This window comes from Nicotiana tomentosiformis, chromosome 8 (assembly GCF_000390325.3).
Source record: "Nicotiana tomentosiformis chromosome 8, ASM39032v3, whole genome shotgun sequence".
NCBI lineage: Eukaryota > Viridiplantae > Streptophyta > Magnoliopsida > Solanales > Solanaceae > Nicotiana > Nicotiana tomentosiformis.
This window is the reverse complement of record NC_090819.1, coordinates 113849342-113921430: the sequence shown is the minus strand read 5'-3', so window position 1 is coordinate 113921430 and position 72089 is coordinate 113849342. Positions and strand designations below refer to the sequence as shown.

The 72089-nt window shown below is 38.6% G+C and overlaps 5 protein-coding genes and 1 long non-coding RNA gene across 14 annotated transcripts in view; 3 read left to right on the top strand and 3 right to left on the bottom strand.

The window, feature by feature from the left end:
• LOC104092711 (expansin-like B1) overlaps positions 1 to 84 on the top strand; it is a 1684-nt gene extending 1600 nt beyond the window's left edge. Inside the window, exon 5 of the mRNA XM_009598370.4 lies at positions 1 to 84. This exon is cut by the window's left edge and continues 355 nt beyond it. The gene's annotated coding sequence lies outside the window, so the exon portion shown is untranslated.
• Positions 85 to 1289: 1205 nt separating this feature from the next.
• Positions 1290 to 3348, bottom strand: LOC104092712 (putative pentatricopeptide repeat-containing protein At5g37570). The gene has a single exon (XM_009598371.4). The coding sequence runs from the start codon at positions 3245 to 3247 to the stop codon at positions 1328 to 1330; it is 1920 nt and encodes a 639-aa protein (XP_009596666.1). The 5' UTR covers positions 3248 to 3348; the 3' UTR covers positions 1290 to 1327.
• Positions 3349 to 4364: 1016 nt separating this feature from the next.
• Positions 4365 to 19174, bottom strand: LOC104092713 (SUPPRESSOR OF ABI3-5). 8 transcript variants are annotated; one of them, XR_011410574.1, is made up of 17 exons: positions 18973 to 19174; positions 17041 to 17175; positions 16801 to 16841; positions 16353 to 16562; positions 15818 to 16274; positions 15672 to 15743; positions 15457 to 15549; positions 15296 to 15375; positions 14537 to 14690; positions 10490 to 10574; positions 9888 to 9979; positions 9735 to 9803; positions 9113 to 9283; positions 8100 to 8283; positions 5994 to 6938; positions 5502 to 5838; positions 4365 to 4834 (listed from the first exon to the last, which is right to left on the bottom strand). XR_011410574.1 is itself a non-coding variant. In XM_009598374.4 (17 exons), the coding sequence occupies exons 2-17, from the start codon at positions 17086 to 17088 to the stop codon at positions 4652 to 4654; spliced, it is 3066 nt and encodes a 1021-aa protein (XP_009596669.1). In that variant the 5' UTR covers positions 17089 to 17175; positions 18973 to 19172; the 3' UTR covers positions 4365 to 4651. The 8 variants fall into 8 exon arrangements, 6 of the variants coding, with proteins under 6 accessions (XP_009596669.1, XP_009596670.1, XP_033511133.1 ...); XR_011410575.1 differs by having other exon boundaries at positions 5502 to 5802; XM_009598374.4 differs by having other exon boundaries at positions 5502 to 5683; positions 18973 to 19172.
• Positions 19175 to 36186: 17012 nt separating this feature from the next.
• Positions 36187 to 36945, bottom strand: LOC104116152 (secreted RxLR effector protein 78-like). Its single transcript, XM_009626952.1, has 2 exons — positions 36776 to 36945; positions 36187 to 36487 (listed from the first exon to the last, which is right to left on the bottom strand). Exons 1-2 carry the CDS (start codon positions 36943 to 36945, stop codon positions 36187 to 36189), a joined length of 471 nt encoding a protein of 156 aa, XP_009625247.1.
• A 3898-nt stretch (positions 36946 to 40843) lies between these two features.
• Positions 40844 to 44996, top strand: LOC104116150 (UMP-CMP kinase 3-like). 2 transcript variants are annotated; one of them, XM_009626949.4, is made up of 8 exons: positions 40844 to 40924; positions 41598 to 41656; positions 42590 to 42644; positions 43664 to 43781; positions 44027 to 44183; positions 44274 to 44354; positions 44429 to 44536; positions 44664 to 44996. In XM_009626949.4, exons 2-8 carry the CDS (start codon positions 41642 to 41644, stop codon positions 44778 to 44780), a joined length of 651 nt encoding a protein of 216 aa, XP_009625244.1. In that variant the 5' UTR covers positions 40844 to 40924; positions 41598 to 41641; the 3' UTR covers positions 44781 to 44996. The 2 variants fall into 2 exon arrangements, with proteins under 2 accessions (XP_009625244.1, XP_070038779.1); XM_070182678.1 differs by lacking the exon at positions 40844 to 40924 and having other exon boundaries at positions 41604 to 41736.
• Positions 44997 to 48776: 3780 nt separating this feature from the next.
• Positions 48777 to 49276, top strand: LOC138896714 (uncharacterized). The gene is made up of 2 exons (XR_011410112.1): positions 48777 to 48848; positions 48955 to 49276. It is a non-coding gene; the product is annotated as an uncharacterized lncRNA (long non-coding RNA).
• The last annotated feature ends 22813 nt before the right edge of the window (positions 49277 to 72089 follow it).

Genomic DNA, 72089 nt, shown 5'->3' with positions numbered 1-72089 from the left:
GGTTTTAAGTTTTAAAGCAGTTTTTCATATTGATCATGACCGGATTGTATGAAATACAGAACTTATCTAAATTTATTGTTCTAAGCTGTGCATCAGTGCATGAGCCCATCGTCTTCCTGAATAGCATCCACCAATACACATTCAATAGGTACATTACATAGACATTCCTTAAAGTATTAAATTCTGCATTGCACAGAATTACTCCGTTTCATTTTATGTGAAGATGTTTGACTGGCAATGGAATTTAAGAAAGAACGAACGAAAGAAAGAAAAACGTTTGGAACTTATAGTCTTAAGCATGACATGGCATTTTTGTGTATATAAAATCATGTCATTAAGGGTAAAATGGGAAGTTTAGAGTTAAAAAAATTTTAATATAGAAAGATGTCATTCTTTTTGGAACAGACTAAAAAGGAAAGAGTCTCACGTAAAACGGAACAGAGGGAGTAATCTTTTATTCAAAATATGTTTATGTTCAACTATTTTAGCATATTATTTCGTATGTAAACTAAAGTTCTTCAATTAGATCAGAGGTCTGATTGTTCAAACCTAAAATATTGCCTGCATTACATTAAACAACAAACTTCTGCACATTAATTCAAAGCAAATGCTAGCATTTATTGGGAAATACAGCCACCAAAATTAACCTGTACAAATAGGACATTAATTCTCGTCACAAGACTCTAGACATGAGAACCTCTTAGCTCTTAATAATAACACAAGTAACCAAGAAGAGGCAAAGAAGTCAACTGCAAACATACTATAGTAGCTGTGGTTGTTACAGACAAAGGGGATGAAACTGTGATCATTACAGATACAAAGGAAGACAGCTATATGGCTAGAATCCATCAGCTATCTCAGCCTAAAGAATCTTCAGATATATTATGGGGAAAAACCCCAAAGTAGGAAATCTTGGAGTGCTCAGCTTATTAACTTTGGATTTCACTGCCATATGTGATGATCTTAAGTTATCAACTAGTGACTTTTTCTTCAACCTGAGAATATCTCAGCTTTTTTAAAATTCTAAACTTTCAAGAATTCCTCATCAGTGATGTTCACTTTCGCTATTCCAATTGTCAGTCTTCGTCCCACCACAAAAATTGCAGGTCAGTTGTATACAGTCAAACAAGCATATAAATACACTTGCTGTACCAAGCCAAACTTTCTGATGTACCTGAAATATGCGAAGAAACGTGGGTCTCAGCTCAAAAGTTCTTGCAGTTATTTTCTGTGAGTTTGATGTCCTCGATCCGTTATCTCTTTTGACATCCATGTCTTTGTTGTTGCTTCTCGAAGGCATTCCCTATATTCAAGTTACTCCATTCCATCACCTTTCACTCTGGCATTTGATTTGAGCTCCCATCTCATTCAACATGGAACACAGTATATTTCTCTTGTGTACTGAAACATTTTCTGGAAAACACCACATGTTCGAGTTTGCAAATTGGAATAGGCTAGATCCTGCTTCCTTTCTAATTCCTTTTACAACCATCATATTTCTCACCTTCTCCACGTCATCCCATCTCTCTTGCGCAGCATATATGTTGGATAGAAGCACATAGGATCCAATATCCTCTGGATCCCTCTCAATTAATCTCTTGGCTATGATCTCACCAAGTTCCATATTTGAGTGGGTCTTGCAAGCTGAAAGCAAAGCTCCCCATAATGCCGGTCCAGAGTCCATAGGCATATTCTTGATAAGGTCTTCAGAATCTCTCGTCAAACCAGCTCGCCCAAGAAGATCAACCATGCAACCGTAGTGCTCAACTTTCGGCTCGATTCTATAAACTCTAGTCATCACATTAAAATACCACCAGCCCTCTAATACCATCCCTGAGTGAGTACATGCACTTAGAACACAAACGAACGTAGCATCATTAGGCATCACTCCACTTTTTTTCATCTCCATGAATGTTTCAAGTGCTTCCTCACCGTGACCATGGGTTCCATAACCCATGATCATAGAGTTCCACGACACAACACTTTTCTCTGGCATCTGAATGAATACCTCCTTCGCCAAATCCATCTCCCCGCACTTGGCATACATTGTCAACAGGGCAGTTGAAAGCAACATGTCAGGCTTAATCCTCCCACTATAACTTATATAAGAATGTATCCACTTTCCTAGATCAAGTTTCCCAAAATGTGCACAAGCTGTCAAAACACTCATAAGAATTGCCTCATTTGGCTGAATATCTCTTCCCTGCATCAATCTATCAAACAATCTCAAACATTCCCCATAGTCCTTCTGTCTCACATAAACAGCCATTAAAGTAGTCCAAGAAACTACATCCTGATAATCCATCTGCTCAAACAGAGAACGGGCAGCTACAACATTTCCAACTTTAGCATACCCATCGAGCAAACAATTCCAAGTAACAATATCCCTCAAAGGCATATCCATAAACAGTAAATTTGCAGTCTCCATATCTCCAATCCCCACATATCCAGATAACATGGAATTCCAACTAAAAACATCCCTTTCAGGCATAACATCAAAAACACAACGCGCAAAACTTACTTCTCCATTTTTCACATACCCATCAATCATAGTATTCCAAGTCACCAAATCTGAGTCAGAACTTAAATCAAACACCTTCCGTGCATCACCAATCCGCCAACAAACTGAATACATATGAATCAAAACATTCCTAGTATACAAATCCAACTCAAATCCACATTTCACAATATGGGCATGAATCTTTTTACCTTCTTTTACCATACCCAAATCAGCACAAGCCTTAACCAATATCGGAAACGTGTAATTATTCTGAAAGATCCCATTTTTAACCATCTGATCATGGTAAAAAACCAAAGCCTTTTCAGGTTCATTAAAATTCACATAACTTTTCATAATTGTATTGCAAATAAAAGCATCTGGGGTTTCAAGATTCTCAAAAATCTTTACAGCATGAGCAAAAGTGAGCTGCGAAGAGCAAAGTTTCTTCACTGCTCGACCTGCAGCTAAAGGGTGTTGAAAAATGCCTGAAACTATGAGTTGGGCATGTATTTGATTAAAATGTCTCAATTTTGGGGTGCAAAAATCTAAGATACGTAAAATGGGGTGGCTTAAATTCAATATCTGTACACTATTGTTGTTATATGGGTCAAAAGATTCAGCATTATGTTGATCAGACCAGAGTTTTGGAGTGGGCTTTGAAAGGTTTATTTGGGTTTTGATGAACTTATTAACGTATTCTGAAGAAAGGGAGAGGGATTGCTTGGGATGTTTAAATCTAACGGCCATTTTATCTCCCGCGAAATTTGGCGGCCACTGGAAATGTTATTACTAGAACCCTTAAGAAATTCGTGCTTGCCTGCTTGGTGGAGGGAGAAATACGCGGTACTTTATTGAATTTAGTGACAACATATGATTACTTTATTGAGTACCATATTATATACTAGCAAATTTGCATACATCAACAAAAACTATTTCTTTCTCATGGCGTATCTAATATTTTTATTAAGATTATATTTTTATATTTACTCATTTGTAACATAATACACGTTCCAAATTCGAATAAATGATAGACAGTTACGGTAGGTTGACAATTAGCATAAAACTTGTTAATTTATGATGAATCCTCATCATACAAATATCATCGGGACGTGCCCACCCAAGCCTGTGTTACGTTGACAGTCGGAAGTGATGGAAATGAGAAATGGGTGTCACCACGAGTTGGAACTGCGGCGTAGTTGATGTTGCTACTCATTTGTAATATATAATCTTTCACATTTTCAATAAGTAAATATCGTAACTGGTGTTTTTCCTTTACCTACTTTTTCATAAAAATATTTTATTTTATTTACCTTTCAATAGTTAGTTTTATTGGACACATATTAGGTTTCTAATAGCCAGAATTTAAGTATTATTGCGAAATTCATGTTAGTTAAGGGAATAGAGAAAATTAGAATGTGAGGGGATAATAAACAGAAAGGGAAAATAAACTGTGTCTTCATAGTTTAATAGACAATTCCAATTAAAACAGCAATTCCAAAACTGCAAAACTCCCGCTTGAGTTCTGTTACTCCATATCTTGCAAATGTTGTCCCCCTGTATTTAATACTTAAATTGTGAACGGAAAAAAAATTATGTTTATTCAAGAACTTGAAGCAATTTTACAACTCCCAATGTTTCACTTAATTTATGGAACCGAACAGAAGTTCACAGGCCTGTAGTCGAAGCCAGTATTACTTTTCAAACATAACATATCAGAGCATAGCTTGTAACACTTCTTCTTTTTTCTCGTTAAACTAACAATTTTTTTCTCTTGCTCATCCAGTCACTTAGATATCTTTCAAGTAACCAATAAAAAATGTGTCACTTCACTAACATTACTAGTAGATCCATTACTAAAACGCAATGAAGAGAAATGTCTTAGCATTGCAAAAATAGGCACACAAGTGCGATATTCTGATTCCAACATTCCTCAGATACAGGGCATTGCAGAAAGAGATGCAGAAAACCAGAATCTTATCCTTCACATTTTGAAATAATTCCAACAGCAAAAGGAAAAACTAACAAAGAAATCAATAAACTAACTAACTAGAGTTGCAACCCTAAGTCAGAAACATTTCTAATCAACATCTCCAATCCACATCCTGGAATGGTTGTTATATACTACTACTACATTTTTTGCCTCTTAAGTTCTTACGACATCTCTCTGAACCGAGCAATGGCCTTCTTTTGTATCAGAGTCTTGTAACTGTCACCAGCCTGTACTTCAAGGTTTGGGTCCACCTTCTTGGGCTGATGACTTCCAAGTCCTGCTCTACGTTCAGATGCTTGAGCTTGGACTGGCTCTACCATACCACTTCCATCCTTCCCCAATCCCTGAATTCATGACAATAAAAGAAACCAAAAACAATTCCCAAAATACAGTGTTAGGCTTTGACATACGAGAAGGAATACCAATTTGCAGCCAGGGCATCACGAGCTCATACAAGTATACACACAAAATGCAGCATTAACCTCCCACATATTTTAGAAGAAAAAAAGGTTGTAACCCATAATAAACAATTCAGCAGCACCGGACCGATGAAATCGATATAAGCTTCTTTTTTATCAGTAAAATCAATATAAGGTTATTAGTTGGGATCCATATAGGGTACAAGGGAAGAACTAAATCTGTATTAAGTGATACCAATTAGTTGGAATATGTTATAGTAATATCAGCATGTTTACTTTAGGTCCAATGTTTTTATGAGTATTTTGGTCCTGTAAGAGATCTACAGGCTAGTGGAGAACTTCTAGTGCTTTTACTTCTATTTTTTTATTTTATTTTGATATAATATTGGACTAAGATGAGCTTAAATGGAGCGGTATGACCATTGAGGATCCATAAAGCCATCCCAACTTGCTTAGGGTTGAGGTGTAGTTATTGTAGTCGTAATTAGTATAAGGTTATCAACATTTTTAGATGAAGAAGATTATGAACAACATTTTTCTGCGATCAAATAGAAACGAAGTCTATGAAGAGTTGTAAGGTAAGAGATGATACCAAGCCCTCCTGCCATCCCATGTTGCGGAGCATACGGTTGCCCACATTACTCTCGTCGATAGCCCTGTCAGCAGAGATCACCTCAAAGCTCTGACTATTTGCTTCTGCACTACGTCCACCTCCAACACCAGGTGGGAAAGGTGTTGGATCAAAAACACCTCTTCTAGATGTTGAGTCTCGATCTTGAAGCCCAGCAATAATAGAAAACAAATTTTCTCACAAGTTAATACACATACCAAATCTAGCAACCACCATTGGAATCTTCATCTTTTGAAGTTTTCCAACTAAGCAAGGTCTGGACCTACGGAAAAGTTTTCAACTATGGAAGAATTGCATCCTATTACAGAAATGAAGATAAGACACTTACAAAAACCATGGCGCATTAGAAACCTCAGGAAGAAAGGGAGGGTGGGATAGGAGGGAGGGAGAGAGGGAGAGAGATGCAAAGCTCAAACAAGCTGCATTAGCCCAAAATGTTGTGTGAATTCTTACTTGAATCTCCAGGATCTGATGCATCATCTCCAAAAGCTGAAGATGAACCATATAAGCTCCTCCGCTCAGCAGCACGATCTCGGTATGCAGTTGTAGTTTGAGACTGCTCCTTAATAGATGGAGGCTGCGATGGCATCTCTGAGAACCTTCTTTTACCACCTCCAGCGGGTACTGGGGGCATATAAGAACCCAATGCAGATGCATCTGTCCTAAAGGGCGCTGCAGAGGCATCTGGATTTGTTAATGAGGGAGCTGTGCTTGGTGGCATGGTATGTGAGGTGGATGAACTTCCAGATGATCCTGTATACAGGGTATCCGATTTCACCACTCCTAAACCAGAACCTCTTATTACGCCCTTCAGAATGCCCCCAGAGCTGTTAGTCACAGACCTAGGCCTATCCTGAGACTCAAAACTCACAGATTGAAAAGTTGAGTTTCCTGCAAGTCCTGGACTGGCTGTAGCATTCTCTCTAGCAGTCAAGGGCTCAGCTTTTAACTTGGTTTTTGCTGCAGGTCCTACTGAGTTAGATCTCTCTTCACCCACTGTCTGGTTGTCTTCAAGCGCCACGCGGGGAGCTTGACCTTCATGACTTCTTTGCTTCCACATTGACAATACATTATTCATTTTCTTCTTATTGGCAAGGATGCTGCTTTTTGAGGCAAGTTTTATCTCTTTTGCCTTCTCCTTCTCTTTCTTTTCAGCAGCTATTGCTGCAGAGGCAGCAGCCTGGATAGCGTCGGGTAGTGAGGCAGCTTTCTCACCAGCTACTACAATAGCTGGTGCAGATATAACAACTTTCTTAGTGTTTGAGCCATCAGATGATTTGGTAGCTTCAGTTTGTCCCTCTGCTGCTTTGGTGTCATTGTGATTGGTACATGGTACATATTGCTGAGTCTTCTGATCGTAAGTATACCAGATCCCATTGTTACCGTCATAATACAAACCTGCAAAGCAACAATAATTGCGATGGTGTCACGTTTTACTTTTACCTACACCTGTAATTACGTCCTAGGGTTTATCAAGACCTTTTCATAATCCAGCTCCCAACACATACTCAAACTTGAGAAGAGAGGATCACTACAAGATGAAACAGAAATAGAAAGATAGTTTTTTCCCAAGTATAATTAATATAATAGCAGCAATAATCACATAAAAATAGGCTCAAACAAGACTGCCAGATGAAACACAAACCTCCTGAGAATGAAACCTAGCACGCCCTTAAAATAGGCAATTGGACAATATTTGGTTGAAGTTGGAGGGAAAAAAAAGAGTACTTGAAGTTGAAGTTATAAAAGAGATTTTGGAAGTTAATGTGTTCGGACATTAATTTCACTAGAAAAAATGAAGGTTGAAGATTGGCGAGTAAAAACAATTATTTCACTTGAAATGCCCCTCAAAGAAGTTTTCAACATTTCACCCGTATTTGAAATACTAAAGTTCCGTATTTACAAAATAATAAATGATATTTATGGCCAAACATAAGTGGAATTGGCAGATTATTGGACTGAGAAAATAAGACAGCAGGCACACAACTCAGTTAAAGTCATCGTCATTAACACCCCCCCCCCCCAAAAAAAAAAAAAAAACTTCCCCTGATCATAGTATAGATTCTCATACAAAAGCAAAAGAAATAATGTGGAACCATTTTTTCCAACATGTGAAGAATTTTCAGATGGGCGACCTTTCACACTTAGCAGCTTACGAGCAAGGGACAGACATCTGAATGCCATCACAGTTCCGAGCAATTTTGAGACCAAATTTAGATGTACTGGACTACAATCTCTAATTGTTTATAATAAAAATCTCTATCCAGCCAAGTCTTCACGAGAAGAAACGGGCACCAAAATTGCACTAGCTTCTTACATTCAGGCATCTGACTTGAAGGACATTGAGATCTGCAACCTATCTACTAAATGGACCTCCGCAGTCTCACTTAGACTTCCATACAACCCCATGGCACCCAAAAGGCACAAGACGTGAGCAGACAATGTCCACTATTTCATGTTACTTAGTTAAAAAACATCAGCTAATAATGTGTGCTTAACCAGACTTGGTTTATAAATGACACAGAGTGGACAGTGCTTTAACATAAACTGGAAACAAACCTGTATTCCCGTCATAATAAAAACCAGAAGCAGCATCATAATAATAGCCAGAGGCTTCATCCCAGACAAATCCAGATTGTGGAGCAGAATTTTGACCAGCAACTTCTCCACTGCGCTCTTGTCCACCGGTTGACAGTTTATCATCAGGATTATATTCTTTTGGTGCCCATCCAACAGCATCATACTACAAGCGTGGAGGAGGTATAATTAGACGTGTAACTTGACCTAATTCTATTGGATAATTATAGATGTGCTAACATGCATCAAATAACGCATCAACATTTTACAGTCTTCTATTGAAAGATGAACAGATGTCTGTCCAACCAACGTAAAAGAAAGCTACAAACTACATGATGCCTAAGCTATCATTTGGTGACACTCAAAGCTCATTCTTTGCAGCAATAGTCTCCCCATCTCACCCACCCACCCCCAACCCTGCCGCGAAACAGAACAGAATTATGAAATGAAACCGTTGCATATGGATAAAAACAACAATAGTTAGCTTTTACTCCCATTTATTCCAAACAGTTACCCCCCATCCCCCATCCCCACCCCCACCCCCAAAAAAAAAGTAGAGCGCAGTGTCAGCTTAATTAAGTGAAATTAATAAAATTGATTTGTAAAAGCACAGGGATTCTAATGATCTGCAGAAAGTACCAAAAAAGGAATACAACATCGGAAGTCTTCAATACATTTGAGAAATGGATGAATAATGTTTCTAAATTTGAGAAATGGATGACATATCTTAAGTTATTCGATTGATACACTCTGACCAACTGCATGAGATGTATTTAATCAACTTGCAGCAATTTAGAAAAGCTACTAAGCAGGTATGAATGGAAGGAATTCACCCATTCAGGCTAAAATTACTTGTTCAAGGCCATCTCTCTCTAACAAAGGTATCTGTAGGCAGCATATCGCCCAACATAACAAAAATTTATTTATAAATGGAACCAGCTCCCAGCCCTCAAAAAAATGAACAGAGCTATAACCAAGGTAAAGAGTAAGAGAACCTGTTGAGCAAAAGTTGCTGCTTCAATAGCAGCAGCTGCAAGGCTACTAGTCTGAGAAGCATTTGATCCTGGTCCAAGGATACTTTTTGCATATGCAACTCTAAGAATCTGTCCATTCTTCTCCAATGTTGTACCATTTGTTGCTTCAAGAGCTTTAGTAGCTTCCTCCACCTGAAATATGCGAAAATAGCACAATAAAGATAAAACATTTTCCTTCAGAAAAAGATCGACTTCCTACTACAGACTTCATCCAATTTGTTCATTGACAAATAAAGACTAGCATCTTTACAGGGAACAAGCCTCTAAGTAATGCAGAAAATGGAAATATTATACATGACTGGCAAAATACTATATGAAGAGAACATGAATCACCTTGTATGTTTTTCCCTTTTGTGAATGAAACCCTTACTCATCCAGAAAAAACAGAAGGAAAAACATAATGACATTCATGTTCCTAATCACCAATATAATCAACAAAAAGAATGTTTTACACAAACTTCTCAAAATGAAAATATCATATAAATTTTCCCATGGCCAACCCAAAAGAAGGATGCCTACTATTGATGCTCCGTGCCGTATATGAATATTCAATCACTTCAATAACCACCAAAACTAAACGTACCGAATAGAAGTGCACAAAAGCAAATCCCCTCGAGACGTGAGTGAACTTGTCTCTGACAAGACGAAGATCCTGCACATATTAAGTTGTTAGACAGCTAGATAGGAGCCAGGAAGCACAAAAGAAGGGCAAAGATGATAAGAAAAAATAATTCACCTTAATAGGAGCATGTTTGGAAAATTCATAACGAAGCATCTCCTCATCTGCATTTTCATCTAATCCACGGACAACCAAGACATGCGTGGGACCTGATAAAGTATCAAATTAAGATCAATCCAACTATGCTAATTAAGTTCCTGTTTGAGGAATTGGAGAACCTCTTAATCAGGATTTGGTGGGAAAGCACTCCTGTTCTTTTCTAAAAATCCTAGTTTGGCAAGAACCTGATCATTGTTTTTGGGATCAAGCTAATCCTGACTCCTGAGATGGCCTTAAGCTGAATTTGGTCCAAAGAATACGGCCTAAAAGTCTGAAGTTGTGACCACATCTTTTAATTTTCCCTACCCAAAAGTAATTACCACCTTTATACCTATTTCTCTTCCCATTTTCTCTCTTTCCTCAATAAAAGTAATAACATGCCAAACCAAGATTAAGTAAAATCCTAAGTAACCTTTACATTTTAAAAGACAAGGACTGACCGCGAATTAGATTATACTGGATATAAATTGCTTTTAAGATCGGTTGGATTCAATCTATTCCATACTTGGAACTTCCAAACAGAACCTAGATATGAGCTGAACAAATCATATATTAGTAACCTGCTTCGCCTCTCCTCCCCAGAGAGCTAGAGTTGGATGATGCCATGTCTGCTGGAGGAGCATCATCTGTCCGTGGCTCATTACACTGTTTCAAAGAGGAGAAAACAGGATCACGCATAGCTATCATACGATGATACCAAGAAAAAACTTGTGCGCTGGAGCTATATTACTATAATAACTTTATGCATCCATGAACAACTCAGCCAAGATATTTGTCAGACTGCAGATAAAGAAAATATCTGATCGGTGTAAAGTATAAAAAAACAAGACTAACCAAAAGTACTCTATTACTATTTTGAACACAAACAGCAGCATCCTTAACTCCAACTCTCTGTTCACAAACCATTGCATACAAGACATATTTGCATCTTTTAATTAGATCAACATTGATAGCAAATGTAGTTCAGTCTTCAATCAATAAAAATGGCATACATGTACATTTCATATAAGTTGTATATACACAAAAGAGCAGGGGCTGTGACGATGCAACTATTTTTCCCAGCAAACATGTGCAAATATTGTTTTCTTAAAGGAAAAAAAACAAAATTGAACATGAACAGCGAAAATATAAAAAATTACCATCTAGGAAAGATGATAAAAATCATGTGTGTGGGCATGTATGTTGGATAATGGGTGGATTCGATCAAAGTCGAAGCAATTTACAAGTTTCATAATAAATTATCTTCTTCCTCTTACAATAGAATTTTAAGGTAATGAAATCCCTTTATCAACAGAGATTATCAACAGAAATCCCTTTATCAACAGAGATTATCTTCTTCCTCAGACTTCATCAATGATCACTTTCTCATTGATCTTCCTCTGTCAGGGGAAAGGTTTACTTGGGCCAGGGCGGAGGATTCCAACTCAAGGTCTAGACTTGATAGATTTCTGATATCGCCCTCCTGGGATGAGCTGGTGCCGAATGTGCTGCAGATTCCTTTACCTAGGCTGACTTCGGATCAATTGCCTATCTTGCTAGATGGATGCAGAGGGAGGGGGTGTGCTCCCTTCCGATTCGAGAGCATGTGGTTGAAAGTGCCAGGATTTGGTGACAAATTGAAAGAATGGTGGATAAGCTACAAGGTATCAGGGTCACCTTCATTCCGTCTATCGAAGAAACTCAAATTGCTCAAGGGAGATATTATTAGGTGGAATAAAGAGGTCTTCGGGAGGGTAGAGGTCAAAATGAGGGAGCTTATGCATGAATTGAGGGAATTAGAGAGAGGGGAAGGGGCGAGGGAGCTAGATAAATCTGAGAAAGCGAGATTTGGGGAGGTTAAGAGGGAAATAGTCGAGTTAGCAATAGCGCAGTAGACTAGTTGGCGGCAAAAATCAGGGGCGCTCTGGTTAAAGGAGGGGGATTCGAATACCAAGTTTTTCCACAGGGTTGCGGTTGCAAATCGAAGGAGAAACTTCATAGAGTCCTTAGTTGTGGATGGGGTGAGGATTGAGGGAGAGGAGGAGGTAAAAGGGGCGATAGTGGGGTTTTATGAGAACTTATACAAAGAGAAAGTTAGTTGGAGGCCTACTTTGGGGGGCATACAGTTCAACCACATAGGGGAGGAAGACAGTGAGTAGCTAGAAAGAGCTTTCGAGGAGGAGGAGGTGCACGATGTTGTGTCAAGTTGTGCTGGTGATAAGGTCCTCGGGCCTGATGGCTTCTCCTTGGCCTTCTTCCAGCTTTGTTGGGACACCATTAAGGGGGAGTTGATGGAAGCCATTGAATACTTCCACGTGAATGGTGCTTTCGAGAAAAGTATCAATGCTTCTTTTATTACTATTGTGCCTAAGAAAGAAGGCGCATATTGTATCAGAGACTACAGGCCTATCAGTCTCGTAGGGAGCATTTATAAGATTATTTCTAAAGTGCTCTCCAACAGACTCAAGAAGGTTCTTGACGTGTCTGTTTCGTCCTCCCAGAATGCGTTTGTGGAAAGTAGGCAGATCCTGGATGCTGCTCTGGTGGCAAATGACCTTGTAGACTCCAGAAGGAAAAATAGAGAACCCGGCGTACTGTGCAAGTTGGACCTTGAGAAGGCTTTCGACCATGTCAATTGGGAGTTCCTGGACTTCATTATGAAATGGATGGGGTTTGGTGAAAGATGAAGGGGATGGATCAAGTTCTGCATTTCCTCAGTCAGATTCTCTGTCCTGGTTAATGGTAGCCCGTGTGGTTTCCTTGGCAGCTCCAGGGGTCTCAAGCAAGGTGACCCCCTATCCCTCATGTTATTCATTTTAGTGATAGATGCTCTGAGTGAAATGATGGATCGTGCAGCGGGTGGAGGCTTCTTGAGAGGATTCTCAGCTCCGATCGGGGTGTTCAGTGCCCGAAGAGTCTCTCATTTGCTTTTTGCGGATGACACCCTGGTTTTCTGTGATGCCGATATGGATCAGTTGACCTGCCTGAAGCAGGTACTGCAGTGGTTTCAGATAGTATCAGGACTCAAAATCAACCTCGGCAAGTGTGAGATTTTCCCGATGGGTGAGGTTGCTAACATTGATGATGTGTCTCACGTTCTCGGATGCAAGTTGGGCTCTCTTCCCACTACTTACCTGGGTCTACCATTGGGCGTTTTGCATAAGGATACTACGGTTTGGAATCCAGTCATTGAAAGGGTTGAAAAAAGATGAGCAGGCTGGCAGAAACGGTACTTGTCAAAAGGCAGTAAGTGCTTATCAAAAGCACTTTGTCGAGTATCCCTACCTATTACTTGTCCATGTTGCAAGCTCCTGTGAGCATCACAGAAAAACTGGAGCGGCTTCAAAGGAATTTTCTTTGGGATGTGGCGGATGGAACTAGAAAGTTTCATCTAGTGAATTGGCAGACAATCACTTCCCCAAAGAAGTGGGGTGGACTTGGAGTAAAAGATCTTAGGGCATTCAACAGAGGTTTGCCGGGGAAGTGGCTGTGGAATCGGGGTAGAAGAGCATGCTCTATGGAGGGAGGTCATAGTAGAAAAGTATGATTCCACGGGAGGGGGTTGGAGGACCAAGGCAATCACAGCACCGTTCGGGTGTGGCATGTGGAGGAACATCATGAAGAACTTGGAAGCTTTCTATGGCAACATCACATACAGGGTGGGAGATGGAAGGAGAATCAGCTTTTGAAATCACAGGTGTGTGGAGAGGATACTCTGAGGGTCTCTTTCCCCCACGTCTTCAGAGTTTCAAACCAGAAGGATTTGATGGTCCAACAGATTCGCAAGGAGCATGAATGGGGTAGTATGGGACCTCTCTGCAAGATTGGGAGATTTAGGAGCTCCAAAATTTGTTGGCACTACTATACGGGCAAGACAGGCCCCATCCATCTTGCGATTCTTGGAGATGGGGGTTGTGTGGCGATGATTTGTTCACCGTAAAGTAATTTTAGAGAGTATGTTGGCGAGAGAGGAGGCTACTTTTCCATACTCATCGATCTGGATTCCTAAGGCGCCCAAGAAGGTGTGCTTTTTTGCATGGCTAGCAGCGAGGGGAGTGATCTTGACAGCTGAAAATCTGCGAAAGTGAGTTATTACACTTGTTAGTTGGTGCTACATGTGTAAAAGCTCAAGGAAAGAAGTTGATCATCTTCTGCTGCATTGCCCTGTGTCCTGGGGTTTGTGGAGGGCAATCTTGAATCTTTTTGGTGTTCAATGGGTGATGCCAAACACTGTAAAAGAAATGCTATATAGCTGGGCCGATTTCCGTAGAAGAAGCAAGCAAAAGGCGTAGAAGCTCGCCCCGTTAGCTCTCATGTGGATAGTCTGGGGAGAGAGAAATAGGAGAGTTTTTGAGGGGATTGAGTCTCCGTTTTCACATCTTAAAAATAGTCTTTTATCTTTGATCACTTTTTGGTGCACACATATAGCCCCTACTTGTGTAGAAGATTGGGCGTCTTTTGTAGAGAATCATGTTCTGATGTAAATTCTCTACTTTTTGGTATACTTCTTGTATGCGGGAGTTTTTTCTCCCTTTTGATTAATACAATTTACCTTATCAAAAAAAAAATTATCAACTAACAAGGTAGAGTTATAAGAGTACTATAAGAATAGGATTATAAATAAGAACCTGAAAACAAGATGTTCGCCGTGCAAAATTCACACATCCACAGATGGTGCACATCCAATCAGATGGAACAGTGATACTCCGATGGTTACCATGGTTAGATCTTGAAGCACTGTCTAGACTACCAGGCCCACCGGGCCCTCCAGTTGGCTTGCTACTGCCAAACAACAAATTAGAGGTCTGTTAATTCAAACTTTGCAGCGCTACCAGAACATATTATTCAGAAACGCCAAGAGCAATTTCTAAAACTACTGAAAAACATGGTAACTCTACTACTAAGAAAACGGACATTGCAGCTTGTCTGATAATTGCAGAAAATAAAAGATGAAAACAATCGGAAGTTGAAGAAATAATAATTATTGTCCTGATTTGGGGCCTAGCGGGTATATTTTCCTTTTTTGAAGGAAGAGAACACTTCCTGTTCTCTTTTACTCCCTTACCTTCCCTAATTTGCAGGCAGCGTCAAAGTTCAAGGAAAAAGAATAAAAGGGATGATGACTTTGATATAACATGAAGGGAGTGCCGCAGTTGCAGTGACAAAGCCCAAAGAACTGATGGTTCAAGAAAGCTTGAATAAATTTACTCAAAAAGGGTGCTCCAAATTTGACCCCAAACAGAAACTAAACCCTAAATGTGCAAGATAAAGTAACACTTGGTGCATTGTACCCTTCGCTTCACTAAACAATCTTGCAAAGTATGAACTGGCAATGATAATAAAGATAACAAAATCAGCACTCTCCTATGCAACAAAACAATATTTACCTGTACTCGAAGAAAAGCTTTCTACCATCCACAACTAGACCCTCAACCCCAAGTTTATCCATCATTGCTTGCGCCGCACCCTATTTCACAGCACTAAGCTCAATTCTGTGCTAGAATGAAATGGAAAATATGACATTTGCATATAATTTTATTTTCCATACCACAGAAGGGAAATCAATAAAGGCAAATCCGCGAGAAATGCCAGAATTTCGTTCTTTGATCACACGAACATGGCGTAGGGGCCCCCACTCAGCCTAAAGGAAAAAAAGCATACAAAAGGAGAGAAATTTGATGAGCACAAATACAGCAAAACTGAGTGGGCGACAAGTAGCACATAGAGAGTTGAGCGAGAACAAGAGATTGATAGAGAGAGTACAAGGATCTGATACAAATCTTCTTCGGTCGTTTTCTGTGAAAGGCCTTTGACAACAACAGTCGCTGAAGGGGCCTACATTTAAATAGCAGAACCCATGAGCGCTTCTACCATAAACACAAATGGGATATGCAATGTATGAAACATACCACAGAATAATTGTCATGGTATCTTTTATCATCACGATCTCTTCGTCTCTCACTTCTATCATATCGGCCATCATCATAACTGTCCTCTCTATGACTGCGACTATGACTTCGACTTCGAGGAGATCTTGATCTCAGGCGATCATCACGACCACGAGAACGTGAGCGGGAATGCTCCTGTCTTCTATATGGACTCGGATCCCTCTCACGACTTGATTCTTTGTCACGTCCACGCTCACGGGATTCACGTCGTCTCCAATTACCATCTTTCCCACTGCCTCTTTCATAGTCTGAGTCATAACTATATCTACTGTACTCATAGTCCCTTTCGTGGCTATCCTCCCTGTTCAGGTGCGCCATACGATGTTTGTAGTCATAATCATCATAGGGGTAGTCGTCACGCTCACGTCCCGAATACCTAGCAGGCCTGTCAAATCCAGTATCAGTGTAGTTGTCAAAACTGCATAAACCATCTCTGAATGTGTTAATCTCATGATACTTATCAGCTTCACAAATTTCATGATATGAATCAACATACAGCTTCTCATGCCTCCTGGAATCTCTCTCCACAGGATACTCTTCTTCATAACTTCTTCTCCTTGTTTGAGGCCAGTGTCCAACTGCTGGTGGCGGATGAGGGTAGTGCTCTCCTTCCAGTATATCACGGTGATAGGCACCCCGTGAGTAAACACCATCCCTCGAAAATCTATCATCTAGAAACCTCCTGTCATCATAAGAACCACCAGCCCTGCAAGAAAACCATGAGGCAAAGGCCAATAGGAAAAGGCAAAGAAATAATGGAAGAAAATGAAGTGTCAAGTACCAACATAATAGGCAGTACATTAAAGATTTTGAATAGTTCTATTACATGTTCATGCAGCAAATGTGACAAGTAAAGTATTAGAAAAATTAATTTATCATCAAGCAAAATTAATTTATCATCAAGCAATTTGATTACCCTTTTGGTGAGAGATGATAACACTCACCGGAAATCTGGCTCATGAACTCCTCTATAACCCTCCAAAGCCTGTGGATTCAAGAGAATAAGTTGTGTCAGCAAGTTATAATCAAGGATGGAAGTTTAGGCAAATCCATTCCACATCCTCACTCTCCCATGGCTTTCATTCATTGTTCTTTAAGAGATGCTGGAAAATTTTTGGACAATCACATGATCCTAGTTTCTTGTCTATCATCCATTATGTGATTAAGAAGGAAACCACAATTACGCTGTTATTTTCCCATCCATGATGGGGCCCATATCGACCAGGATCCATTTCTTGCAAGAGCCACTGGTGTTATCCCTGCAAAACTCTCGATGTTCTTTTTTGAAGTTTCAGCAGCAAGATGACTGTAAGGCTTTCCTGTAATGCATGCACAAATAGATAGTCAAGCCATCATGAACCAGGAAACAATCTTCATGATTTGGCCTCCCCTTTACTGGACTCCTCAAAATCAAAATCTTCCCAGAACAACTCTTGAAACATTGTAATGCACAACTAAGATCTTCATGTAGGAATCATCAGATATAATGTTACTGAATATCATCTGAACCTGAAGAGATTACTAATCCCAAGGCAAAAGATATGGGTTCTCTTGTTCAAAAATAGAAAGCCACATGATAACTTTCCCAGTACAAAGGACATCACCACGTCAAAAAAAAAGGTGATAGGATTACCCAATGAAAGTAATTCCCATCTGTGAAAAGTAGACGATGATATGCATTTGTAAGGGTGAAACCACTATGCACTAGTCAATTAGAAAGTCCAAAGATATATGATATTTGGGAGTAGAGATCCATGCGGAGCTCAAAATACATCAATTATAAGCTCAGAAGTTACTGTAAGAACGGACATGTGGAGACCCCAAAGTGGTAACTTTTTCTTCAAACCATGCATGGCCTAGTATGAGAACAGAATGCTTATGAACCAGCATTCCAGAAGGATAAGGAATAACCTCACTATTGAGTCTTGTATATCGCTCCTCACATGAAAACAGATGGGCACGTATATATTAGTCAAAATCTCCACGTATACCTCGTCTATTGAACAGGATAGAAGCTAGAGTCAAGGCAGTGATCCATGGAGATACAGTTGTTCATATAAAAAAATAAAAAGAGTTTTAAAAGTGTAACAGCACATTAGAATTGCTGATTGCACTTCACTATACTACCGACCTTTCTTTGCAAACTTAAATGCTGTTTCAGCATTATAGATAACAAAAAGTGTGGAAACTAGTGTCCGCGCTCAGGATATGCTTAGAGGGACACAATAGTTAAGAGTAAAGTGAGGACACAGTGTGAGGTAAGCCATGAGCAGACAAACACCGGTGTCAGTAACGGCAAAAAAAAAAAAAAAAAAAAATGCGGCACAAAATCAGTCATAATGGACCATTAACTCTATACAAACATTTCAAGCTCTCACATCAAGTAACTACAAAGTAACAATAATCACAACAACACCAACAGAAATTAAAACCACAAGAAATAAAAGAAAAATTACATCCAACACTATGTAACATACGACAATAACTTTGTACATATTGTTGAATAATGATCTAGGTAAATAAATAAAAAAAAATCTTTTTTTTTCTTTATTCCTTTTTTTTAAACCGAGAAATCCCCGAGGGCCAGCGCATGGTACAAAACCCAGGCGAATAATGTCCCTGCCCCTCTACCCTTCTCCACTCAAATTTAAGGCTTTTGTCTACTGCAGTGTTATGTAATTCTGTTTTGTTTACTCCTTTTTTTATAACCGAGAAATCTTCTTTTTTTCTTTATTCCTTTCAATCCAAAAGTTGATTATCACTACCCAAAATAGGGTAGTAGAACCTATATAAATAGGAGCCATTGACTTTGAAGTCTGAACATAACGCCAATTAATTTTTTAAAAAATTTTTTATAACGATGAACAGATGCACAAATTGATTACCAATAGTCCCTCAAAACAACCAGAGAAATTAACACATTAAACTACAAGTTAGCTCGCAAAATCACCGAAAAAGCCATAAATTATGGATATGAAGCTTAATTTAAACCGTGAGAAATAGAAAACAAAATTAAAACCCAATTCACAAGAGTAGAATTGAAAAATTTTGGGGAGAGGGGATTAGGGTTTTGGTTTGGAGAAATTAGAGATGGAGGAATAAAGAGGGGATCTTACAAATCGGATTTTTTAAAAACGATCGCCGATGAGTCGCCTGAGCAATGTTTCGCCACCGATAGAAAAAGCTGCGTCAAGTGTTAACTCGACAGAAGAACAAACTCTGCTTTAACGTGAAATTGCAGCGTATTCGATAAACGTAGGATTTTACACAAATAGCCACTGAGAAAAGTTTGGGCTCGTGAGCTCGAAATCGCTAAATGACATGTAGCCACTCAAAGGCCTCGTTTGTTTGTCCTTGAATCTTAATTATTTATATCTTAAACATTAAATGTGTTTGTTTTAAAATTTTGAATCTTAATTATTCAAATTTTAATCATTAAGTTTATTTACTTTTTTTACTTCGCAATTACTTAATGGGTCTGAATAGGTCTGTATAATTAAGATGCATAACACAGACTTAATTTCATTAAGATGCTATCAGTCATATTCATTATTAATTGTCGTCACCGCCTACCATTATCAACTAACACCATGCCGCCACCACCACCACCATACTCAACCACAATCACCACCATCATAGCTGCCACTATAATCGACTGCCACCACCCGCCATCCATACCACTCACACCACCATCATTCTCAACCACAAACACTCATCCACCTCAACTACCACAACTAATTATCCCATCACCATCAACTAACCGGCACTACCCATCATTATAAACTACCACCATTATAAACTACATTCCTCAATCACAACTACCACCACCCCCCGTGATTATTAACTATCATCACTCACCACCACCATCAACCAAACCTACCACCGCCTCTAGTGGGCATTCACAAGCAACATTGTTAGCCATCTCCACCAACAACAACTATATTTTAAAAAAATTATATATTTTATTGATAGAATATTAGATTAATTAGTATTTCATTTGAATTTTATGTTTATTAATTTTCAAATAAAGATAAATTTTATATATTCAGATATTAAAAATCAAACAGTCTAAATCATTTAGCATTTAGATCTTAATACACATCTTAATATTCAGATTCAGACGTCTTAATCTTAATACACATCTTGATATTCAGATTCAGACGTCTTAATCTTTAAAAAAACAAATGAGGCCTAAACATACGATAAAAATGTCCTGAAATTAAGATTTTTAATTTATAATTTTAGAACAAAAATAATTATTAGCTAATATCTAAATAGTATCCATGAGATGGCTATATGTGCACTTGCCCCCTCGAAATCTACAAGACCCAAATATTTTAATAGCCTGTTTGGCCAAGATTCTTCGATCCTATAACCAATTTTTTTTCAAAAAAAATGCTTTCTTTTCAAAGTTAAAAGTTTGGCCAAACTTTTGGAAGAAAAAAAAGTGTTTTTTGAGCAAAAGCATAAGCAATTTTGAGAAGCAGAAAAAAGTAGCTTCTCTCTAAAATAACTTTTTTGAAAAATACTTTTGAGAAAAATACGCTTAGAAGCAGTTTTTAAAAGTTTGGCCAAACACTAATTGCTGCTCAGAAGTATTTTTCAAATTAATTAGCCAAACACAAATTGCTTGGGATTTTTACCTAGCTATACTATATTATAAACGTATTTACCTATGTTCTTTATGTATTGCAGTTTTTAATAAGTATCTAGGTTTTTCTTACAATTTGTATACATTGCTCCTAAAAAGGCTCTCACCCCATTATCAGTGCCTTCAATTAAGTGATTCAATTACATCCTTTCTTTTCTTTTTCCCTCTCATCTTCTTTTTTTTTAAATCTAAATCCCTTAATCTACGCCCAGAATCTCCATCTTCTCTCTTCCCACCATTGCCAACAGCTTTATGTTATTAAAAAATATTCAAAAATTATATGATAATTGTATCATAATTGTATTTGAATTGTATTTGAATTGTATCAAATATATCAAACCTAAAACATAATTGTATCATACTTGTATCACAATTGCATCTAACTTGTATCTGGTACATTAATACCCAAAAGAATACCTACACAATACTAATAAATTAATATACAATTATCATACTTGTGATACAAACTGTGAAATTCGTTACGAACTCACAATTGCTCGTAACAAGATACAATGTACATTTGATATACAATTCCTGCAACAATTATGATACATATAAAATTATAATACAATCACGATACATTTCTGAATTATTTTTATACATTTACGATCTTCATCTTTTTTCAAGTTTCAATCACAACTCTACACTAAAAATCCAATATAATCATATTATAATTGTATTAGTATTGTATCGAGTATTATTTTAAGTCACATACAGTAAAGATTTTAGAAAGAAAGAAAACAAGATTCAAAATGTATCCACAACTTGATTTTAGAGCAATATTATAAATTTCGTCTACATTGTATCAATAATAAAAATAGAGAATTTGGGTGATTAGTAAGAAAGAGAGAAATTGGGTTTGAAAACCTTTAGAAAAGGAAAAGAATTAAAAATCTGGGAAATTTGGGGGGAGGGAGTAAAATAAAAGAGAGATTTTGGGTGATTATTAAGAAAGAGAGAAAAAAGAAACAGAATTTTAAATGTAGGGGAGGATTATTGGAAATGAGGGTGGATATCGTGTAACTGACGATCATGTAACTGAAAATTAAGGGAACTTGGATTTTTTTCTTTTTAATGGTTTTGTATATAACTTATAAATATAGATCTACAAAGTAATAAATAAGGAACTTAAATAAAGATGGTAAATAGGTTTCTATTATAGTATAGTTAGGTAAAAATCCAAACTGATTCTTATCAAAAGTACTTTTAAGAAAAAATATTTCTCAAAATAAATTAATTTTTGCAGCTTGGCCAAACAGGCTATAAGTCCACATAAATGGTCTTTTGGGGTTTTCTTAAATAGCACCCATCTAAGACAACATGGTGATAGTTTCGCAGCCATTTAACTTTTGTCCCCGTTTCAAGAATTTGTGTGAAAGTGGACTTTTTAAGTTTAATGAACAAAAATTGGATTAAAATACCCACCAACCAAAAATAGAGCAAATTACTTACAAGTCATTCTCAAGTTCTTAATGATTGGAAAAAGTTGTACTATCGTCATCCAGCATATATTGTTTAACTGGAGTCCGGAATCAAAATATGGTTATTTTGGACTCAAAGAACCAAAATATGTGGGGAAAAATATAGTGACCAAAATATATATATATATAACGCCCTTTTAAAGGGCACTATACCTTAACGGTTGTTTGTCCGTTAAGGTATAGCGCCCTTTAAAAAGGCGTTATATTTGAACCTGAAATGAGCGGGAAGGTATAACGCTCTTTATTAAGACGCTATAGAATAGTGCCTTAAAGGGCATTATACCCACATAAAAGGGCGTCCAGTCCCCTTCCCCACCAAACCAGTGTCGTTCCCCCTCCCCCATTAAAGAATACAAGAATACAAACAGCCCCCTTATTTTTAATCAAAAAAAGCTCGAGTAGAGCCCACCGATCCCACAAAAAGTGTAGATTTTCGGTCCCACGTCCTAGCTAAGGCGTTATCTCAGAGTGGGTTGCTTGTTTCGGCTCCAAATCACCAAATCTTTAATTTTCCAAAAACTTAAAATCGAGGTATTCCGATTTAATTTTTGTTAAAGCTCGTATAAAAAATGCATATTAGTTATTTTTAATGTGTTCTATGTTGTTTTGTGATTGTTTTGCGATTTAACTAATTTGTTGTTTTTATCCGGACTATAGTATTAGTGTGCTAAAAAAATTAGTAAAAATAGAGAAATTATTATTAGTTGTTAAAAAAATACTAATTAGTTACTTTTTACTGTGGTATATGTATTTTCGTGAATATTTTGTGATGAAATTTATTTGTTATTTTTATCCGATTTAGATTATTTATTTGCTTAAAGACTAGTAAAATATATAAATTGTCACTTTAGTTCCCTTTAGTGGTATCTTGTGGCCTAATGTAGTACTTGTATTTATATTGTATTGCCCCTTTAGCATAGTAAAATGTAATTCCCTTTAGCGTAGTATCCTTGTAGTTATTGAAATTAATTATTTAAGTATCTCTTATACCCAAACATACGTCAAAAAAGCTGATAGTTCAAACACAAACTCTGTCCAATTCTAGTCAACGATCGTAAGAAAATAACATGAGAAAACAAGAATATTTCCTGGACTAAGTATTGTTATATGAATATTTAATAATTAAATCATGTATAGTTATAAAAATTAATTATTTAATTTTATTATAGTAAAAAATAAGTGAGTCATAAACAAAAATATATAATAATAAAACTAACATATAAATTAATAAAACTAACATATACAATATTAAACTAACATATAAATAATAAACTAATATTTAAAATAACAGACATATTGAGTGATAAATCGGAAAAATTGTCTCATCATGAACATAAGAATTCAGGATACCTTGGTGCTAATGGGCCTCAAATATCGAGCCCGAAACCCATATGTGAATATTTAATAATTAAATTTTATATAATTATAAAAATTAATTATTTAATTTTATTATAGTCAAAAATAGGTGAGTAACAAACAAACATATAAAATAATAAAACTAACATGTAAAATAATAAAACTAACATATTAAAGTAAAATAATGTAATTAATATTGTTCAATTTACAGTAACCGAAATGGAAGTTCCGCCTTTGCATCCCGGACCTGCCACGCTAGAGCTACGGTTGCTACAGGGCGAGCATAGGTCGTCCTACATATGGGAGGGACAGTTACTGGCCCAGACATTCCGCGCCAGGAGAGTAGACGATATGTGAGACATTCTTATGGCCCACCCTCTCCATCCCCGTATAGTCAGACGCCTCCATGATACGTTTTTTATATGATTGTGGAGATCGGCCAGCTGCAGCTGGATTGGTCGTTGATCACGACCCTGATAGAGCGGTGGCGACCGGAGACGCACACATTCCATTTGTCCATTGGCGAGGCCACTATCACGCTTCAGGACGCGGAGGTCCTGTATGGACTGCCCATTGATAGACACCATGTTGCTTTGTCGAATGCCATCAGAGAATATACGGGTTTGCAGTACCTGGAGATGTTGCAGCAGCTCACCGATTTCCATCTACCGGATGAGACTGCATTGATTGGAGCCAGTCGTCTACAGTTGACGCCCGTCCGGCAGCATTTGGAGGCGATGCATGCTAATATCACAGATGATACACCAAAGCATCATATTCACTAGTACACGAGGTTGTTGTTGTTGCTTATGTTTTGAGGGGTTTTGTTCCCGAACACTTCGGGGGACCTAGTAAGCTTGAGATTTCTTCATCATTTTGAGCGGCTAGATGATTTACATCATTACAGCTGGGGTGTTGCTGTTCTCGGTTACTTGTACAGGTAGATGTGTCGGGTGAGCATCGGCACCCAGCGAGATGTTGCTGGATTTTTGTCGTTGCTACAGGTAAAAACATAGTCGAATACTCTATTCATTATAACATACCTAGTAAGAATATACCTTACATTTTACGTCCACTTTGTATATTAGGTTTGGGCCTGGGAGCGGTTCCTGCAGTTGCAGCCACCTCTACCACCCTTAGCTCCGGGTGCACCACCTCCGTTTCTCCCTTTAGCTATGAGGTTGGTTGATAGGCGAGGATATGGACGGGAGTACGAGGCTCGACATAATCTCCCTTATTGCAGGGATTTGTTGGATTTGTTGGAGGGTGCACAGGTAAATGTATACCTAAGTTTACTTGGCCTGGCTTCATATGTGTTGCGTATACTCATGTTTTCTGTTGTTACTTAATAGTTCATTTGGAGGCCATACAACAACGAGCTAATAGCTGGTTTGCCCGATTATTGCTCAACCGACCGAATTATGTGGAGCTCTTCCGTCCCGTTGATGTGCCTTGATATTGTCGAGCATCATGACACCGAGCGAGTACTTCGCCAGTTTGGCCGCCCGCAGCTTGTACCGCCACTGCCCGCTTGGCATATGACACATTACCAGCGGGATGATTGTTCGAGGGTGGACCAGACATATATGACATGGCTAGAGGCGCAGATCGATACTTGGGACCAGCAACATGACCTGATTCTGCCCCCCCCTCCACCTGAGCGGGTGGATGGTGAGCATGAGTATATGGCCTAGTACTGCAGCGTTACCCGACTTTTCATCGGGAATCCCGTTTATCGCGCTGGCGATCGGTACATTCCATATGCCCGGAGGCACTGGTATGTTATTTGGTATACTTACTCATCACGTTAACCTAGCGTTCCGTAATTTATATTTTACATGTTGTGTAGGTTATTGGCCTACATCTGTTCCACTAGTTGGGACTGCAGATGCAACAGTATACCGGCGGGGGAGCAGCCGCTTTGCACGAGTATGGTCGGCAGATTACCGATTTGGCTTCCCATACACTGAGGCGAGCCCGAGATGATGAGCGCTTAGGATACCAGGCTGATTATGTGGCGCCAGAGTAGTACCGTTGTGGGCCAGCAGTGGAGCCAGAACGTGGTCGACGTGGAAGGCGTGCCCCACGAGGTAGGGATATCCCACGAGGTAGGGGTGCCCCACAAGATCGTGGGGGGTCGGCGAAGATGTGGTCCCCATCAAGGGGGCGTTGAGGTACATGCTGAGGATGTTGGAGTTGATCAGTCGGGTAACCTCCATGAACCAGACCATGCTCATAGTGATATGCCGTCATCCAACCTTCAGCTTACTCCAGGGACTTCGCAGGTGACCCCGTCAGCTCCATTGTTGATCGCGGGCACGTACGTGAGAGGATTGGGATCAGTATTTTCCTGATCCTCCAGACCCATCGACTGTTGCTGATGATCGTCCGACACGAGATGTGGATAGTGAGCGCCGGCTGAGTTATGGCTCATCATCGACGGATGCTGAGGATCTTTCATAGGCGCAGGTTTGTTTGTATTACTATTATTTATATTTGTTTTTATCTCATTGATTAGCCATAAACATCTTTATATATTTTTTTAAGGCTTCATCTTCGCCCGTCACGGAGGTCACTTTGTGTGATACTAAAGGTGACAAACGGGTGGGTCGGGCCGGTCTGGGTCGAGAAAAAAGTGATCGGTCGGTCACCGATCCGGGCCAGTTTTCGTGTTTTACGAACCGAGCTTAACGGGTCCGGCCCCATCCGGTCAAAAATTGAACCGGAACGGTTCCAGGCCGGGTTAATGTAATTTATTTATTTATTTGTATTTTGTATAACTAATGTAAAAATATAAAGCAAAAATAATCTTATAAAAAGAGTGTTTGAATAAAGGATGCAAAGACTTTGAAATTCCTATATTTGAATATTTCATTAAGAATTTAAGATAATAGAATATAATGAAGATGGAAAAAAATTGCACTTATAATTTGCAAGTTCAAACTTGCAAATTAAAGTTTACATTAAACAACAACTAAATTAATAAAAAATGAGTAAATTCAAAGTTTAATTATTAAATATAAATCTAGAACTTCAAAGGTTTTGCATTACCTTAGTAAGTTCTTCATAATCAATATGACCTTCTTGGCCATCTTATCGAGTGTTAAATTCAAAGGCTTTCATAGTTTCTTTTCAAATTTTCATTGCATAATAATAATTCAAATTAATCTAACAAATTAAAACATTAAGCATAATACGTCTAATAATTTTAAAATAATACAAATTGTCTCAAGTCAACTTAAAATCTTAAATACGAATTTCTGGAGGACGCTCAAGACAACTCTGCATATACCTCATTAAACAGCCTGTGCCCTCCCACTTTCGACGAAGATTTAAGACTCGACCACAGTTCTTGCACTTTACTTTGTGAACTTCTTCATTTTCTTCTACCACCTCAAAGTGCTCCCAAACATATGAGCGCACTCTAAAATCACGGGGCATGATTTAACTTGAATTGAGAATTGGAGTTTGAGAAATGAGATATGAGTGAAGAAATGAAGAAGAGTGGGGCCATTACCAACGATCAAATGAATTTAATAATAATAAAAAAATCAGAAAATCAATATTGAATCGGGCCGGGCCGGGCCGGTTAACCGTTCAACAGTGATTTTCCTTGACCGGGTTTGACCGGTCCGGTTAACCGAATTTTTTTTTAAACGGACCAACCCCCCTAACCCAGCCTACCCGGCCCCCTAACTACCGGTCCGGGCCGGGCCGGGTTACTACCGGTCTGGTCCGGAAACGGGTCAACCCGGCCCGTTAAACAAGCTTATGCGATATTGACCTGGGTGCGACAGATGATTATATTCAGGAGCCCGACGAGACCATGGTAAGACAATTTAAATTTTTGTGACTTAACACGTACATTACTAATATATAAATATATCATATACTAAAATATTTTATTATTCTGTAGGTTACTGCTGGACCGACAACCCCTTCTACCGAGCGTCCGAGCCTGCCAACCCTACTGACGATCATGTTGCAGCGCATCCTCCGATAAAGAGGCGACGTGATGAGGATGATCTTGATAGTGTAGCCGGGCGGGATGGGATGCGCATCAGGCCAACGGCTGCATTAAAGCATACAAGATGTGGGGCACATTGATTTTTTTATATTTTATGTACACATGACATTCAGTAAATAATAACAATAATTTTTATTGTTTACATTATATGCGCATTATGTTTTTATTTCTCCGGTTTTTTATTATTTTAATACTACAACACAAACACAAATATAGCAACTTAACATAATTTAAATTCAGTACAACTAATAAAAATACATGACACGGAAAACATAAAGATAAAATACTACACTCAACACATACATGTGTTTGTTTAGTCACTACTGCATATTATTCTCTGCTCCAACAACTTAAATTTCTCTTCCAACCTATTTTTTTCTTCTTCTGCCTCTTTTAGTTTCTCCTGCACTGTCGTAATTTTTCGTTGCATTTCAGAGATCTGGCATTGGTATTCATCGTTCATATTCCAAATATACTGCAAACATGTTTTGTAGTATTCATGGTTAATGGGTTCATCGTACCATTCCTCAAATATACATTGATTTCAGTCATTGCGTCCAAACAATTATTGACATATCCAGTATCTGCGCCCAACATTACCATCTGACCAACATGCCTTCAAAATCGCACGTTTGCCACAATAGCACCTTGGTTGGTCATTGCGTCCAGACATTTGTTAATGCAAGAAAAATGAAAAATTTATGGAAAGTTTTTCTATTTGTTTTGGTTAAGCACAGATAATAACTAAAATGTGCTAGTTATTTATAGGCAAGACAACACACATAACGTAGTATTTCACCGCGCTATGCTTCGCGTGTTAAGGATTCTTTCGGGTACAAAATAGCTTTTCCAGAAGATAACCTTTGCAGGCGAGCAGATTTTTAGGTCGACAAGACAACACATATAACGTAGTATTTCACCGCGCTATGCTTCGCGTGTTAAAGATTCTTTTGGGTACAACACAACTTTTCCAGAAGTTAACTTTTGCAGGCGAGCAGCTTTTCAGGCCGACAAGACAACACACATAATGTAGTATTTCACCGCGCTATGCTTCGCGTGTTAAAGATTCTTTCGGGTACAATACAGCTTTTCCAGAAGATAGCTTTTGCAGGCGAGCAGCTTTTCAGGTCGACAAGATAATTATTTTTTAAAAATGGGTTTATGTTAAATTGTTGTACTGAAGTATTAATGTTAAATATCAATAAGATTTAACAACAACGGAAACATAATTTTATTTCATACATTCTGCAAGATAAACAAGTACATACATTTATTACAACCACATTACGGAAACAAAACACTACGTATATCCTTGATAGTTGGGCACATTAGATGAACTTCCACTAGGAGTTGGATTACCGCCGCCGCCCAAACCAGCTGAAGGACATTTACGACGTTTGTGTCCTGTTTGCGAGCATATGCCACATTTACGCGCATAAACGGTATCACCAATATCCATTTGGTTCCGTATACGCGTTTTGTTTTCCACTTGTCGTTGACGTACATAGTCCTTGTTACACACCATTTTAAATGGTTCCGGCGGCCAATAATGCTCAGCACCCATTGGTTGCAACTGTCTGTTATAGGTGTTTAAGTATGCAGCAACACTATATTCTTTATCAACGTAGTTGGTTGCCCGTAAACCTGTATGTTGAAAGTACTTTATGGCATGTGAGCACGACATGTGGTATATGGACCATTTCCCACAAGAGCATAACCTTCTGACTTCATTTACGGTGTGTGTATTATTCCCCCGGTTTTGATGGATAGCGGTGCGAACTTCAAAAATATTTCGCTCATTGCAATACTATAAATATGAATGCCAATGTGCTCGCCGCCTGTATTTCTCAAATCTTTTCATTGGTATTGACATAAATTCAACACCTCTTTCCATCAATGATGATGCACCTCTAGCCCTTTCAAGAAACCTCTCCGTCGTCTGCTTGAATGACATCCACACCACGACAATGACATGCAATCCACGTGCAGACTTCAATAACCCGTTGAAAGACTCTGACATATTTGTAGTCAGAATTCCCCATCTTTTGCCACCATCCGCATGCAAAGTCCACTTGTCAAACTCATGTCGCATCAACCAATGATAGGCTCCCTCGTCTTCCTGCCTGATAGATTTCATGCGCCTCCTGAATTTACACTCTTGGTGATCTGTTGCAGCCATCCACATTAAATCATGCAAATCCTTGTTGGGATATGTCTTTTGGAAATTGGCCTTCAGGTGCCTCACACAGTAACGGTGGTAGGCATACTGTTCCTTCCATGCACACAAATTCTATACAGAACTTAAAATACCACTATGCCGATCAGATATTAGACAAATACCTGAACGCTGTTTGATAACATGCTCTTTCAAGTGGTTCAAAAATAGTGTCCACTTCTTTTGGCTTTCATTGGCACAAATAGCAAAATCTAAGGGAAATATACTTCCATTAGTATCTACTGCAACGACGATCAATAACTTAATATCATACTTTCCATAGACATGAGTGTCGTCTATGGATATTACCGGCCGACAATGCAGAAAACCATCAATTGTTGGTTTAAATGCCCAGAATACATATTTGAATATATGTTCTGGTATTCCCGGACTCCGCTCAAGCTTTCATTCAACAACAGTCCCGGGGTTAAAGTGTTGCAATGCAGCCATGTACCTGGGTAGAGATGCAAAGGACTTATCCCGAGAAATACCTTTCTTTTGGTAATGGTGCACCCATATTCCCGGTGGACGGATGTTATACACTATTTGATCTTGTACCTTATGGACGCTTCAATGTGTGGAATCAAGACAAGAGAAATCAAGTCAACATTCAAGTTAAAATGATTCCCACTGAATGTGTCCATTTCACAATTGTGGGTGCCAATGTATTTACCCACAACCCACATATTTGTTTTCTCCTTCCTCGCAAGCAGTATCCAATTACAACCCTTAAACCATCTACGACAGACTACCTTGTATAGATCTGGAGATAACTCGCGTACCGTGATCTCACGACACTCTTTTACACTGTACATTAGCACCGCCCTGGTTAGGCACGCTTTATCAAGAAAAAGCATGCCCTTTGACAGCACCGTTGCTCTAGATTCATCCCACATTGCTGTCCGAATTTCGTCAATATCCCATGTGAGGGCATCCACATCCGGCATACTTGGCAAATGATCAAGGTAGGGAATCTCCCTTGAATGAAACGACCCGTGGGACTCGTACACTCTTGGTCCAACGGGGGTGGAGCATGCTCTCTCATCAAATCAGGTCCAACATTCTTTTCCTCCTCATCATCACCCTCATCAGGGAAGGGTGTGTCATCTACAGACTCTTCGTCATTGTTGTCATAATCACTATTCTCTTTCCTGGCTCTGTGCATCTACCAGATCCCGATTAAATATGTCGTCTTCGGGAAATTGAGTAAGGACAGGACCTTCAGGATGCTCGTTTTCACTACACAACCAACAAAATAATGAGTTACTCAAATTGATAAATACTCCACATATAGCTATATCACTTCACTTACAAATCGTAATGTGTTGACATCCCATGATGGACATTATCCTGTTGGTGGTGACTCCCGGATGGACCACTATGATCCAACACACCATAACTAGGCATATTCCAACTGGACGTTGGTTCATAACTTGTAAAATTCATATCTGGCAGGTACCCCCTGTGGAATATACGAGTGCTAATACAAATTCAATATAGCAAAAATAAATATCGTAATACAAAGAAAAATTAAAGTTTACCACTCGTCTTGTGGATTATGTAAACTAGGAGAGAAATTATTTCTCCGCTCCTCATTCGCCCGTGGAGATAAGTTTAAATCAGGCCAAACTTTTTCAGCCGAAACCTATTCGGCTAAAACTGCTTCAAAATAATCACCTGATGACTAAGGGATATCCCTGCCTTGCGCAACCTCATTATTGCGAACATCTTCAACCTTGACGTACATTTCCAATATTTTTATCACAAGAAATTCCCGGTATTCATCCGGAGTCCTCAACAAATCTCTCAGAGTTTCATCGTCATCGATGTTAAACTCAGCATAACAAGCAACTCCTTGCGGAGTGTCAGAATCTGAATATCTTCCGGTTACTTTAAGGTTCACCGAACGTTTGCTCATACTCATTTTTTACATAATAACGATACCAATGTATCGTACTCCATTGTAACTGGCAACTTAACATGACACTGTGGAGATAAACTATAGGTTACTGAGTTATTCGCCACCACAACCTCAACCCTCCCCTCCCCCCCAATATAATGAATCCCTTATTCTTCACTTTTTAGATATTATGATAAAATGCAAAACAAATTAACGAAGAAATATTTCAGAAGACTTGAGAATATTTATGAATGAATTTTTTAAAATCCTTAACCTCTTTAAATAAGGCAAAAACTAATCCGGGGGTACAATTATTTTAGGTATAGCGCTTTAAATAAGGGCGTTATACCCAGTTGAATTATTGTTATATCAGTTAAGCCCAGAAGAATTATTGGTGGCTCCACATAATATGTATAGCGCGGTACGGAAAGACGTTATATATATAGCACCTTTTAAAATGACGCTATACTTAACTGGGCAAACTGTTGTTAAGGTATAGCGCCCTTTAAAAGGGCGTTATATATATAAAATTGTCACTAAGTTTTTTCCCCACATATTTTAATTCTTTGAGTCCAAAAGAATCACATTTTGGTTTGAATCTCGTTTAATTGGCCCAAGTACTAACTGATGTGAAAAAGTTGGTACTATCTTCTTTACAGTTAAATAGTTCATAAGTCTTGTCGGATTGACAAAATGTGGTACTACTTTGTTCACAATTTTTTCCCCCATAATTGTCGTAGGTTGTGGCTCCGTTTCATTTTCTTCCCTCGTTTTCTATTGTAATATCTAATGAAGCCCAAATTTAGTGGGCGTTTGGACATAAGAATTGTAAAATTTCAAAATAGGGGGAAAATCTTTTTCAAGTGAAAATGGTATTTGAAATTTAGAGTTGTGTTTGGATATGAATATAATTTTGTGTTATTTTTGAAGTTGTGTGAGTGATTTGAGTGAAAATTTTGAAAAACAGTTTTTTTGAGTTTTTAAAATTTTTGAAAATTTTCAAAATGCATCTTCAAGTGAAAATTGAAAATTTTATGAACAAACGCCGATTTCGAAAAAAGTATTTTTTTTTTAAAAAAAGGGAAAAAATTTCTTATTGCAAACGGGCTCTTAACATGATAATGTTTTTCATATTCGCGACAAGACGCATGATGCTAATTTATGTTATGGTTAAATTTTTTTATCGAATTTGCAATAAATATGAAGTTTGAACAAAAATTAATGGGTTCGTCTGAATATGTAGCCGACACTATGGCTCCTTCCCTATCTTTACGTGGTAGGTATAATCATCCTCTCACGAATCGTCATTCAAATTGAACGAACTATCAAAAACAAAATTGCCAGCAATAGTTTTTTGCAAGAAAGAGGAAAATGAAATGGAAAATGAGGAAGAAGAAGACGAAAAAGAGAAAGAATACAAAGTTATGCCGTCAAGAAAAGTGAAGTAGCTTGCTTTTAAGTAATTTGGATTTGACTAGGGGTTTAGACACTCTCCACATATAACAAAATTAAGATAATTTTCGGAAGAAAAAAAACAATAATTATGGTACCTTCATTATAGTTAGATTTCAATTTTCATCATTATAATATCAAACTAAGCACTTTTAAACTTTAATAAGTGAAATTATGCGCTTTGATCCATTCACTAACAATTTTTAAAAATCTAACGGATTGGGCTTATAGTAATTAAGAATCAAAACACAATATTAAAAATTATTTATTTTTCAAAAAGAGAATAATCACTGAATTTAACTTTTATATACTAATAATATAAATTTTTTATGTTATCAATCACCTCTCAAGGATGTGACATGTAACAATTCATAAGAAGTAAGATTAATAATTTTAAACATACGTTATTTATTATAATAAATTAAATTGAAATAATAATATTTTAAAAAACTAATTATACTATCAATTTATCTATATAAAATAAGAGAGACAAAGACACCATAGTAAGTCAAGTGGCAATATAATAAAAAGTCACTTGTCAATTTTAGGACAAAATTAGTTAAGTTAGGTAATAATTAGTTTTTTTTTAATTTAATTTTTTTAAAAATAAATTATGCACTATGAATTGTTAATAATTAGTTACTATTTTGAATTTGAATTTAAACATAGAAGAAAAGCCTAATTTAAATTTGAAACAATTACAAGTAACATAGTAAAAAATATAAAAATCAAAATTTTATATTGAAAATAAAATAGAAGAAAAGGCTAATTGATTATTCCATATAATATAAAAAAAAATCTAAAATATTGATACATTTTATACAAATAATAATAAAAAATTTATTTTGGATGAAGTAAAAAATGTAAAAATCAAAACTTTATATTGAAAATAAAATAGAAAAAAAGTCTAGTTGCTTATTATATAATGTGGGGAAAAAGATTAAGAATATTGATACATTTTATATAAAATAACGAAAGAACATATATTTTGGACGAAGTGAGAAATCTATATTATCTATGTTATATTAAAGGAGATATCTATGTGTTATATATTATATTATCTATACATAATAAAAGGAGAGGCAAAGACACCATATTAAGCCAACTAACAGCATAATAAAAAGTCACTTCGCAATTTTAGGATTAAAAATTATTATTCATAAGATTAAGCCAATTGTTAAGATACTACAAAGACACTTGATAAATTTTACAATTATTCATGAAAACATTTAGAACACACAAAAAAAAAACAAGATACAATTATAAAGTCAATAAATAATATATAGAAGCATTATTTATAAATCTCTCTCTCTCTCTCTCTCTCTCTCTCTCTCTCTCTCTCTCTCTCTCTATATATATATATATATATATATATATATATATATATATATATATATATATAAAAGGAGAGGTAAAAATACCATAGTAAGCCAAGTGGCAACATAATAAAAAGCCACTTGACAATTTTAGGACAAAATTAGTTTAGTTAGGTAATAATTAGTTTCTCTTTGAATTTAAATTTTAAAAATAAATAAATTATGCACTAGGTGTTGTTAATAATTAGTTACTATTTTGAAGCTGAATTTAAACATAGAAGAAAAGTCTAATTTAAATTTGAAACAATTACAATCAACATAGTAAAAAATATAAAAAACAAAATTTTATATTGAAAATAAATAAAAATATAAGGCTAATTGCTTATTCCATATAATATAGAAAAATAATTCTAAATTTATTGATACATTTTATACAAATAATGAACATATATGTTGGACAAAGTAATAAAATGTAAAAATCAAAAATTTAGATTGAAAATAAAATAGAAAAAAGTCTAATTGCTTATTATATAATGTAGAAAAACCCATGTCTTTAAAAAAATAAAAAGTAAAACTATTGTCCTTAATTCCATCACAAACATCTTCTTAATTAAAATTTTATTATTCTCAAAATTTCTCTTTGATCCAACTATGCGAGCAGATTTCAGCATTCTCACAAACGGTGACAATTGTTACGAACAATATATAAATAAAATTGTGTACCATAGCAAGATTTCTTGATCGGCCAAAATGTTCTCCAAAAGATATATATCTATCAAATCAAACAACTTTTCAACAACAACAACCCAATATAATCCCATGTGTGGAGTTTGGGGAGGGTAGTGTGTACGTAGACCTTACCCCAACCACGGGGATAGAGAGGCTGTTTCCGAAAGACCCTCGACACAAGGAAATGAAAAAGAGGCAATGGAATAGTAATAACAACATACGTCAAGAAGACAATGCCAACAACCTAAGAAATAGAAAAAAAAAATAGAAAAGGCAGTATCAATAATCAGAACAATGGAAAGGTACTAGGCAACCAGTGCAGAAAAATAGTACGAACGCAACAAGTACCACTAACAAACTAAAGCAAGACACTAACAAACTAGCCTACACCCTCAACGGGGAAGAAAAACGCTCAACTACCTACTAACCTACGACCCTAATGCTTGCCCTCCAAACTTTCCTATCTAAGGTCATGTCCTCGGTGAGCTGGAGTCGCGTCATGTCCTGCCTGATCACCTCTTCCCAATATTTCTTAGGTCGCCCTCTACCTCTTCTCATACCTGACAAGGCCAACCGCTCGCACCTCCTAATCGGGGCGTCAATGCTTCTCCTCCACACATGCCCAAGCCATCTAAGACTCGCTTCTCGCATTTTATCATCTATGGGCGCCACCCCTACCCTAGACCGAATATCTTTATTCCTAATCTTATCCAACTTAGTATGCCCGTACATCTACCTCAACATCCTTATTTCTGCTACTTTCATCTTCTAGATATGAGAATTCTTGACTGGCCAACACTCTATCACATTTAACATAACCACCGCTCTATAAAACTTGCCTTTAAGTTCCGATGGCACCTTTTTGTCACACAAGATGTCAGATGCTAACCTCCATTTTATTCATCCCGCCCCTATACGGTGTGTGACATCATTTTCGATCTTCCCATTCCACTGGATAATTGACCCAATATACTTAAAGCTCCCTTTCTTGGGGATGACTTGTAAATCAAGCCTCACGTCAGTGTCCACTTCCCCTGTCATGTCACTGAACTTGCACTCAAAGTATTATGTCTTAGTCCTACTCAACTTGAAACCTTTAGACTTCATGGTCTGTCTCCAAACCTCCAGCCTCTCGCCGACATCACCTCACGTTTCATCAATCAAGACTATATCATCAGCAAATAACATACACCATGGCACTTCTCATTGAATATGGTGCGTCAGAGCATCTATCGCCAAGGCAAATAGGAAAGGATTAAGCGCAGATCCTTGGTGTAAACCCATAACCACCGGAAAATACTCCGAGTCACCTCCCACTATCCTAACCCGAGTCTTAGCTCCATCATACATGTTCTTAATCACCATAATGTATGCTACCGGAACACATTTAGTCTCCAAGCACTTCCAAAGAACCCCTCTCGGGACCTTGTCGTACGCTTTCTCTAGGTCAATAAACACCATACATAAATCATTCTTCTTATCTCTATACTGTTCCACCAACCTCCTGATAAGATGGATATCTTATGTAGTTGAACAACCAGGCATGAACCCGAATTGGTTCTCTGATATAGACACCGACCTCCTTACCCTCACTTCCACCACCCTTTTTCACACTTTCATAGTATGACTAAGCAACTTGATACCACTATAGTTGCTACAATTCTGGATATCACCTTTATTTTTCTACAACGAAATCATCGTACTCCATCTCCATTCCTCTGGCATCTTCTTCGTCCTAAAAATAACGTTAAATAATCCGATCAGCTATTCTACGCCCTCTCTACCCACATACCTCCAGAATTCAACCGGAATTTCATCTGGCCCAGTCGCTCTACCCCTGCTCATCTTACGCATAGCTCCCATTACCTTCTCGACCTTAATATGCCTACAATATCCAAAATCACGGCGACTCTCGAACTGCTCCAAATCACCCAACACACATGTCTCTGTCACCCTCCTCATTCAGAATTTTATGAAAGTAAATCTGCCATCTCTGCTTAATTTGAGCATCATCCATAAAACTCTGTCGTCCTCGTCCTTGATGCACCTCACTTGATTCAGATCAAGCGCCTCTCTCTCTCTCTCTCTCTCTCGCCTTGGCCAGTCGAAATAACTTTTTGTCCCCGCCTTCGTCCCCTAATTCTTTATACAAGCGACCAAACGCTGCATTCTTGGCCTCCGTGACTGCTAGTTTCGCCTCCTTCCTAGCCTTCTTATACCCTTCTCTATTCGCTTTTCTCTCCTTCTCGTCTGTGCTCTCCACTAACTTCAAGTAGGCCACTTTCTTAGTGTGATGACCCAAAAGGTCATCTTATATTTTAAAACTCGAATCTGCGCTCTTAAGCCTTAAAAATCTATTTTTTACCCTCCTCGATTTTGCATGCACAGTCCGGGCAGGTTTCCGGAAAGTTTTTATGTTGAAAATTGATGAAAATAAGAATTTATGCCTTAAAAAGTTGATTTTATTTGACTTCGGTCAACATTTTTGGTAAACGGGCCTGAATCCATATTTTGATGGTCCCGGTGGGTCCGTATCGAATTATGGGACTTGGGCGTATGCCCGAAATCGAATTCGGAGGTTCCTAACTTGAATTATGAATTTTTGATGAAAATTAAAAGTCTGGAAATTATTTGTTTTTAAGAATTGATTGATGTTTGGTAGTACCGGATTCGTATTTTGGTTTCGGATCCCGGTACAGATTTATTATGATATTTAAGACTTGTCTGTGAAATTTGATGAGAAACGGAGTTGATTTGACGTGATTCGGACGTCTAGTTGAGAAAATAGAAATTTTAAAGTGTTCTTGAGAATTTCTTTTGATTTGGTGCTAAATTCGGAGTTTCAGGTGTTATTTTGGCGATTTGATCGCGCGAGCAGGTCCGTATGATATTTTTAGACTTATGTGTATGTTTGGTTTGGAGCCCCGAGGGCTCGGGTGAGTTTCGGATAAGCTACGGGATGTTTCGGACTTAGAATTTCTGTTGTTTTGCTGTTGCTGGTGCACAGGCATTTTGTGCTTCGCGATCGCGAAGTGTAAACTAGGCTGGGAGGTAATTTCTTCTTCGCGAACGCGAAGGACTGGGGGTGGTATCCTTCGCGAACGCGATATGTTAAGGGACCTGGGGGAGGGGGTCATGTTCTTCTACGCGAACGCGTCCACTGGGTCGCGAACGCGAAGGCTTGGGGGGAACTGCCTTACGCGAATGCGTAGAAAGACTCGCGAACGCGAAGGCCTTACCGCTGTGCATCGCGATCGCGACAGGCCTCTTGCGAACGCGATGAAGGCCTGTCGAGTGTTTTAAAACAGACTTCAAACGGGATTTGTTCAAAATTTCATATTTTCTTCCATAGAACTCGACCTAGGGTGATTTTTGAAGAAGTATTTCGACACCCAATCATAGGTTTGCACTTTCTAACTTATTTTCTTCAATTTACATCATCATTTATTAAATTCCTAGTCTTTTATCTTATTCTTTAAGGGTAGAAATTAAGGATTTTGGGGGAATTGGGAATTTTACAAATTTGGAGATGTAGATCTCAATTTGATGTCGGATTCCAAAACTAATTACATATTCGGGCTCGGGGGTGAATGAGTAAATGAATTTTGGTCCGAACCTCGGGTTTTGATCAAGCGGGCCCGTGGTCGATTTTTCTACTTTTTGGAAAAAAATTTGGAAAATTTAATTTATGCAATATAATTGATTTCTTTAGCAATATTTGATATTATTGAGTCATTTTTGAATAGATAAGAGTGGTTTGGAGGTGAATTCCAAAGGAAAAGCTGTGATTGAGAATTAAATGGCCTTCAGAGCGAGGTACGTATTGTGTCTAACCCTGAGTTGAGGGAATTAGGAACCTTAGATTATTTACTAAGTGAAATTCATGGGAGCGGCGTATATGTGAGGTGACGAGTACTTATGTGCCGCCAATTTACCTGTTTTTCCATGTTTCTTCCGTTTTCTTATATTGTCTCTTCCTATGCCTAATTGCTACATGTTTATACTAGTGTTGTTAAATTGATCGTCATTATCATGTTTACGGATTTTCTGTTGGTAATCGAGTATTTATTTAAAAGTTTAGATTTATATTGTGGAACCAAATGTTGAAGTAAGGTTTGTACTTGTTATTCCATCTCCCTGATATCATTTATGCATTACATTATGGTAAGGGAGAGAATTAATGCACGAAGGGTGATGCCGTGCCATGATAAGAGAGTTAATGCACGAAGGGTGATGCCGTGCTATATTGTGAGTGTTAATGCACGAAGGGTGACGCCGTGCCATATTGTGAGTGTAAAAGCACGAAGGGTGATGCCGTGCCATATTGTGAGTATAAAAGTACAAAGGGTGATGACGTGCCATGATATGAGAGTTAATGCACAAAGGGTGATGCCGTGCCGTTTCTATTGATTTATTGGTGAGATTGAGAGTAAAAACACGAAGGGTGATGCCGTACATTTTTCCTTTACTGTATTCACTATTCGTGTTGATTCATGGTATGTTGGCTGCTCCGGTTATCATTTGTATTTCTTTATCTCGTATTCCTCTCAGCATGTTCCCCTCCTGACATTTTCTGTTTAGTTCTTTATTTCTGTTATTTGTATATACACTGTTAAATTGTATAGGTTGATTTATAGGTGCCTTGTCTTAGTCTCGTCACTACTTCGTCGAGGTTAGGCCCGACACTTACCAGTACATGGGGTCGGTTGTACTGATACTGCACTCTGCACTTTCTGTGTAGATTTTGATACCGGTTCGGGTTGATCGAAATTTTGCTATTGGTCCGTTGTCCGGAGACTTAAGGTAGATTTGTCGGCATTCACAGATCTTGAAGTTCCCGTCTATCTTTTCTATTCTACTGTTTCTTTCATTCAGACAATTGTATTTCTTCCACACTATTACTTGTAGTAAATTCTAGGATGCTCATGAATTATGATTCCAGATTCGGGTGGTAGTAATTAATACAGTTTTATGATATTCCGCACTTATCATATTTCATCTTAGTTAATTATTGTTAATTACTGAATGAGAATAAGAAATTGGTTTAATGATTCTCTAACGTTGGCTTGCCTAACAAGTGAAATATTAGGCGCCATCACGGTCCTGTCGGTGGAAAATTTCGGGTCGTGACACTTAGTCTCCACTTTTTCTTGAACCTTTTCATCCACCACCAGTTCCCTCTATGCCCACTAGAGTAACCCTTTGAAACCTCTAACACCTCCCTCGCAGCTTCCCTAATACAGTTCGCCGTCATTGTCCACATGCCACTCGCCTCCCTATTAATTATATTGTTACTCATCTATTTTATATTGTTGCACAAATATTTATCAGTTGACGGATTTATATAATAATAATATCTACTATTTTATGAAGAAAATAAAAAAGATGATAAATATTTTTAAATATTTTAAATACAAACTTTATCCTGATTTTTTTCAATTTCTTCAAGTACTTAAGTAACAAAATTTTAATTCAAGAAAAATAGTAGAATTTGAATAGACTTGAATGTATGAATATCCATTGTATTTAAATGTTCATAAAATAATATTATTTACATACTTCTTTGCATCGTAGTTTTTAAGTAATTTTTTTTAATGAAAATTATATTTAATATTCTTCGCGCAATGCGGGTATGAATACTAGTATTGTATAAAAGTTAAATTCATAATCATTTAAACGTAGTGTATTAGTTGCAAAAATTGTTGGCATGTCACGGTGTCAAGCGAGACACCTATACACTGGAAGTTTCCATTTCCCACCCAAAACGAATCCATTTTTAGGAGAATAAAATTCCTTTTTCATAGGAATTAAATAAATCAAAGCCAAAAAGCTGACACAGAAACTGAGAATTATTCCCATTCTCCCGGGTCTTTCTCTTACATATATGTTCTGTTCTTACTTCAACTGCCTCAAATGTTTTTGCAGTATTGCCCAAGCCAAGGTACCTCCTTTCCCCACTCAAAACTTTTCTTTTTCTCTATGCTGATATGTCCATATAATTTGCTTGGTTTCTTTTAGTTTTTCATTATTTATGTCAAATTCTCGTTCTTTTATACAAATTTGTGAACTTTGACTTGATCATCATTTCAGGAAACCTAATTTATTGTTTTTAAGTGTAATTCTTGGAAAATTTAACGGGTTAGATAAAAGGGGCATGCATAATTTATTGAATAAGTGAAATAAATAGTACTATTATGCTGTCTCCTAGTCTTAGATGAATCATTGAGCAATGATATGAAGATGCAACAACAACAAACCCAGTCCCAGTGGGCTTAGGGAGGTTAGTATGTACGCAGACGTTACCCTAACTTCAAACAATTGATATGAAGATGAATATTATTATTTAATGATACTCCTGGCCTGCTTTTAAGTAGGATTAGGATCAAGTTTTGCAATTACTAAACTTCTTGTTTGAGATGAAAAACTGGTATGATCTGTATGATTCCCTTATCTGGTGGAATTGTTGGTCAATTTTAAAGTTTTTAGTTTGTTAAGCTTTACAAACAGGAGGTTTCACGTTCGATATTGTAATTTTTATTTATATATATTTTTAGCATAAGGGAATTCAAGGGAATATTGATGGAAACAATGAATGTAACTGCTGCATATTGTAGGCACATATACCAACTAAACGTTTTCGTTCTTCGGGCAATCCAAGATGGAGTCACGCAAGGTGGGGAGAAGTTTCTTTGGTGTTTTCCCAATATCATTGGCATATGTGATTTTGACTTAGTTATAAGTATTCATCTCAAGGTTCATCTTAATCTTACTTCTTACTGTCTTTCTTCTCTGCCCTTCAAGTAATTAGTTCATTTGCTTGTGAGATTTGCTTTTTCAGTGAGATCATGAAACCATGCTCAATATATCATAGTAATTGGTTTTTATAACAGTAACTAATCAATTCTTGTTTTTTTTTAATTAGATATTTAAAGAAAATAACTGGTAAATACGAGAAATGAATTGCAAACTGAAATAATTACTCACTATTTCAGTCAAGAACATTTGAAGCTTGTGACCAAGAATTCAATAGTTATTGAGTAGTTATAATCTTAGAAATAAAGTTTTTCATATATTGAATGCGTTTGAACCGTGGAAGCATAATTTTGGGATCTCTCAGAAAATCCTATTTTAGGGCTTTTCATTTTGCATGATATGTCATGCTCACTGCTGAGTGCACATGAACTCTTCATGGTAAGGCATGGCCTGGTTCGTAATCTTGTTCAACATGAGTGTTTCTAGTTCAGAAATTCAAAGTTTGTTTGGTAATTGCCCTGGTTTTGTATGACTACTTATGTATGCTAGCTTTATCAATTAAGTAAATTCTCTTCATTCTGTGTTCGATGAGGATTGGAGTTTTAAATTGCATCTATCATTGATCTGATTGTTATTCAATGGTTTTTGTCAACTAAGGTAATACGGTCTTGCTCTGATAGTTCTCTTTTAAGTTTTTGAATTGAACCATTGACTTAGGTGGTGTGATTCCATGTTTCAGGAAGAAACGGACTGAAGAAAGTGATCACGATACTAGACCTACTACCTTATAATGTTGCAAAAATAATTTAGTATTGTTTCTTGATCATCTGATTGGTATATCTCGTTTTTGCAGGAAGGTTATAGAGGCTCAGGAAAGCAGAAGATGGTCAAAATTGTTTTTGTTATAGGTAAGGGACTTCCATAATTCCTTTAATTGCACTGCATGTTTTAATCACGTCCACTGCATTTAGTATTTCTTTTCATGAAATTTAAACTGCATTTAGTATTCTTGTTTTATCATGAAAAATGCAACTTTGCCAAGTTTACCTGATGGAAAGTGTTAAAGATTGGAGGTGACATACTTTCTTCGTGGCTTCCACATGCCCAAATACACGAGCACCAGCGCAAAAGGAAGAAAAAGGACAAAGTTTAGCAGTAATAAAAAAAAGCATAAGTCACGAAATGCCTCCCAGAGAAGTGAAATTGACCTATTAAATGCCTTTTGTTAGGATGGTAATGTATAGAGAACTTACCTGAAGTTCAGGAAAATGTTGAACTGTATATGTTTTTCTCCCTTCATAGTTGCATTTGTAACACCTTTAAGGTTGAATCCGCCTAGTCTAAATCCTGGATCCGTCTCTTGATTAAGGTTTATTCACAGAGGCAGATGTAGAGTTACAACACCGGGTTCAACTGAACCCAGTACTTTCGATGCAAAGCACAAATTAATGTGTAAAACTTTACAAAAAATTGTAATAAGTAGTAGGTTTGAACCCATAATTTAAAAATACAATAGGTTCATGGCAAAAAACCTTTAGGGTTGAACCCATAGAGCTTAAATACTGCATCCGTCTATGTTTATTCAAGTGCTTAGTCAGCAGCAGGACAATGGATTTTAATGGTGTTGGTTGAAGGAATAGATATTGGCAACAGACTTGAAACCAAGTTCTTGAATAATTATTTAATATATTTAAGTCTCTAGAACCTTTTTCTGAACGTGCTTGAGCGTGCTTATACCTTTCCAGGATCAATCTTGTAAATCGTAAATACCATGCTAGCTAATACGTCCCTGAGCACAAGGAATACTTATGATATTTGCCTGTGTTAGAGCATGTGATATTGCAGTTTCTTTTTATCTCTCTTTTTAAACTTTTAACTTCCTCGTCTCCTTATTGATATTTCCAAATTATTATTATTCATTTTACAGGTGGTCCAGGGAGTGGTAAAGGCACGCAATGCAAAAGAATAGCACAACAGTTTGGCTACACTCATCTTAGTGTTGGTGAGCTTCTACGTCAAGAAATCAATTCTGGTTCTGAAACTGGGTATGTTATTCAACAACCATTTCAAATTCTCGATAATTCCATAGTTCTTACCTTATAATGTGAACTGATATGCTCCTAGAGTATATTCAATGCAATTAGTTTCCTCTGGGAGGTCCTCTATTGTATTACTTGGAATGGAACTTACCAAAAGATCATAGTATCCGCTTTGTAGGCTTACAGTTCTGTTAGGTAAGAATTTTAAATATCACAACAGTGTCTTTATTCTTTCATTCTGTTTATTACAGCTCTATGATTCAGAAAATTATGAAGGAGGGGAAGCTTGTTCCTTCAGATGTAACAGTGAGGCTTCTACAACAAGCCATGCGGGGAATGGATAGCGACAAATTCCTTATTGACGGCTTTCCCCGGAATGAAGAGAATGTTAAAACATTTGAGAATCTTGTAAGATTATTATCCAATTGGTTCTAACGAAGTCAGAAACACACCGATATGCTTATATTTGAAATATGTCGTTTTGGGATTTCTATGTAGACAAAAATGGATCCTGAGTTTGTCCTTTATCTAGATTGTCCACAAGATGAAATGGAGAGGCGCTTGCTAACAAGAAATGAGGTATATATTGTTCAGTCTGATTGCTATGCTATGAAAGATTTTTCCACTTAATACTGGGTACTGTCTATTTGCAGGGAAGAGAAGATGATAACATTGAGACAATAAGGAAGCGATTTAAAGTTTTCATGGAGTCAACTCTCCCTGCAGTTCAATATTATGAATCAAAGGGAAAAGTTAAGAAGGTATATTTGAAATCTTATTCTAGTGTTCTTTAGGGTGGTGGGTAGTGAAAAATTGTTAGATATTGACTGTGAATAAGATGGAATTATTTTAGTAGCAACTGCTCATGACTTGTGTCTGAATATCCAGGTTGATGCTGGAAAACCTGTTGATGAGGTTTTTGAGTCCATCAAAGTCATTTTCTCTCAAAGAAAAGATGATAAGGTGCGACCAAACAGACACAACCACACATGCTTGATACTTTAAATGGATAAGCCTCAAAATGTGATAGTATACATAAATATTTTGACTTGCATATACACACTATCAGTGTAATGTACTTTAACCTGTTGTAGCAGGTTAATTCAGGTTACTAATCCCACTTATTATGACCACGGTTACCTATAGTCGGTCATCTTTGGTGACCTGATAGTGTAAACTGTCTATCCGAATCCTTTCTAATCAGCATGCTCCACTTCTCGACGTTCTTAATTTTCCACTATTAGCAATTTGCAGTGTCACTAGATCAGGCAAAACATATGCTTACGAGTAAAACAAACATTTCATACTATGATCTCATTTTATGAACTTATCAGATTGATCTCTCATAACTTCTTCTCAGTGTTTCTGCAATTGGAATAGGGTGCCCAGTTTCCAGTTTTAGGGGTTAACATAGAGTTATGCCATTGAAGTTCTAGTTGCTCCGTTTGAGAGTCAATATGCAATATATATAATCTGCAGATTCTGGACGTAAGTTTAATATATGCATTTCTTGATATGGTTACAATGTCAATTAGAGAAGACAAAAGATTAAATGGAACACTGAGTGGGCGTTTGGACATAAGAATTGTAAAATTTCAGAAAAAGTGATTTTTTTTTTTAATGGTATTTGAGAATTAGAGTTGTGTTTGGACATGAATATAATTTTGGGTTATTTTTGAATTTTTGTGAGTGATCTGAGTGAAAATTTTGAAAAACAGCATTTTAGAGTTTTTAAAATTTTCGAAAAATTTCAAAATTCATCTTCAAGTGAAAATTGGAAATAACACTGATGCTCTCTGAGACTTATAACCTGTTTGGCCAAGCTGGAGAAATCAACTTATTTTGAAAAGTACTTTTTTCAAAAGTATTTTTGAAAATAGTACCTTTGGAGAGAAATAATTTGTTTTTGGCTAATGACTATGAAAAACACTTTTGAGTGTTTGGTCAAGCTTTTCAGAAAGCGCTTTTAAGTATCAAATTACGAATAATGACATGAATAAATTTACTTAATAGTTAATATTATAAGTAAATAAATAATCTTAAAATTTTGTTATTACATGCAATAATTAAATCTTTTTATTTTATTTAAGTAAAATATGAAAATAAAATTTAAAAGTACTTAATTCTTTTAATATAAGTTAAATATATTAAAAATCATTCACCCCTAAAGTCACTATATATTAGAAAGCTATCCTAAAAATAATAAGAAATATTTATACATCAATATCCTAAGTATTAGGTTTAACGGTTATTTTGGTATATACTATATTTTGTTAAGGGTATTTTTGGTAAGAAGAAAAGTCAAAACTGATTCTGCTTTTGGGAAGAAACTACTTTTTTCTGTTTCTCAGAAACTGATTCTGTTTCTTCCGAAAAATACTTTTTTTCCCTCCAAAAAAGCTTGGCCAAATACCTCAAGTTAGGGAAAAAAAATGTATTTGAGAAAAAAAATACTTTTGGCCTCTTGAGAAGTGCAAAACAGGCAAACAGGCTATTATTCTTCTTCTTGGTCATTTCTTAGTTTTCAGACATCAAAATTAATAAGGTGCAATATTTTTCGACAATAGTCCAATTCATACATTTTATTAAAGTGTAGGAACTACATATAAAGGAAAATTTGCTGCTCAACTAACATGCTCATTTATCTTTCTATAACAAGATGGAAGCTGAATTATTTATGAAGACATATTAATTTGAACGTAACACAAGTAGATTATTAAACAGAAAAAGAGAATTAATATGCATAAATTACCATAAAAGTTTGAAATGCCAACATTGCTAAAGCAAAATAATAATAGTTGGTATCCTCATCTCATCTGAAATTACAAACACATATATATTGTATGTTATTGAGTTCTTTAATTTCTGCCGAGGCAGACAATTGCAGGCAGGGGGAAAGCAAATAAAGCTAGAAGTAGTAGTAGTTGTTGTTGTTGTTTTGTTAGAGATTACAACAAAAAGGAGAATAATGAGTATGAAAATTAGCAAGACTAGTGCTGCAAGAGTTGAGATTTTTCTTCCCATGGCAAAAGTTTTGTAATCTGCCTACAGAGTTAACTAACTAAATAAAACATGAGTAGCTTCAAATGTGATAGTGTCGTCCGTAAAGTTAAAGTGTGTAAATGACTTTTCAGGACAAATTTAAAGGGCAACTTATGCATTTTCTCTATAATGTGAGCAATTACGAGGGGAGGGGGTTTATTGAAAATTCAAATGATATTGAATATATTCCTTTCATGTAAATTACAATCAAAATGCCTAAAGGTTCGCAAATCTTCAACTTTATAGTTATGTAGCTTACAGGAAAGAGGATGACAGGAACACCACGACAAGATAATAGCTTTTGCTTCAAAAAACAAATTTGAAAAGCCAGTGTTTGCATAAATATATGCAAATTTGTGTTTCAACACAACTCCACCAAAGAAGTTTTTGAATTTTTGCAATAATTAAAACTATACCATATTTTTTCTGCCGAGCAGTTTGGTTGAAAAGCAGTTTTTTTTTTTGTTTGCAAAATCGATTTCAATATTCCGAGGTTAATGCCAGAATTGAAAGTGGACATATGTCAGTCGTCCAAGTAAGAAATTGAGAAAACAGAGACAATGGAAATAGCAGCTTAATTAACTATCTCGTCATTCACACTAAAATTAGCATAATAATTACTCTCATCTCTGTTAATTGAATATTTATTATATTTTTATGTGTTATTTATATTTTCAAGAATAATTATTACTAAGGGTACAAAAGAATAAAATATTTAATTTTGTCTTGAATTTCTAAAATGACAAATAATTTGAAACAACTATTTTTAGTAACCAAATGTTAATATGAGATGGAGAGAGTAATATAATACCGCCACCGTCTCATATTAATAGTCATGATTACTAAAAATAGTTGTCTCAAATTATTTGTCATTTTAGAAGTTCAAGACAAAATTGATTGTTTTTTAATTTATTTTTTACCCTTAGTAATAATTGTTCTTGAAGATAGAGATAACACATAAATAGAATAAATATTCAATTAAGAGAGATTATATCTTAAGACATAAATAAGGGTAGAATAGTCTAATCTCTTCCTAATTAATATTTCTTAATGGGCGTGTAAGAGAGAAACACGACACATAATATGAAACAGACAGAGAAAGAGTGTTGGTAATCTGTGTTCAAAATCAGAAAATCATGTAAAGTAAAAGAGAAACAGAAATGCATAGGAAGAACAAAATTAAATCCTAGCCCACTGAATTCACAGTGTGTCCTTAAGAAATTTAATCTCCTTACTGTTGCACAAGGTATACAGATTAATTCCTCCTAGGATAGAACGAAATAACTATTCTGTGATAACGGCACTTCAAATCATATAACTTCAGCGAACTCAACAAACAAATCAAATCACACTTGACACTTATGTTTATTTAAAAAAGAATGCAACAATGTAGGAAAGAGGGGAGAAAAATTCAAATTTTCCATATCTAAAAAATGAGACCAAACCTCTAAATTTATAGACAAAAGATGGATGAGATGGAGAGGTACAATCCAAAATGTGTCTCTCCCGTTCCATTGAATATGTGTTGATTTAACATTGAATACCACATTTCGTGAGGCAAGATCCGACAAGTGTGGGTTTCTTCGCATGGAGTTCATCGTAAATGATTCTGATATTTATCAATGGAACTTCACTCCATCACTGTAATTCTAAGCAGTGCGGACGTAATTTTTCTATTATGAATTCGTGTGAATTCATAACTTTTGATATGCAGTATAAATATATATATATAAATTTATTAAAATTTAAATCAATAATTTTAACGATATAATTAATTAAGGATAAATTTGAATTCATTAGCTTTCGATTCTGGATCGCATCTAATTTCAGGAGTACTATTAAAAAGAGGATTATGTACTCTTTCAATAAAATAATAGTAGTAGTAGCACTTGCGAAATATCTTGAAAAAAGTCTATAAATTACCGCCCTTATACTAATTACTCTTATCAACCTCAAAGTCTAAAACTAGAAGTATTAACATGTCTGGAAAACTTGCTATCCTTTTCACCACTCTCCTTGTGCTTATTGCTGGTAACTTATTTTAACATGAATGATTTTTAAAAATATTTTGTGTGTCTTTTGTATTATAATTTTTTTTTCTAAATTCGATTTTGGATATATTAATTATGATTTGCAGCTAATCCATTTTGCTCCACGAAAATTCATATGATGGCCTTACGAGATCTACCTAAGGATTTACTACCATTTGCAGCCAAACTATCTCAAGGTGGAAACTGTGGGGCGAAACGAAGATTGCTATATTAGTATGAGCTGTAACCTAATTTACAAGCTGAGGAATCAAATCTTCCATTGTTGATATGATAGGAGAGTAATGTGTTCTTTTATTAAATAAAAGAATATAGTGTGTGCGCGATATACTTTTATTTCCCCTTCATTTTACTAAATGTTGCAAAGTTGTGATAATTAATACGCAAGTTTCTTAAAATTTCATTAAAGAATCTTGAGATTTTAGTTGAAATGTATATCCAAAAAGTGGATATATATTTCAGGGAAAATAATCCCCTGCCGACTCCAGTAGTGTTTCATCCAGCAATTTTCAATGTATTACTGGACATTGGCCACGTGTACAATAACAAATCCAAGAGTCGAGATTTTAATTGATTTTTGACTTAGTTATATACCATGTTTGACCAAGCTTCTAAAAACTACTTATTTTGAGCATTGCTTTAAAAAAAATAATGCTTTAGGCGAGAATCGGTCTGTGTTTGACTAATTAATTTAAAAAGTACTTTTGAGCAGTAATTAGTGTTTGACCAAGCTTTTGAAAACTGTTTCTAAGTGTATTTTTTTCAAAAAATATATCTCAGAAAAATACTTTTGGAGAGAAGCTATATTTTTCTGCTTCTCAAAATCTCCTTTTGCTTCTCCTCAAAAGCATTTTTTTCTTTCTAAAAATTTAGCCAAACACCTCAATTTTTGGCCAAAAGCACTTTTGGCAAAAATAAAATAAAATTGGCCAACAGACTAATAATCATTTTATCATCTTATAATATTATTTCTACCAGTTTTTCTTCTTTGTCCTTCAAGAAATTGGTTAATATGCTTGTGAAGTGGTTTACTTTTTTCAATTACTTTCAAGTAATTAGTTTACTTTTTTCATTTGGCTCATGAAGTGTATACGATTTTAATTTGTATAACACTGATTAACCAATTCTCTCTGGTTACGATTTTAGAGATGCACATAAAGACACAACTTTGGTAAATAAAGAGAAATGTGTTGCAAACTAAAATAATTTCACTATTGATGTTTGAACTTGTTCCCGAATATAAAAAGATCATTTTTGTCGTCATTTTGTCTGCTTATACATATAAATATGTACTCAAAATCAAAATCATGTGTTCACTTGAATTGCTGTATTTACATAGAAATGTCAGATAAAAGCACATATGCTTTCTCATGGCTAACAAACAGAATTTTTTTTTTTTGGTAATTAAAGAAATTCTATTACCAAATAAGTCATTATTTACGTACAGATCATTGAAAAATTGAGACTTGAACAACACAAACAACTACAATCATATGCTAAGTACTTGTGTACGTGTATCTTTTCCATAGTATGTATGTATCCACGATACCTAAAACTTATCTTTCTTCCAGCAAAGGTTCCATAAAAGCTTGTCAATTGAAGCTTTATTCCAAATAGCAGTATCATCCTCTAGTAAGTCTAATAAACACGATTTTATCAAAAACCAAAAAACTTCTCTTATTTTAGGAGATTTTTATAGAGTCATTTCCCCCTGTTTAAATTGTAAGTGATAATATGAAATGATAAACGAATTAAAGATAAAATGAATAAACATACCAGTTGTAAAGTTAAGGTCGGGCTCAGATTTAAGCTAAACAATAATTTTGTCCTCGACCTGGCCCTCGATTCGAAGTCAAATGTATATAAAGAGTAGTGATTAAAATACGAACTTTTCAATAGCTAGAAAGCAGATAAATAAGTTTGTATTGCCTTGATATGTGTGTTGCAATGTCTCCATTGAATTAAAAAGTTTCCCCTTTTTATAGTATGAGAGTTTCATCCCTAGTATAAATCTAAAAAAAGGGGGGAAAATCCTCATCTCTCATCAATTACTAATACACTACCGATATCATGCGAGATTTGCACCGTGATATCAGTTTGGGTGCGGATATTACGACCCTTTGTTAGTCGTGTGCAACCGTTTGTAGTGTTTTCCGAGGTCTTGTAACTCGTTCTGGGTTCGAGGAGTGTTGTCTCATCAGGCCCAGGGGTGAGTACCCCGTTTCAAAATTATTTACCCCCAAAACGGATAAGAATTGAATTTGTACGCGGTTTTAAGGATGCTTGAATTGATTCAACACAAGTAATCAAGAATGTTAAATAAACGAATTAAAGATAAAATGAATAAACATACCAGTTGTGACGTTAAGGCCGGGCTCAGATTTAAGCTGAACAATAGTTTTGTCCTCGGTCGGGCCCTCGATTCGAAGCCAAATGTATATAAAGAACAATGATTAAAATAATAACTTTTCAATAGCTAGAAAATAGAAAAATAAGTTTGTATTGCCTCGATATGCGTGTTGCAATGTCTCCATTGAATTAAAAAGCTTTCCCTTTATATAGTAGGAGAGTTTCATCCCTAGTACAATTCTGAAAAAGGTAAAAATTATCATTTCTCGTCAATTATCGATACACTACCGACAGCAGGCGAGATCCGTGCCGTGATATCCGGTTGGGCGAGGAAATTACGGCCCTCTGTTAGTCGTGTGCAACCATTTGTAGTGCTTTCCGAGGTCTTGGAGTTCGTTCTGGGTTCGGGGAGTGTTGTCTCGTCAGGCCCAGTGGTGAGTACCCCATTCCAGCCTTGATTCAAAGAGTTCCCAAATTCGGTCTCGATCCCATACATTCATACTCTTACTTTGTTTGACTTACCGCGAAGTCGGGGTGTGCACTATCCCCGAGTTCACCCGTATACATGATTACTTGTGTTGAATCAATCCACATATCCTTAAAATCACGTACAAATTCAATTGTTATCCGTTTTGAGGGTAAACAGTTTGGCTCCCACTGTGGGGCTAAGGATAGTAGTGGTGGTTTGATTCAAATCTCTATAACATACTCTATTTTACACTTGTTCTTTAAGGTCTCAATTTCAGGTCAGCTTAAAAATATCAAATTCTCAGTCTACTCACTTGAATGTTGAGATTGAGTCTTGTCAACATAGTGAAAACAACAATCAGGGGCCTAGAAATGAGGTGCCCCTACTGATCCCAATGGAATCCCATTGCAGACCTAGTCGATGGTAACTCGTAGGTGGCCATCGATGCCAACTTGCCTACTGATCCCGAGAACAACGTTCACGGATGAGCCTAACCAACGACTTGAGAAGTGCTCTAAGGCAAACGAGATGTGGTCAGCTTACGGTTAATCTTCGAAATGTTGCAGGCTCAACATGCGGTGATAGCACAACTGCAAAATCAAAGTTGCGCCCCTAGAAGAGTTGATCCCGAAACATCACGGGAAAATACCTGAAGAAATGAGCAGATCATCGAAAGACCGGGCGAAGTTGAGTTCGGTGTCAGTCCCGAAGTAATGAAAATGCTTGAAGCATTAACGAACCGAGTGGAATCAGGTGAAAAGAAAATTGAGGCAAACGACAAGAAGGTGGAGTCATATAATTCCAGGGTCAATCAAATCCAAGGAGCACCCCCGATATTGAAAGGAACAGATTCCAAGAAATTTGTCCAAAAGCCTTTCCCTCCGAGCGCAACACTAAAGCCAATCCCATAAAGGTTTCATATTCCCAATATTCCAAAATATAATGGAACCACGGATCTGAATGGGCATATGACCTCCTACACATGCGCCATCAAAGGCAACGACTTGGAAGACGATGAAATCGAGTCGGTGTTGCTAAAGAAGTTCGGGAAAACTATGTCAAAAGAAGCAATGATATGGTACCACAACTTACCCCCAAATTCCATTGACTCATTCGCTATGCTCACATATGCTTTTGTGAAGGCTCATGCCGGGGCCATCAAGGTCGAGACTAGAAAATCGGACCTTTTTAAGGTTAAGCAAAGAGACAACGAGGTGCTGAGAGAGTTTGTATCAAGGTTTCAAATAGAACAGACGGACTTGCCTCCAGTTGCAAATGATTGGGCTGTTCAATAATTCACTTAAGGGATTAAACCATGAAGCTCCCTTACTTCGCAGCAGCTATCATAAAATTTGGTAGAGTACCCGACGGTAACTTGGGCCGACGTGCACAATAGGTACCAATCAAAAATCAGAGTCGAAGACGACCAACTCGGGGCCTCTCCTCGGTCCATTTATCTCGTTAGAATCGACGACATGTCTAAGAGAGTCGTATATCATGAATCAAGGCCAGTCCGAGACCGGTACCAACCGTACAACACAAATCGAAGGGGAAACGGATCCGGACACAACTCTACAAGGAACGAAAAGAGAAGCGATCGAGGGCCTAATAGCCGAGGTTTGATGAGAAAAAATGGTTTCGACAGGCCGCTCGAGGAAAGGGAAGCACCAATATTATCAGAGTATAACTTCAACATTGATGCAACCATCATCGTATCGGCCATTGGGCGCATCAAGGAAACCAAGTGGCCTCGACCATTGTAGTCCGACCCTACCCAGAGAGACCCTAACCTGATGTGTAAATATCATGGCACTCATGGCCATAGGACCGAGGAGTACCGACAATTAAGAGAATAAGTTGCCCGGTTATTTAATAACTGGTATCTCCGAGAATTTCTGAGTGATCGATCCAAAAACCACTTCAGGAATAGGGACTCCAACAAACAAACCAAACAAGAAGAACCTCAGCATTCCATCAACATGATCATTGGAGAGGTTGATGTCCCCCATGGGCCAATGATAATGCAAACTAAAGTATCTATCACGAGGGAAAAAATGCACCCGAGATTACGTCCCGGAAGGAACCATTTCGTTCAGTGACGAGGATGCTGAGGGCATCATACAACCTCATAATGATGCACTGGTGATATCCATACTTATCAATAAATCTTAAGTTAAACGTTTGTTGATTGATCTAGTCAGCTCGACCAACATCATCAGATTGATGGTTGTAGAGCAGTTGGGGTTACAAGACCAAATAGTGCCGACGGTCTGAGTGTTGAACAGATTTAGCATGGCGTGTGAAACTACTAAAGGAGAAATAACCCTGCCAGGGAATACCGCCGGGACGATCCAAGATACAAAATTTTCGACGTGATCGAAGGGGACATGAGGCACAACACACTATTCAGAAGGCCATGGGTTCATAACATGAGGGTAGTACCCTCAACCCTACACCAGGCACTGACATTCCCTACGCCGAGAGGATTCACGACGCTCTACAGAGAGCAGCCGACCGCAAAGGAAATGTTCGTAGTCTACGAGGTGATACTAGTGCCCATGGTCTCAATATCAAAGAACACGGAGTAGACCAAGAAGGAAGAAATTAAATATCAATCACCGATACCGGTACCGACCGAACCATAAGGATGAAGAGTAGGCAAAAATGATGATTATAGAGTTTCTAGATCGTTCATAACTCCTGATGATTCCGATGGCACCAATCAACGGTCGATAAGTTGGAGCATGTTGTATTGATCGAACACTTACCCGATCGGAAGGTATACATGGGCACGAGGTTAATTTCTGAGCTTAGGAATAAACTCACTGAATTTATATAGATAACATAGATTGTTTCGCTTGGTCCTATCTCGACATGACACAAATCCCACCGGAGGTAATCACTCAAAAACTGAGCTTGGACCCGATGTTTCATCCGATTAAGCAGAAAAGGAGACCGCAGTCCGAGGTCAAACATACATTCATCAAGGATGAGGTATCTAAACACCTTAAAATAGGGTCCATTTGGGAAGTTAAATACCCGGACTAGTTAGCTAACGTAGTGGTATTACCTAAAAAGGAAATAAGTTATTAATGTGTGTGGATTATAAAGATCTGAACAAGGCATGCCTTAAGGATTCTTTTCCTTTACCTAACATCGATCGGATGATTGACGCGATAGATGGACATGAGACACTCAGTTTTCTTGATGTCTATTCCGGGTACAACCAACCCGGGCGATCAAGAAAAGACTTTCTTTATCACTAAATTCAGCACATATTGTTATAATATGATGTCATTCAGATTAAAGAACGTAGGTGCCACCTATCAGTGCCTAGTAAACCGGATATTCGAAGAACAAATAGGAAAATAAATGGAAGTTTATATTGATGACATGTTAGTCAAGTCCCTGCGAGTAGAGGACCATTTGAAACAGTTGCAGGAAACCTTTGACATATTGAAGAAATACAATATGAAGCTGGACCTAGAAATGTGCGCATTCGGGGATAGATCCTAAAAATTCCTTGGGTTCATGGTATATAATCGAAGAATCTAGATCAATCCCGACAAAATCAAAGCCATAGAAGACATCACCGTGGTGGACAATCAAGGTCCGAGCATATAACTGCCCTGGGCCGGTTCATATCAAGGTCCTCAGACAAAAACCATCAGTTCTTCTAACTATTGAAGAAGAATAACTTTTCATGGACTCCGGAATGACAACAAGCTTTGGAAGAACTCAAATGGTACCTTTTGAGTCTGCCCCTGCTCCACACTCCGAAGGTGGATGAACAACTGTACCTTTACTTGGCGGTTTCTGAGCTGGCGATAAGTAGAGTCTTGGTCCGGGAAGAGGAAGGTACGCAATTTCCTATTTACTATCTCAGTAGAACTCTAGGCGAGGCCAAAACAAGGTATCCTCAACAAGCTTTCAATGCCACCCCATATCTATCGTAACCTCTTACCCACTGAGGAACATCATGCAGAAACCCAAGATCTCGGGCCGGTTGGCCAAATGGGCCGTCAAAATTAGCGGGTACGATATCGTGTATCGACCCCAAACCGCCATAAAAATCTCAAATTTTGGTAGATTTTGTGGCCGACATTACGCTGGCCTTAGTGCACAAAGTCTTAAGGGAATTATTGCTGACCTTGGGGACTACCTCGAGAATTTGGATCCTTTTTACGGACGGTGGCTTGAACGTAAAGGGGTTCGGGCTTGGTATCGTGTAGAAACCACCTACGGGGAATGTAGTTAGGTAGTCTATTATAATTATAAAATTCACTAACAATGAGGCCGAGTATGAGGCCATGATTGCAGGTCTCGAATTGGCTAAAAGCCTTAGGGCCGAGGTGATCAAAGCTAAATGTGATTCCCTTATCTTGGTCAATCAAGTCAATGTGACGTTCGAAGTGAAAGAGGAACAAATGCGAAGGTATTTATATAAGTTACAGGTAGCGCTGTATCAATTCAAGGAATGGACCCTACAACACGTTCCCCGAGATCAGAACAGCGAGGACGATGCTCTGGCTAAATTGGGGCCATCGGTTGATGATGATGATCAGTTCGGGAACAATCATACAACTCATGAATTCGGTGATAGAATAAGGTCAGGCCGAAGTAAACTCATCAAGTTTAACCTAGGATTAGAGGAACAAATACATAGACTACTTGAAGACTAGGAAATTGACCTCAGATCCCAAAGAATCTAGAGCCCTGCACACCAAGGCTGCCAGATTTAGGATAACGTTCGATGGCTCGCTAGCCAGATGCTTGGGACCGGGAGATACCGAATACGCCTTGAGAGAAGTTCATGAAGGCACTTGCGGAAACCATTCGGGGGCAGAAGCTTTGGTGCGGAAATTAATCTGGGCCACCTATTATTGGACCAAAATGGAGAAAGATACGAAGAACTTAGTACGAAAATGCAACGACTGCAGAGACACGCACCGATGATCCATCAACCGGGAGACCTACTCCATTCGGTCCTGTCCCCGTGTCTGTTTATGAAGTGGGGAATGGATATCGTCGCCCCCTACTGTGGGCACCCGGTAAAGCTCAATTTACACTATTCATGACTGATTATGTTTCCAAATTGGTCGAGGCTCAAGTATTCGAAAAGGTCTAGGAGAAAGAAGCCATCGACTTCATCTGGGACCACATAATACGTCGATTTGGGATATCGACCGAGTTCGTGTGCAATAATGGGAAATGATTCATCGGCACCAAGGTAAATAATTGTTTCGAAGATCACAAGATTAAGAAGATACTATCAACACCTTACCACCCTGGTGGTAACAAACATGCGTAATCGACAAACAAGACCAAATTTCAAAATCTTAAAAAAAGGTTGACCGATGCCAAAGGGAAATGGAAGGAAAGCATGCCCGAAGTCCTGTGGGCATATCGTATGATATTAAAATCTAGTATCGGGGCCACTTTATTTTTGTTGGTCTACGGGCCGAAGCCTTAATATCAGTCGAAATGGGAGAACCTATCCGCAGGTTCCAATATGTGACCGAAGACTCAAATGGCGAGGTCAGGATCACGATCCTGGAGCTATTGGATGAAATGCGTGAGGTCGCCATAGTCCGGTTGGCCGCCTAGAAGCAGCGGATAGAAAAATACTACAACCGGAAAACCAACCTCTGACACTTCGAGATCGTGGACTTGGTGTTGAAGGAAGTAACATTACACACCCAGAACTAGAATAAGGGGTAGCTAGGACCAAATTGGGAAGGACTATTTTGAGTCATCGGAATTACCTACAAAGGCTTATACAACTCAAAGCAGGAAACAGTGTACAATTACCGAACAACTGGAACATGACACACTTACAATGGTACTACTGCTAAGGTACGATCTTAATTGCTCTTTAATTATGTTATGAATTAGACTAACACTTGCAGGCAATAGCCAAGGATGGATGTGGCCATTAGGTCTGAAAGCACACTTTGCACTCTTTTTCCTGGAACCGGTTTTGTCCCAAAATGGTTTTTTGGCAAGGTTTTTAACAAGGCAATAGTAAAACGTGCTAACTTAGATTCGAAGACCGGTATCAAACCAAAGTCAATGAACTTTCACTTCATGTAAACAGTATCTAAGCCCTCTCAAGCTTGATCTCGACTACTGAGGGCCATTACCCTCGGATTAAGGTTTTAAGCAAGGAAAAAGGAAAAACTTTGTATGCTAGAAGCTAAGGCTTGGTGGTTCGGATTCACTCTAAGGGCCAAACAGTCGTATGAACCGTGATCACATAGTCCACCCCAGTCGTGATACAAGTTTTTATGCGCTTTCGATCATGTACTTTACACACTGAGAAATGAAAGAAAGTTCAGCCTTGCTATTACACATTTTCTTGCCTCTTAAATTCCTGATCTAAGAGCCCATGGGCTACCCCTACTCGAGGAATATCGAGCCCAAGGGCTACCCCTATTCGTGGACTGTCGTCTGAAGAAAGTTCGGACAACCCGAGCTACCAAATCTCGGAGGCTCCAAACCTATTAGGTGGTGCCTAAATACAAAAAGGCTATGACCTCCCTAAAAATGGCTCGGAGACGCCCGAAGCCCGTAATTAGAAAGTAAGGCCTTTATTAGAACTTGAAACCTACTAAAGCGTTATCTTCGGCAAAAACATCATCTAAAATCACTTAAGGATCTTGAAAAAACTTCCGGTCACACCGAGTTTTCAAAGCCTCGAGCAAACAAAATTATATCGAGCCTTTAACATATTTAGGCTATTAAAGCTCTTTCACCTCAGCCTCGAGATTTTGGCTTCCTTGATCTCAGCCGACAGTTCAAAACCTCGGGCATGAATCTCTTCGAGGGTCTCTCTTTGGTACAACCGCTTCATATATTCAACCTTTGCCTTCATGCGGGTATTGGCTGCCTCCACATCAACATTGTATTAGATTACCATTTCTTCAGCATCTTTGGAGGTTGTGTCCAATTTGGACTTTGCATTCTCAGATTCTCTACAAAGGGCTTTACGCTCTGTAATGATCAAGCTCAGCTATGCTCAGAGATCATCATTTAGCTGAGACCATTTGTTTGCTTTGTCCTTTGCTACCCAGAGTTGGTTCTCAACCGATGCCAGATTTGCCTTAGCAGTTTCCTTCTCCGAAGCCAGCATGTTCATTTTGATTTTCCACCCGTCGGCCATGGTCCAGACCTCATTCATATCAGCTCGGAGCTAGTCGATCAGGTCGATCTTCTGTTGACATGCGAGGTTGTGTTGTTAGTCACCCCGACTAGTTACTTATTTTTAACTACAAAGACCTTTACCTTTTCAACTAGGTCGACATGTTCCCGCTTCAAGGTCGAAGCTTCCTTTTGAGTCCTGTCCATCTCGGCCTGAAGGTCCTTGATGATCCCGTCCTGTTGCTTATTGGGAAGCCTGTACATGTCCTTACTCCGGACCTGGTCTTTGGGCATAAAGTCGATCTAGCTGATTTTAAATTGACACCAGAGAAAGCTCTCATGGTGAAGTACCGGGCCTACAAAACAACGAAAACAATAAGAGATACCAAAACTTAAGCGGAATTCACGATAGAGTGTGAAAGTGTTGATGTCTTACCCGGTTCAACGCCTGCTGTGCCTCATTGAAGAGATTCAATGTGCCCCCCTCATTCATCTTTTCATGTCCTCCTCAGTCACTAGGCATTAGAGGTAGCTGGCTATGCCTACTGGAGCAGATAGAACTCGAGCATCCCCCGAGACCGTAAGAATGACTGTTCTCTTACGGATGGGGTCCATGATCGGTGCGGGAAACTGCTTCACAAGTTTTGGTCTTGAACTCGACCCTCGAGTGTTTGAGGACAAGCCCTTCTTCGGGATCTGCAGGTTGCCCAACCCAAAAAAATCTTCCAAAGTGGACAGGTCCATGTCATAGAAGAAGGTGTGGGGAGGGTTGTCTTCACCATGAACCCCTTAATTTGACTTTCCCTGGCCCTCTTGGGACTCTTCAAGCATGGACTCGGTATAGGAGGGCATCTCGATGATGTCTATCATACTGATCACCTCCTTCGGAATAGAAACGACTTATCGGAAGGTCATAACCCCCGTCTCTATTTCACCCTCTCGAGTTGGAAGTGGACCGGCTTTGTGGATCCTTTCCTCGATTGTCGCATGCTCCCCGACATGGGTCGATCCTTAGGCGATAAAGATGTCATATTCTATAGACTCATCATGATGGTAGGCTAGAAAACTGTATTTTAGTCATAGGAAATGATAATGAATTATACTTATTACGTGTTTTATGCCTTGTAAGAAATGATTCCGAGCTATTTAGGTAATTTGAAGCAAAATCAAATATGTTGGAGCTTTGAAGTCTGAGTAGAAGCCAAAAAAAGTAAGACGGAATCACGTTCGGGGGTCGAGGACCAAGTCCGAATGTCAAAAAGTGAATGAAATGATTTACTTTGAGAAACCTCACAGCCGTGCCGTATGGGGCGCCGCGAGGCGCGACATGGCTGTACATAATTTACATAGTAGTTTCCTACTTCGGCTAGGAAAGGGTAGGGGACGACCATCCGGAATTTAGAAAGACAATTGGTATAGATTGAAAATTTGTTATCTAAGTGAGTTCCTGGGACTTTACCCTCTGACACTGCATAGAACCCAAAGGAAATAATCAAAGTTGTATCTCTGAGAAGTTGCAAAACATTGGTTGACCTACTGGTAAAAGCTCGACCCAAGGTGATGAACAAGTAGACATAGACACCAACAGAGAAAAAAAGGTGAAGAATAGAAATGCGAGATATAGTGGGGGTATAAAAGAAGAATGAAGAAAGTAGACATATGCCAGCTCTACCATTCCCTTAAAAGATGAAGCGGGAAAAAAATGTAAAATGTTTTGGGCGATTCTCGGAGATGCTCAAACAACTCTATATGAACTTCACCGAGGTAGTCACTCAGATGCTTGCTTATACAAAGTTCTTAAAGAAAATCTTGTCTAGCAAGAGAAAATTGGAGAAGACAACAGTGGTCAAGTTGAATTCCACCGCAGTGCCATATTACAAAATAAAATTCCCCAAAAGTGTGGGGACCCAGGAAGCTTCACCATACCATACGCGTTGGGGAGTGAGAAATTCGACAAGGCCCTCTGTGATTCTGGTGAGTCTATAAATCTAATGCCCCTGTCTATATTCAAGAAACTAGAATGTGAGCTTGGAGTGATTAAATCAATACCAGTGTTCCTACAACTAGCTGACCAGACCACCATTCTACTTGAGGGAATCATTGAGGATATTCTAGTGCAGGTGGACATGTTTGTGTTCCCCGTAGACTTTATTGTGGTGGATATGAATGTGAACAAGGAAGTGCCTCTAATTCTAGGGAGGCCATTTTTATGTATAGGCAGAGCTATCCTTGATATCTATAAGGAGTAACTTATGCTTAGAGTGGGCAATGGAAAATTGGTGTTCCAGATGAAGAGGATGATGAAATACCCCAGTTATGAGTCGTCTGCCTACTCGTGCTTCAAGTTAGACGTTGTTGGAGAATTGGCTGAAAAATACAAGTTTGACAAGCTTGTGGGTGATACTCTAGAAAGGTGTATTACTTAGTCTAGCACAGTGGATGATGGAGATACTGAATTAAAGAAAGAGGGTGAAGCTCTTGAAACTGAGGATCAAGTGGTTGATGAGGAGGAACTAAAAGAGGAGGCTTCTAATCCTAATGTGGAATTGAAAGTCCTCCCCAATCACTTGAAATATGTTTTTCTTGAAACTAACAATTGTCCTGTGATTATTTCTACTGACTTGACAGATATACAGGAGCTAAAGCTGGTGAAGCTGCTGAAAAAGCACAAGAAGGCAATTGGCTGGAGTATAGATGATATTCAAGGAATTAGTCCAGCAATTTGCATGCACAATATTCTGTTGGAAGAAAATATCAAGTCAGTGGTGTAGCCCCAATACAAACTAAACAAAAATTTGGAGGAGGTAGTTCACAAGGAGATCATCAAATTGCTAGTTGCGGGAGTGATTTTCCCCATCTATGATAGCCTGTGGATTAGTCCAGTGCAAGTTATACCTAAGAAGGGAGGCATAACAGTGGTGAAAAATGAAGACAATGCGTTAATACCCACAAGAACAGTCACTGGGTGGAGAATGTGCATTGATTATAGAAGACTGAATGATGTAATAAGGAAAGACGACTTCCCACTCCACTTTATTGACCAAATGATCGAGAAAGTGACTGGACATGGATGCTACTACTTCTTGGATGGGTACTCAGGCTACAATGAGATACCCATTGCCCTAGAAGATGTTGAGAAGACCACATTCACTTGCCCGTCAGGTATTTTTGCTTACAGAAGGATGCCGTTTGGGTTATGTAATGCACCTGCCAGTTTTCAGAGGTGCATGATATCTATATTCTCTGATTTAAACGAGAAGTGTCTAGAAGTATTCATGGATGATTTCACTCTCTTTGGTGATGACTTTGAGAATTTCTTGAAGAATTTAGAGCTCGTGCTTGAACGTTGTGAAGCCATTCACTTGGTTCTTAACTGTACATAGAATTGAAGTTTGATAGAGCTAATGTTGATGTAATTGCTAGGCTCCCTCCACCGACTTTTGTGAAGAGCTTAAGGAGTTTATTGGGACATGTTGAGTTCTTTAAGAGGTTCATCAAAAACTTTTTCAGCGTTACCAAGCCGTTGACTGCATTACTAGCGAAATATGTGAAGTTTGTTTTTAATGTGGAGTGCATAAGAGAATTCAAATTGATAAAGGAAAAGCTAGTGAGTGTCAATACCCAAACTCCCTCCGTATAACGTCGTGACGACATCTAGTCTCTACGACTAGGTAAGCCTAAAATATTACAGACAATTACACTGCTCCTCGACATGTACGATAACCAATACTCTATAAATACATAGTCTTCTCAAAACCCGGAATAACATTAGTCACAAGCTACAGAAGGAAACTAATATCTCTATACACCAGAGTCTAATAAAAGAAGTATGTAAGGTAATGGCATAAGAGAGAATAGAGGGGGACTCCGAGGTCTGCAGACGCGACATATGTACCTTGAAGTCTCCGTACAACAACAAACACACTTAGCTAATAGCGGGGCTGATAAGAAGTACCTGGATCTACACACAAAACATGTGCAGAAGAGTAGCATGAGTACACCACAACGGTACCCAGTAAGTGCCAAGCCTAACCTCGGTAGAGTAGTGACGAGGTCCGGTCCGGGCCCTAATGGGATATAATAACAATACCGATGATATAATAGAATGAAGTAAAACAGAGAATTAACATAAAAAATTCACAGAGAAACAACAACACAAGAACAATGTGATTACAATAGGGGAGCTCTCGAGATACCATCTCTTAGTCCCAAAAGTAAATGTGCAGGGACATCTCCCGAGGAACCGCCTCGTAGTCACAAAAGTAAATGTACATGTAGAACCCCGAGGTACCGCCTCGTAGTCTCAAAAGTAAATGTATAGGGAGAACTCTCAAGGAACCTCCTCGTAGTCTCAAAAGTAAATATTCAGGGAGAACTCCCGAGTAACCGCCTCGTAGTCTCAAAAGTAAATATGCAGGGAGAACTCTCGAGCAACCGCCTCTTAGTCTCAAAAGTAAATATGCAGGGAGAACTACTGAGGAACCGCCTCGTAGCCTCAAAGTAAACACACAGCTCAAATCGGTAATATAATAGTTAATAACAAGATTTCTACAGTTATACTGATAAAGGACAAGGAAAAGCAGGAAAATCAACTAGACATGCTTCATACAGTTAAAATAAGCAATTAAAGCACGTAGACATGCGATATTAGACTAAACAGGATAACTACACATATTAGAATAACTCAATTAAGAATAAAAATAGTCTAATACTCATTTAAACGGTATAACTCAATTTAAAGGAAAAACATATTACTACTCAGTAAAATAAATCGGGTTTTTACAATAAATATCGTGTGTACGTACTCGTAACCTCACGTACACGGCGCTCACATATCACAACAGTACCAAATCCTAAGGGGATTTCCTTCACACAAGGTTAAGCAAGCCACTTACCTCAAACCAAACTCAAACAATCGATAGCAATGCTCTTTCCACGAATATCTAGCTCCGAATGGACCAAGTCTAGCAAAAAATAATTGCTTATCATAAATACAACTATAATAGACTCATCTAATTAATGAAATCAATACTTTAACAAAAAATTTGAAATTCACCCTAAAATGTCAACCTGGGCCCACGTCTCGAAAGTAGGTAAAAGTAAAAAAATATGAACACTCATTCACTCACGAGTCTAACCATATCAAATTTTCTAAAATCCGACACCAAATGGTCCTTCAAATCTGCAAATCAAACTCTCCATATCCTTAGTCTCAACTCCCAAATTTCGCCTTAAATACATACTAACTAAGTGGAAAAATAAATGAGGAAGCAAAATTATTGATAAAAAATAAGCACAAGAGACTTACTTGAAGAAATCGCTCAAAAATGCTCTCAAAAATCGCCCTAAACTGATTTTGCAAAGTCCAAAATGACAAAAATCACGAAGCCCTTCGGTTTTAAACACTGTCCAGGAATTTTCGCACCTGCGAAGCCTGGTCTTGCACATGCGCGTGCACTTGTGCACAAAAATGAGCGCTTCTGCGCAAATCACTTATTCCCCTCTGCCTCCGCACCTGCGATGCAGGGGCCGCACTTGCGCGCCTGCGGAATCCTGTCCGCTTCTACGTTCTCACTTCGCACCTGCGGTCAGCCTTGCGCATCTGCGGGCATTGCGAATGCGGCCTTTTCCACGCACTTTTGACCCCTGACCAATCCACCCAACTCCGCTTCTGTCCCATATTGTTCGCAACTGCGGGCAACCTTGCGCATGTTCCATTACAGCAGATGGCAGAACTTTCAGATTTTCCTTCTAAGTCCGAATTCAATCCGTTAACCATCCGAAACTCACCCGATGCCCCCGGTACCTCAACCAAACATATCAAAAAGTCCTAAACACCATACGAAAAGTCAAAAAGTCAACTACCTGTCAAAATCTCAAAAAATCAACTTTCGCCATTTCAAGCCTAAATGTGTTACAGACCCCCAAAATACAATCCGGACACGCCCCTTAGTCCAAAATCAGCCAACAGAGCTAACATAACCAAAGGAACCCCATTCCGGAGTTGTCTTTACATAGTTCTGACTATAGTAAAAATTCTAAGACTTAAGCTTCCGTTTGAGGGACTACGTGTCCAAAAACACTCTGAAACTAAAACCAAAACCTCCCAGCAAGTCACATAAGTAAAGAAAGGTACGGGGAAAGCAGAAAATAGGGGGTCGGGGATATTACTCTAAAAATGACCGGCCGAGTCGATACATCCTTCCCCTCTTAAAACAATCCTTCGTCCTCGAACAAGGATAAAGACATACTTGAAGCGGTAAAAATATGAGGATAACGGTTGCGCATATCCCGCTCGGTCTCCCAAGTCGCCTCCTCGACCGGATGACCCCTCCACTGAACCTTCACGGAAGCAATGTTCTTTGATCTCAGCTTTTGAACCCACCTGTCCAAAATATCCACTGACTCCTCAACATAATATTGATCCTTGTCCAACTGGATTGAGCTGAAATCCAGCACATGAGACGATCGCCGTGTTACTTCCAGAGCATAGAAACATGGAACACCGGATGAACTCCTGCTAGACTGGGAGGCAAGGTAAGCCCATAAGAAACCACCACAACACGCCGCAATACCTCGAATGGGCTAATAAACCTTGGTCTCAGTTTTCCCTTCTTTTCGAACCTCCTAACACCATTCATAGGTGAAACCCGGAGCAAGACTCTCTCTCCAACCATGGATGCAACATCACGAACCTTCCGATCCGCATAACTCTTCTGTCAGGACTGGACTGTGCGAAGTCGATCCTGAATTACCTTAACCTTCTCCAGAGAATCCTGAACCAAGCCTGTACCCAATAATCTAGCCTCACTTGGATCAAACCAACCCACTAGAGACCGACACCGACTACCATATAATGCCTTATCTGGTGCCATCTGAATGCTCGACTGATAACTAATATTGTAGGTAAACTCCGCAAGTGGCAAGAATTGATCCCAAGCACCCCCAAAATCTATCACACAAGCGCGAAGCATATCCTCTAGTATCTGAATAATGCGCTCGGACTGCCGGTCTGGTTGAGGGTGAAACACTTTGCTCAACTCAACCCGAGTATCCAACTCTTGCTGTACAACCCTCCTGAACCGTGGTGTAAACTGCGTACCTCGGTCAGAGATCATAGATACCGGTACGCCATGAAGCCTGACAATCTCGCGGATATACATTCGAGCCAACTGCTCGTAAGAATAGGTAGTCATCACATGAATAAAATGAGCTGACTTGTCAGCCTATCCACAATCACCCAGACTGCATCAAACCTCCGCTGAGTCTGTGGGAGTCCAATAACAAAATTCATAGTGATCCACTCCCATTTCCACTCCGGAATCTCTAACTTCTGAAGCAACCCACCTGGCCACTGATGCTCATGCTTCACATGCTGGTAATTTAGACAGCGAGCCATATACTCCACCATGTCTTTCTTCATCCTCCTCCACCAGTAATGCTACCTCAAGTCCTGATACATCTTCGCAACACCCGGATGAATGGAGTAACGCGAATTGTGAGCCTCCTTAAGAATCAACTCTTGCAAACCATCTACATTGGGCACACATAACCTTCCATGCATCCTTAATGCACCATCATCCCCAATAGTGACCTCCTTAGCATCACTGTGCTAGACCGTATCCTTAAGGACAAGAAGATGAGTGTCATCATACTGACGCTCCATGATACGATCATAAAGAGAAGACCGAGAGACCACACAAGACAATACTCAACTCGCCTTAGAAATATCCAATATCACAAACTGGCTGGCTAAGGCCTGAACATCCAACGCTAATGGCCTTTCTGCTGCTGGTAGATATGCCAAACTCCCCAAACTCTCTGCCCGATGACTCAAAGCATCGGCCACCATATTGGCCTTCTCGGGATGGTACAAAATGGTGATATCATAATCCGTAAGTAGTTCCAACCACCTACTCTAACGCAAGTTAAGATCATTCTGTTTAAACAGATGCTAAAAACTCCGGTGATCAATGTAGATCTCACTAGGGACACCGTACAAATAGTGCCACCAAATCTTCAAGGCATGAACAGTAGGTTCTAACTCAAGGTCGTGGATAGGATAGTTCTTCTCATGTACCTTTAGTTGTCTGGACGTGTAGGCAATCACCCTACCATCCTGCATCAACACCGCGCTGAAACCAATCCGCGACGCATTACAATATACTGTATAAGACCTCGAACAGGAAGGTAATATCAATATTGGGCTGTAGTCAAATATGTCTTGAGATTTTGAAAGATCTTACTCCTCTGCCCACCTGAACGGAGCACCCTTCTGGGTCAGCCTAGTCATAGGTGCTGCAATAGATGATAATCTCTCTACAAAACGACGGTAATACCTCGCCAAACCAAGAAAACTCCGAATCTCCGTAGCTGAGGACGGTCTAGGACAACTCTACACTACTTCAATCGTTTTTGGATCCACCTGGATCCCATCACTCGATACTACATGACCCAAGAATGCCACTAATTCTAGCCAAAACTCACACTTTGAGAATTTTGCATATAACTTCTTTTCTCTCAGGGTCTGAAGCATAGTCATCAGGTGCTGCTCATGATCCTCCCGAGTCCGGGAGTACACCAGAATGATGTCAATCAACACAACTATGAATGAGTCAAGATAAGGGTGGAACACACTGTGCATCAAGTGCATAAAAGCTGCTGGGGTATTGGTCAACCCAAATGACATCACAAGGAACTCGTAGTGACAGTTCCGAGTCCTGAAAGCAGTCTTCGGGATATCTGGCTCCAGAATCTTCAACTGATGATAGACTGAACGCAAGTCAATCTTGGAAAACACTCTGGCACCCTGCAACTGATCAAATAAGTCATCAATGCGAGGCAATGGACATGTTCTTCGCTGTAACTTTGTTCAACTGGCGGTAATCAATACACATCTGCATAGAACCATCCTTCTTCTTCGTAAATAAGACAGGAGCACCCCAAGGTGACACACTAGGCCGAATGAATCCCTTATCAAGCAACTCCTGTAACTGCTTCTTCAACTCCTTCAATTCAAGAGGAACCACACGATATGGAGGAATAAAGATGGGCTGAGTTCTCCGCAACAAATCAATGCCAAAGTCAATATCTCTGCTGGGTGGCATGCCCGGAAAATCAGTTGGAAATACTTCTAGAAAATCCCTCACTACTGGGACTGACTCAACTGTAATGGTATCAATACTGACATCTCTCACATAAGCTAGATGCGCGTCATACCCCTTCTTAACCATTTGTTGAGCTTTAAGAATTGAAATAACTCTGCTGGGAGTATACTCTAAGGCACCTCTCCACTCTAATCGTGGTAATCTTGGCATGTCCAGCGTCACGGTCTTAGCGTGACAATCAAGAATAGCATAGTGGGGCGACAACCAATCCATGCCTAAGATAACATCAAAGTCTACCATGCTGAGTAATAATAAATCGGCTATGGCCTCAAAACCATTAAGAGCAATCAAACTCGACCGATACACGCGGTCCATAATTAGAGAATTTCCTATAGGAGTTGACACATAAGCATAGGAACTCAAAGAATCCCGAGATAGGCCTAAATACGGGGCAAAATAAGATGACACATAGGAATATGTAGAGCCTGAGTCAAATAATACTGACACATCTCTACGACAGACCGGAACAATACCTATAATGACAAAGTTGGAAGCAACTACCTCTGTACGAGCTGAAAGAGCATAATATCTGGCCTGACCTCCCCCTCTAGGGTGATCTCGACCTCCCCGATCTCCACCTCGAGCTGGCTGAGTAGGTGGGGCGGTAGCTGATGCTGGAATCATAGCCTGAGAAGTCTGTGGAGGTGCACCCCTCCTAAATTTGGGAAAATCCCTCACCATATGGCGAGTGTCGCCACACTTAAAACAAGCTCTCAGAGAGCATGACTGCTGTGAACGGCTCAGGCCATGTGTGCTGGAATGGCCACTAAAAGCACTCCGAGCAGGAGGCACACTAGATACTAGCGGTGCATAATAAGGCTCATGGGGCCTAGAAGAGACCAGAATACCACTGGCGACTGGAAGAGCTGAATGAACGGGGTGACTCACATAACCCCTACCATGGCGAACTGCAGCTGGGGCACGAGTATCGCTGTAAGTGCCAAACTCTCGAGAACTCTTGGCCTCCCTCTCCTCTCTATCCCGAGCAAGCATGCCCTCTAATCTCTTGGCAATACTTACAACCTGCTGATAAGAAATATCCTTCTCCAACTCCCTAGCCATACTAATCCGGATACTGGGGTGGAGTCCTTCAATAAACCGTCGAACCCTCTCTCGAACTGTGGAAACCAAGGACGGTACATGTAGGGTCAAATCACTAAAGCGGAATGCATACTCTGACATAGTCATAGCACCCTAGCGCAACTACTCAAACTCTGCGCAACATTTGTCCCTGAGGCTCTGAGGGACATACTCTCTCAAAAACATATCCGAGAACTGAGTCCATGTAAGTGAAGCTGCCTCATCTGGACTACCCAACCCACAAGCACGCCACCACTGATAGGCTGCTCCTCTAAGCTGGAAGGTGGTAAAAGAAACCCCACTCATCACTGCTACGCCCATAGTACGAAGAATACGATGACACTCCTCCAGAAAACCTTGAGCGTCATTTGTAGCCAATCCGTTGAAGGTAGGTGGGTGGTACTTCTTGTACCTCTCAAGTATGAGCTGCTCCACCTCAGAAGCGGTTGTCCTAGTCTCGTACTGAACTGGAGCTACCAGTTGCATCAGTATAATCTTTAGAACCTGGTCGGCATGAACCTGCTGCTCTGGAGTATCGACGACGGGAGTCTGTGCTCCTCCCCCAGCCTGAGATGTGGTAGGAACAAGTGGAATCAATCCGGCCTGAGCTAACGTGCTGAACATGCTCAGAAACTGGGTTAGGGTTTCATGGAGGAATGGTGCAGCACCAGGTGTCAGGTGTCGGCCCTCCAGTTAGAGCTACTGGGGGATCCTCAGGAGCAGCTCGTGCGGGTGCTCTGGCTGCACTGCATGGACGTCCTCGGCCTCTACCCTAGCCCCGACCTCTCGCGGCTCTAGAAGGGGGCGCCAATGCCTGGTCATCAGATCCGCCTGTACGTGTCCTCACCATCAGTGAGAGAATATAATACAGAAGTTTAGAATTTTAAAGTCAGTAATTTTGCATGACAAGGAATCAAAGAAGTGGAATTTTCCTAACAGTTCCATAGCCTCCCGAAGATAACAACAAATATCTCTGTACCGATCCGCGAGACTCTACTAAACTTGCTTGTGACTCACGACATCTATGAACCTAGAGCTCTGATACCAACTTGTCATGACCCAAACTCCCTCCGTATAATATCGTGATGGCACCTAGTCTCTACGACGAGGTAAACCTAACAAATTACGGAAAATAACAAATGAAAATAAAACTTGGCAACTAAAAGCAGTGGATAACTGAATAACTAGTAATAATGTCGCTCGGAATGTACGATAATCAATACTCAATAAATACACAGTCTTCCCAAAACCCGGAAAATCATGAGTCACAAGATACAAAAGGAAACTAATATCTCTATACACCAGAGTCTAATAAAAGAAGTACTGAAAGTAATGACATATGAGAGAATAGAGGGGGACTCCGAGGTCTACGGATGCGGCAGATGTACCTTGAACTCTCTGTACAGCAGCAAACACTCTCAGCTAATAGCGAGGCTGATAAGAAGCATATAGATATGCACACAAAACATGTACAAAAGAGTGGCATGAGTACAACGCAACAGTACCTAGTAAGTGCCAAACCTAACCTTGGTAGAGTAGTGACGAGGTCAGGACCAAGCCGTACTGGGATATAATAAAAATACCGATGATGTAATAAAATAACGTAAAACGGAGAAGTAACAACAAGAATTCACAGAGAAACAACAACACGAGAACAATGTGATAACAATAGAGGAGCTCTCGAGATACCGTCTCGTAGTCCCAAAAGTAAATATGCAGGGAGATCTTCCGAGGAACTGCCTCGTAGTCTCAAAAGTAAATGTACATGGAGAACTCCCGAGGTACCACCTCGTAGTCTCAAAAGTGAATGTGTAGGGAGAACTCCCGAGGAACTGCCTCGTAGTCTCAAAGGTAAATATGCAAGGAGAACTCCCAAGGAACCGCCTCGTAGTCTCAAAAGTAAATATGCAGGGAGAACCCCCGAGGAACCGCCTCGTAGTCTCAAAAGTAAATATGCAGGGAGAACTCCCGAGGAACCGTCTCGTAGCCTCAAAGTAAACACACAACTCAAACCGGTAATACAATAGTTAACATCAAGATTTCTACAGTTATATTGAGAAAGGACAAGGAAAATCAGGAAAATCAACTAGGTATGCTTCATAGAGTTCAAATAAGCAATTAAAGCACGTAGACATGCGATATTAGACTAAACATGATAACTACACATATTGGAATAACTCAATTAAGAATAAAAATAGGCTAATACTCTTTTAAACGGTATAACTCAATTTAATGGCAAAACAGATTACTACTCAGTAACATAAATCAGGGTTTTTTAACAAATAGCCAGTGTAATTAATCGTCACCTCACGTACACGGCGCTCACATATCACAAGATTAGGAAAGCCACTTACTTCAAACCAAGCTCAATCAATCGATAGCAATGTTCTTTCCACAAATATACGGCTCCGAATGGCCCAAGTCTAGCCAAAACAATTGCATATCATAAATACAACTATAATAGACTCATCTAATTAATGAAATCAATACTTTAACAAAAATTCCGAAATTCGCCCTAAAATGTCGATCCGAGCCCATGTCTCAGAATAGAGTAAAAGTCACAAAATATGAACACTCATTCACTCACGAGTCTAACTATATCAAATTTACTAAAATCCGACACCAAATGGTCCTTCAAGACCTCAAATAAAACTCTCCAAAAAACTAGTCTCAACACCCAAATTCCACCATAAATACACACTAACTAAGTGAAAAAATAAATGGGGAAGCAAGATTATTGATAAAAAATAAGCACAAGGGACTTACCTCAAGAAATCTCTCGAAGATACTCTCAAAAAGCGCCCTAAACCGAGTTTGCAAAGTCCAAATTGACAAAAATCATGAAGCCCTTCGGTTTTAAACACTACAGAGGCATTTCCGCACCTGTGGAGCCTGGGCTCGCACATGCGCGTGCGCTTGTGCGAAAAAATGAGCGCTTCTACGCAAACTACTTATCCCCCTCTGCCTCCACACCTACGATGAAGGGGCCGCACCTACGGAATCCTGTCCGCTTCTACGG

Coding starts and splice junctions, on each gene's coding strand:
- LOC104116150 (XM_009626949.4), top strand. Junction 42,645..43,663: donor CAAAATTGTTTTTGTTATAG/GTAAGGGACTTC, acceptor TTCATTTTACAG/GTGGTCCAGGGAGTGGTAAA. Junction 43,782..44,026: donor AATTCTGGTTCTGAAACTGG/GTATGTTATTCA, acceptor TGTTTATTACAG/CTCTATGATTCAGAAAATTA.
- LOC104092713 (XM_033655242.2), bottom strand. CDS start 17,088: ATGGATCCTGGTCGATATGGGCCCCATCATGGATGGGAAAATAACAGC. Junction 15,744..15,817: donor ACCATGACAATTATTCTGTG/GTATGTTTCATA, acceptor ATTTAAATGTAG/GCCCCTTCAGCGACTGTTGT. Junction 4,835..5,501: donor TGGGATGGCAGGAGGGCTTG/GTATCATCTCTT, acceptor TCATGAATTCAG/GGATTGGGGAAGGATGGAAG.
- LOC104092712 (XM_009598371.4), bottom strand. CDS start 3,247: ATGGCCGTTAGATTTAAACATCCCAAGCAATCCCTCTCCCTTTCTTCA.
- LOC104116152 (XM_009626952.1), bottom strand. CDS start 36,945: ATGAGGAGGGTGACAGAGACATGTGTGTTGGGTGATTTGGAGCAGTTC. Junction 36,488..36,775: donor ATTCCGGTTGAATTCTGGAG/GTATGTGGGTAG, acceptor CCATCTTATCAG/GAGGTTGGTGGAACAGTATA.